This window comes from Ahaetulla prasina, chromosome 4, assembly GCF_028640845.1.
Source record: "Ahaetulla prasina isolate Xishuangbanna chromosome 4, ASM2864084v1, whole genome shotgun sequence".
In the NCBI taxonomy this organism is placed as follows: domain Eukaryota; kingdom Metazoa; phylum Chordata; class Lepidosauria; order Squamata; family Colubridae; genus Ahaetulla; species Ahaetulla prasina.
The window spans coordinates 49,659,045-49,717,174 of NC_080542.1; the positions used below are offsets into that span (position 1 = coordinate 49,659,045).

Here is a 58,130-nt window from a genome sequence, read left to right on the forward strand (position 1 = left end):
CCAGATTCACTTGTATTATTTTCCCAATCTGTAGATCCCTTGGTGTTCCACAAAAGACATTGTATAAGCTTCAGCAATCAAAAGGCTATCTACATCACAATTGGTCTAATTCATCTTAATTGTGATTAACACTTAACTATATAACTTAATATGTTATAAAGTTCTATTTAGAGTATATTATAGTAGTAAAAAAAATCACAAATAATAGGGAGGGTAGGTAGATGGAAAGAAAGAATCTCTGTTTGAGTCTTCTTCCCAAAAAATATTTCGGATGTTACATTAAATCTTGGTGAAATGAAACAGTTAATGAAACAATTGATGATTGAACAGTCTAAGACTATTATGCAATTCTGTCAGATGATCAGTTCTGGGAAACTTGAAGAGGAAAGTGCATGCTCATATCAGCCTGAAATACCAATCAGCACCTCTCTGATCCCATCTACCATCACTTTCAGTATAATGGATGCAGTCTTTAACATTACAATAGTAAAATGAAGGATGCCTTATGACATCCTTTCAGTCATAGGCTGATAGGCTGGGAATAAGACAAATGTTTGTCATGAATACCTGACAAAACACAAAAACCATACAGGTTGCCAGGTGTGTTAATATTGTAGTTACATTAGGTGCAAATGGGGAAATGTTTTTTGTTCCTCAACTGCATTAAATTTATTTAAGGAATTACGTAACTGATTTTTTTTCTGTATTAAGATGACAGGAAATAACTGTTATGTTGCAGTAATTATGCTACAGAAATGGCAGTACAGTCTGAAAATCTCTTAACATCAGAACAGAATGTGGTCCTAGGTTTTCTGATTATGAGGCAGCTTCATTTATACAATCAGTCATAATTGTTTTCAAGGGCTTATATTTGTCCATATCAGAACTTAGTTGGCATTCTAGAACTCACAAAAGTAATTCCAGAGTCTTTATTTCTTATGAAAGGATAATATACACATATGATACACATTGTTAAAAAGTCTGCTCTGAAAGAATTGGAACAACACCAGCAATTCTAGAATGAAAGCTAGAATCATTGATGTACATTGTTAAAATGTAAACTCCAGAATTTGTAATTAGCCTCTCCTATAGAACGTGGAAACTGTTGGGTAATATATGAACATCTATCAAATGGTGTCAGCAGGATGGGCTGTGATAGCTACGATCTTTGGCATTTCTGATGTTCTTCATGCCTTTGCTATTATGGAAAAAGAAGATGTATTCAAGAAGAATCCTTGCCCAGCTTTCTTGATGTTTGAGAATGCTGCCTACTTGGCTGATATGAGTTTTGAATTGCCCTGTAAGTGTAAGCCAGAGGAAATAACTACTGTAGTTTGGTACTTTCAAAAAAGCATGGGCAGTCAACAAACTAAGGTCTTGACAGATTTTGATGGTACTTTAATAGTAGATTCACGCCACATCAAGGTAGGCAGTGACATGCTTCGTCGTTTCAGCATTAGGATGTTCAGTCTCATTGTCTTCCGGATTCAAGTGGAAGATTCAGGGCATTATATTTGTGGTACAAAGAAAGGGGATTTCTTCTATGGTTATGATATAGATGTACAGCCTTCAAGGAGAATAGCTGTTGCCTTTGCAGATGAGGGACAGCATCCACAGAATGACCTGCATGAAACAAATTTCACGGTCCTCACAATTTTCTGGGACTGGACTAAATGTAACCGCTGTGATGTCAGGGGTGAACAACGGAGAATTGGGCTTTGTTATGTAAAGAGTTCTTCTCTATTCAGGCGATACCATACCACTATAGAAGAGGTGGCATCTTGTGGCTCAAAGTCAATCCCAAAGAATTTCTTTTATGGTATTCAGATGAGAAAGCCTGAAGTTGTAATACGAAGTTGCATGATATCTTGTAAGGGGAAGACACCTTCAAATGAAGGAGAAGCACCCATTTCAAATGTTATCTCAAAGCTTGGAGAAAAACCTTGGATTTCCAACATCCCTATTCAATTCCACAAGCAGTCCCTTGGCAGAGGATTGATCATTACTTGCCCTGGTGCTAGGCCAGAGCATGCTGTTGCCTGGGATAAAGATTCAACACGATTATATCTCAGTAGGTTTCTCACTGGGGTTAACAAGACCATGAGGGTCTTCATTGACCATGGAAATCACCTCCACATTCGTTTTACCCAGAAGAATGACAAAGGTATTTATTACTGCTGGCGAGAAGGAGAAATAGTTGCTGGATTCCGGCTATCTGTAGTATATGAAAGTCGCCACAGGCGAAGCTTTGATGATCCTGAAAGTCAGTATGCTATTAAGGCTATTATCACAAGCTATGTGCTCATCACCATCTTCTTTATCATCATTCACATTGTTCGTTGTTGCTTCTATGTGTTTAAATGTACAGATATGGAATAGCATCTCAAGAATATGGCTATAATGGCCTAATAAGTGATGATGATGATTTGTCTCACAACTAATTTGATAATTAATTGAGCAACTGTTTTTTATCAATTAAGTATTTCAGTTTAAGAACACTATACAACTCTCACTGAAGATAAATTTTAGTCAATCAGCTCTCTTAAATATGAGAGCTAATATACAATGAGTAAGCAACTGTTAACAGAAGGCAGGGACACTAATATGTTTTCATTAAATATGGTGATATGAAAGTTTTTGTACTGTAGAATTCTCTGCCTTAATAATACCCCAATTGGTAAACCAATTTAAATCCATATGTATTGTGAAAAATCCAGAAAAATAGTTAACTGAGCATTGTCAGTCTGAGATTCCTGTTGCTGAAGTAGTACAGGTTCAAATATAGTTGAAAAATGCACATATATCATAAATCTGTAGCAGTCACACCCAAGGCAATTACTCTCTTGACAGTTGAAAGTAGATGGGTAATTAATTTCTTATCCAGAAATTAATTGATGTAACGAACAAGCAATTGATTTTGTGCATCTTTTATCTTAAAAGAAACTTCTATATTTTGTTTATGTACATGTTTATATATATATTTTGTTTCTTTGTAAGCCACTATGAGAATTCTTTGGAGAACATCAAATAATGAAACAGAATAAGCAGTGAACAACTAAAACAATTTTTTGATGTAATGTTTAATTGTAAAAGAAATATAATAATAAACAAGTTTTTAATTTTAAACAATGACATTGCTATAGCCTCATTAAACTTTTAGTTTCTGTTAAGCATTTACATACAATCTTCTGTAAAACTATAATTAGAAATTCAGCTATTACTATAAATACGCAAGCATGTTTATGTGGATAGCATATAAAGCAGACATGAAACTTATGAAGTATTTTGGCATAGTGATTTTAAAAGGAATATATCCAAAATATTAAATAGTTATAAAGTTTAATCATGTATATATGATAGTGTTAGTACAGCTAGTTTTACTAGAAAATAGGTGAGTTGTGTGTAACTCTTTTTGGTGAAAAATGATGAGTTCCACCATATTTCCTAGTTTATTTTTTAAAAGAAAAATAAAAGTTATGCAATTTCTTCCATAGTCACAGCTACTAATTTAAACATTGGAGGAAAAGAAGAGGTTAAGCATGAACATCATTCAGTATTCTTTTCAAAATACCATTAAAAATAACAACAAGAAGTCATATAGTCCATGCATAAATGCACACAATCCAGGGAGTCAAAAGTGAAAAATGTAATTAGTAGCATTTGTATAACAATAGATAAGTGACAGTGTTCATAAGGCCATCTAAAATGGTCTTATAAGAAATTTATGTCCCTAGATTTATGTGTTATTTCATTAAGCAGGCTGATATCTTAAAATTATGCTTGAATATATGGCTGATATAACGGGTGGGTGGGGGAAACCCAGTCACTCTTCAAAATTCTTTCCCCTCAAATTGTGTTCATTTAGTTAAAAAAAAAAGTTGCCTCAATGTTTCTTACAGGCATGCTCTGAAAGACTTGTTGCCTTCTTCCTTCTTTCCTAGTCAACACATCTTGGGAAATCCTAACTTCTGTTACTGGCTTACTTGTATCTTTTCTGCTCTGCAACTGAATTCTGCTTTGCTTTAAGCTGAAGCAATAATAAAGAATAACCCTCTGAGCCTTCAGCACAGAGTGGACTGTCATTTACAGCTAGGGCAGGCATTAGCCAGAATTCTTACGGAAACTGGAAATGGTCATTCAGTAACCTTTAAAATAACAGGTCGCCTAATCCTGATTTAGAGCAAATGCTTCAATATTTGAAATCAATCATATCAATTTTAATTTTTTTTATTTCTTCACTGACTTGGTTAAACCAAATGAAATTCTATCAAGCATTTTCCTGCCAAACCTCTAATCATACAGGCATCTTGTCACTGCCCTTCGTGAACACCTAACCTTTCCCCCTCTATCTTCCTCTCTTCTACCACTTTGTCTTTTGATTCCCCCCCCCATCACTTCTCCTCGTCATCCATTGCACACCATCTGCCTAGAGTCAAATGGCTGGTAGCACTCAGAAGAATGCAACTATGTCCTCTTTTTATTTGGAAGGTACTAAAAGCTATAAGAAATCAACGTTCAGTGAAGTTTTTATGCAGGATATACAGTTACAAATTCTTAGTTTGATCAGTATCTTTCAACCTAATCTACAGCACAAGATTGCTTGGATAAAATAATGGTAGGGTTAGGGTTAGGGTCATCTAATATCTTAATTCCTTAGAATAAACATGGGCTATCAGTTGCAGCTAATGGGAAGGTAATTCCATTTTACATTTACTATCAGCCAGCATCTGGATTTAAACCCACATGAACATTCACAGGAGAGATATTTTTTGTTCATATTCAACAGGCACATACCTCCAGTTTTTTTTCCTCCCGGAGAACTCCAAGGATCAGGGAAGCAAGAGATTGAGAACCAAGAAGAACAGAAATGGAACTCATTCCATTTCCCTGGCAATTTCAAAATTAACTGAGTGAAGGGAAATTGAGGAACGATTAAAACAGAGGGAAATTGTGATCTTTGAAATAATAGGTACAGTAATTTTTTATCTAGAAATTTTATACTCTTTTTCTGAGCCAAAGCCTAATTTGGGGGGATGGGGGTGTATTTATTTTCTTTGTATAAGATCAGTGATTGTATTATACAACTTGGAATCCCTTTATAGCAAAGTAATCTCTAAAACAGAACTAGACAAACAACGTCTTTTGATCTGCACATAGCCATATATCCTCCGACACACACCCCTTTTTTTTCCTATGGGAAATTTTTTGAAGTCATGATCTGTAATTTGAACAATCCTATATTTTTATCTCTCCTTTCACTTATTTTTGCATAGGATTTCTTAAAACTGAAACAGTATTTTTATATTTCCCCCCCATTTTTAAAAAATTAAAATTTATTTTCTTTCTTTCTTGTGAGATTGGTCTATCTCCCAAAGAGGAAAAGGAAGAAGGGCTTAGCCCAGAGGTCAGCAACCTGCGGCTCTGGAGCCGCATGTGGCTCTTTCACCCCTCTGCTGCGGCTCCCTGTCACTCAAAATATGTGTCACAACAGCCAATGTGCGACACCCGCTGGCATGCAATTTATTGAGCTTTTATCCATTGTTGGCTGGTAGGCCAACAATGGATAAATCCAAGAAAAGAAGAGTTTCAGAAGAAAACAGAATGTTTAATTCAACTACATATCTAGTTTTGTGGCCGCTCAAGAAATAGTCAGGTATGGGAAGGGTTTTGTGGCTCCCGGTGTTTTCTTTTCTGTGGGAAATGGGTGCAAATGGCTCTTTGAGTGTTAAAGGTTGCAGACCCCTGGCTTTAGCCCTTAACTGCATGCCTTAGTGCTACAGACACATTTCATTTTCCGCCTCATTTTTTCCTCTTATTTTTCCACTACCAAGCAGTACTTCAAAGAAGGAGGTTGAGCTACGACGTGTAAACTAAAAGGCTTCTAGGAGAAAGAGTTTGAGACCTCTACATGTTCACCATATATGTTCAGTCATTTCCATACATAAGTGAAACATGGAACACATTCATCTATTTGGAAAACTGCTATCCATCATAATCAGTAAACCAGCACACAGGATAGTAGACAGAAGGCATACATACTATAGGAAACAAATATCAGGCACTACGTTTTACTGGAATTTTTCCCAAACTACATGGCAGTCAAAGGTGAACAAAATGAATTACTATGAGGGAAAAATACAAGATTAATGGACAGAAATAACTAAAAATATTAATCATTTATTCATGAATGATAATTTTAAAAGAGAAAGGAACTTCGTTGCAAGTTGCCTTGTGCTCTTGGAAGAATGGCAACATGTAATTACAACAAATAAATAATTTCTATATTATCTGAAGTAAGCAAACCACAAATGAAATTATTATTTTTTTAAATAAAACTTGTCTCTTGCACACCAGGGTCCCCTCTTGCAAAGGTATGGGAAGCCCTTGGGAGTCTTTGCATATTTTCCTAGAAAAGAACCTATGCATTTAACATATGGTACATAGCTAAAACTTCATCATGAATTATTTCATTATAAATTCATAGTACAATATTTTGCCCCCAAATTTCAGTCTGTTATACATTTCTTAAAATCATGTTTTGCCAGAAAGTAATCCCAACACAAAAGCCAAGGTGCCTCATGCATCAGTTTCCTTGTCCCCAAGTAATCTATTTGATTTCATTACTAAGAAATAATAGATCCAAGCTTTACAATCTGTGACACATCTTCAGTAAAGAAGGTTACTTCTAAATTATATTCCCTTAGGTCAATGATTTTCACATGTAAACATAACCAGCACTTTTCTGTAATCAGCAGTAACAAAGTTCCTATTCATTTATTGGTTTTAATGAGAAACATCAGTTATGGCTGTTAAGCCAGCCCAGAACAATTATTTAGCAAAATACAGGTAGTCCTTGACTTATGACCATAATTGAGCCCAAACTTTCTGTAGCGAAGTGACATTTGTTAAGTGAATTTTTTCAGATTTTACTTGCCACATTTGTTAAGTGAATCATGACAGTTCTTAAATTAATAACATAGTTGTTAAGTGAATCTGGCTTTCCCATTGACTTTGCTGGTCAGAAGGTCACAAAAGAGGATCACATGACCATGGGACACTGCAACCATCATAAATGTGAGTCAATTGCCAAGCATCTAAATTTTGATCACATGACTATGGGGATGCTGTAATGGTGTGAAAAACAGTCATAACTCACTTTTTTTCAGTGCTGTTGTAACTTTGAATGGTCACTAAGTGAACTGTTATAAGTTGAGGACTACCTGTATAGCCAGGTCTAAATACTGTACTATTTGGGACACTCCAAAGGTTACTGCAAGAGAAATATTGAAGATAAAAATAAATTCAAAAAAGCCATTATAGTCAGCTGAAGCACCAGCTACTAAGTTATTTGGTTATTTTCTGGCATGGTAATTAAATTTGCATATTTCTTATTTTCAATGGTTGCTGCAGATCCAAAACTGTTTCTGTGCCAAGATTGAAGACTGGAAGGATGCAAAGCTCTCTTAGCATCCTAAACTAGAAAAATTCTTCCATGTATGGTTTTTATTTCATGCCACTTCCTTCTGTTCTTGGGTGGACTCCTTGATCACCTACAATGTTTGGAGAGAATGTGAAAGTTATATCAATTATCATGTTAATTGTGACATTTCTCTTCATTTTGTCCAGACATGCTTCATTTTGCAGTCTTAAAAAAAAAGTCAAAACATCATAGTTCTCTACCAATTCTAGATTAAATAGAGTTTAAAATATAGAATCACAGAATCTATGATCTTGGAGATCTTCTAATCCAGCCCCTTGTGCAAAGCAGAAGACCTTATTGCATCCCAGACAAATGGTTGTGCAGTCTCCATCAGCGACAGAACATCCACAACTCTGGGAGTAATTGTTTTCACTGTCAGGAAGTTTCTCTTAGCTCTAGGTTGAATCTCACACTGAGTAGCTTCCACTCAATTGTTCCTGCCCTGCCCTCAGATGCTTGGAGAATCTGATACCCTCTTCCCTATGACAACCCTTCAAACATTTGGTTCACTCATTTTTATCTTAATACTAAAAATTAAGCAATTAATCCAGCTCTCAGCTCTTGTTATTGTAATAATACCTTCATGTATTAATTTAACTAACGGTTTGTAGTATACATGCTAGTACGAGCATGTAGTACCTGTCACCTGATAATAGTAAGTGACACGTACCACATGCAAAACAAACATTTTAGCTAAGAAAGATTTTAACCAACTGCAGTCTATCTTATAAGCACAAGAGGGCACTTTAGAGTCTTACTCAACTCCAGCTAAGAAAAAAGAATAATAAAATAAAAAAATCTCCCTTAGCCTATTTACATTGTTGTTGTATTTGTTTGGCTTTTTAAAAAAGTAAATCTTAATCTTGGTGGATAAGGTCTCATCACCATTTATTTGATTAAGAATCTTCCTTCAGTCTTCCTTCAGATGGTTTTTTTGGGGGGGGCTATTGAACAAATGACAAATTTGTAAAGCACTTGAAGAGGAAATTTGGCCTTAGCTGAAAGACCTAATAATTTTTTTCCCATAAGCTTCATGTTCAAATGCCTTCTTCTATATCTTCGGGTATATTTTTAGAGAAGCACAATCCTCCTATCACTTTCAGAACAGCATTATAGGCTTTTCCACACTTATGAAGATAGGCCATTGCCAGAGGCCTTCCAGCAACTGGAATATTAATATCTTTCTCCCTGCTCTCCTGGAAACACTGCAACAACCAATTTCAATATTTCCTTGATTTTCTGGGTGAACTGTTTCATGGCTCCTCAAGTTTTCCCCTTGTTTTCTAGCTATTCTGTGAGGCAGTTTGGTAATGGCCTTCAATGATCTGTTTTTGTTTATTGGCAATTTTAAGGACAAGTGGTAATACAATGCTGCTTATGATTGACAGGCAAAACAAATGTAGGAAAAGGACATGTCTAGTTAGACCTAAGAGAAATTAATAGAAGAGAATATTTGTAGCTCAGGGTGTGGGGTGCTTGATGTTCTCTGAACTTGGTAATTTTCTTGCACGTGTTTCATTACCAAACTAGGTAATATTATCAGACTAATGATGTTGCCTGGTTTGGTAATGAAATGTCTGTAAGAAAACAACCAAGCTCACCAAGGATCCCTACCTAAGGCATAAGGCAAAACAACTTTCTGAAAAAATAATTGTAAAAATCTATTGGCATATAAAATTGGCACTGTAACTAGTACTGTATTGTGCAGCCTTCACATGGCGTTTGTATGCCAATTTATCACCTACAGAGTATTCCACTTTCCCAAAGTTTGTTATAGTGAGAAATTAAATCAATGTCTTGATTTGCTCCTCAACCAAATCACAGCAAAGACGGTCTTTTCACTAAGTATTAAAGCTCTGTTGAGCTTAGAGGTGGTTTATTCTCCCTAGACAGGCTATATTTTAGTCTCCTCCGCTACCAGAAGTTCAACTGCTGTAACATTATTCTCAGCTTTCTGAGGTGGTTGGAAGTGAAGATTTCAAACTTCACTTGAGGTATTGGGGAATGGAAAGTTCCCAGGACGACTGTGGAAAAATATTTTTAAACTATAAATAAGAAATGCTCCTTTTGAGTGAGCCACCAGATTAAAATAAAATTGATTTATTTTATAAAGGTGATTGAAATACTAGGCAGAAAAGTTGATTCATACTCTACCATTTGTGCTCATCATATTTTGTGATGTGTAAATTAAGGAACAATTATCTTTCCTGAATAGCTAAGCATCTCTCTAGTCAGTGCCTTCAAAAAGACAATTGGTTTGCATAGTTCCTTTTCTATTCACTTTCAGAAATTGCTTATTAACTACTTTTCAACTATTAGAAACCTTTGGATTGACAAGTCTGAAAACATTGGGTGAGTCTGCTTTCAATCTTTAATGAAAGAAAATTTTAGTTACAAGTTTAAGAACAATGTTTTTTAAAAAAAACAGCAAAAAGCTATTTATTTATTTATTTATTTATTTATTTATTCATACTTTTATACCGCCCTATCTCCCTAGGGACTCAGCCATATAAAAAACACATAAATATACAAAGTAAAACATTAATCTAAAAAACTTATTAAATAGGCCAAATATTTAAAATAGACATATAAAATTTAGTTTTAAAATTTTAAAAATATTAATAAAACCCCAAATTAAAATTTGACACTATTATGCCAGTCCCGCTTGAATAAATAGGTGTGTTTTGAGCTCACGACGGAAGGTCCGAAGATCAGGCACTTGACATAAGCCAGGGAGAAGTTCGTTCCAGAGCGTCGGTGCCCCCACAGAGAAGGCCCTGCTCCTGGGGGCCGCCAGCCGACACTGTTTGGCAGACGGCACCCTGAGAAGACCCTCTCTGTGAGAGCGTACGGGTCGGTGGGAGGCAAAGGGTAACAGCAGGCGGTCTCGTAAGTACCCGGGTCCTAAGCCATGGAGCGCTTTAAAGATGGTAACCAAAATCTTGAAGCGCACCCGAAAAACCACAGGAAGCCAGTGCAGACTACGGAGTAGTGGTGTTACGTGGGAGCCACGAGCGGCTCCCGTTACCACTCGCGCAGCCGCATTCTGGACTAACTGTAGCCTCCGGGTGCACCTCAAGGGCAGCCCCATGTAGAGAGCATTGCAGTAATCCAACCTAGATGTAACCAGAGCGTGAGTGACCGTGCATAAGGCATCCCGGTCAAGGAAGGGACGCAACTGGCGGACCAAGCGAACTTGGTAAAAGGCTCTCCTGGAGACGGCTGCCAGATATTCATCAAAGGACAGCCGTCCATCCAGGAGGACGCCCAAGTTGCGGACCACCTCCTTTGGGGCCACTAACTCGCCCCCAACAGTCAGCCGCGGATGCAGCTGACTGTACCGGGGTACCGGCATCCACAGCCACTCCGTCTTGGAGGGATTGAGCTTGAGTCTGTCTCTCCCCATCCAGACCCGTACAGCTTCCAGACACTGGGACAGCACTTCGACCGCTTCGTTGGGGTGGTCCGGGGTGGAAAGGTACAGCTGAGTATCATCAGCGTACAGATGATAACTCACCCCGAAACCACTGATGACCTCACCCAGTGGCTTCATATAGATGTTGAACAGGGTAGGCGAGAGAATCGACCCCTGAGGCACCCCACAAGTGAGGCGCCTCGAGGACGACCTCTGCCCCCCCCGTCAACACCATCTGCGACCGGTCAGAGAGATAGGAGGAGAACCACCGATAAACGGTGCCCCCCACTCCCAATCCCTCCAACCGGCGCAGCAGGATACCATGGTCGATGGTATCAAAAGCCGCTGAGAGGTCTAATAGGACCAAGGCAGAGGAGCAACCCCTGTCCCTGGCCCTCCAGAGGTCATCCACCAATGCGACCAAAGCCGTTTCCGTGCTATAACCGGGTCGGAAGCCAGACTGGAACAGGTCTAGATAGACAGTTTCCTCCAGGTGCTGGGGGAGCTGCCATGCAACCACACTCTCTACAACCTTCGCCACAAAGCGAAGGTTGGAGACTGGACGAAAATTTCCCAAAATAGCTGGGTCCAGGGAAGGCTTCTTGAGGAGGGGTCTCACCACCGCCTCTTTCAAGGCGGCAGGGAAAACCCCTTCCATCAAAGAAGCATTTATAATCCCCTGGAGCCAGCCTCGTGTCACTTCCTGAGCAGTCAGCACTAACCAGGAAGGACATGGGTCCAGTAAACATGTAGTTGCATGTAACCTCCCCAGCAACCTGTCCACGTCCTCGAGAGCCACAGAATCAAACTCATCCCAAATAACATCGGCAAGACGAGTCTCTGTCATCCCGGTTGGATCGCCGCAATCTTGGTCCAAACTATCCCGAAGCTGAACGATTTTATTGTATAGATAACCGTTAAACTCCTCAGCTTGTCCCTGTAAGGGGTCATCCCGTCCCTCTTGGTGAAGGAGGGAGCGGGTCACCCGAAACAAGGCGGCTGGGCGGTTATCTGCCGATGCAATGAGGGTGGAAACGTAAGAATGTTTCGCCTCCTTCATTGCCACTAGGTAGGTCTTAGTAAAAGACCTCACTAGTGTCCGATCAGCCTCGGAACGGCTGGACCTCCAGGTGCTCTCTAGGCGTCTTCTCCGGCGTTTCATCTCTCTCAGCTCCTTGGAGAACCAGGGAGCCAATTGAGATCTACGCCGGGTCAGAGGCTGGAAAAGGCACGACACGGTCCAAAGCCCCAGCCGCGGCCCGTTCCCAGGCCGCAACCAGTTCTTCAGTCGTGCCGTGGGTAAAATCCTCAGGAAACGGCCCAAGCTCCGTCAGGAACCTCTCCGGGTCCATCAGGCGCCTGGGACGGAACCAACGCATTGGTTCCATCTCCCTGCGGTGGTGGGCGGCGGTCTGAAAGTCTAGGCAAAGAAGAAAATGATCTGACCATGACACCGGTTCCTTCACTATATCTCCTAAAACCAGATCATTAACCCACTGACCAGAGATAAAAATCAGGTCTAGCGTGCCTCCCCCGCTGTGTGTAGGGCCATCAGTTACTTGAATCAGGTCCAAGGCCGTCATGGAGGCCTGGAACTCCTGAACCACCGTTGATGACAAGCCGGCCGATGGCAAATTGAAATCCCCCAAGGCCATAAGTCTGGGAATCTCAACCGCCACGCCAGCAAGCACCTCTAGTAGCTCAGGTAGGGCCGTAGTCACGCAGCAAGGAGCCAGGTACGTGATCAACAGTCCCATCTGATTCCGATGGCCCCACTTCACAAGGAGGGATTCACAACCAGCTATCTGAGGAACAGTGGACTCCCTCGGCTCCAGACTTTCTTTAATCACAACCGCCACCCCCCCACCCCTACCTTGGGCCCTCGGCTGATGAAATGCCCGGAAACCCGGAGGGCACATTTCAACCAGGGGTACACCCCCTTCTGTGCCCAACCAGGTCTCCGTAATGCCCATAAAGTCCACGGACTCCCTCTGAATAAGATCACAAATCAGGGGAGCCTTATTAACCACGGACCGGGCATTGCAAAGCATCAGCCGAAGACCCAAACTCTGAGGGTCTTGACCATCGGGGGAACGAGTGAGGACTGGGGGGCCGGAGCACGTGATCGCTTTTAAACATCGAACACGTGCTCCCAATTAAAACTTTAATTTTAGAAAGTTATAAATGGTTAAATTTCCAAGTAAATTGAAATAAGTTTTAGGAATTAATTATAAAGAATTCTTCCTATGGGAAAAGTTGATTTGTTGTAATTTTTTTCTCTGACATAAAAGAGATAATCAATTTTTAAAAAATGGACACTAGAGGGAACTAAAGATTTTAATTAAAAATAAACCTGAATAGCAGCTACTGAATGATGTAAAATATTATAACATTGAAAATACTGAAGGACATTTTTAAGAAATGGAATCTGAAGTTAAAATCAACAGTATCAGTAGTGATGTTTACAGTCTGGATAGACTGTCTAAAAGATGTTTTGGAACAAATGGCAGAAGAGGAACAAGTTTTATCCAATAAAACAGTATGTTGGCACTGAAGATGAATCTACAAATTACAGGCTATAAGAATGATATAGAAAAAGATGCTTCCTGATAGACATCAATCCTTTTCCAGGATTGATTTTATATTAATTTCTACTGATTTTCTTTTTAGGGTAAAGAAGACAAAGATATGTTCAAGAACTTTGACTAATCATAGTCCGGTATGGATGGAATTTGATCAGGAAAAGGGAATTAAAAGATCCTGGAGGTTAAATGAAAATTTGTTTAGATATGAAGAAAATGTAAAGAATGTAAAAGACAAATGAAAGAGTTGTTTGTTATGAATATAAATAAGGGTACACCAATAGAAATGGTTTGGGATGCAAGTAAAGCATATATGAGGGGAATTTTAATATATATGAATAATAAATATAGACTTAAACAGCAGAAGAAACGTGGGGATTTAGAAGAGGAAATAAAAAAGAAAGAACAATTACTTATACTTAATCCAGAAGATAAAAAAGTTAAAGAGACAATAAACATATTATGAGAGCAGTTTAATATGTTGATAGCAGATCAGGTAGCAATTAATTTACAATATGTTAAGCATAATACATTTTGTAATGCCAACAAACCAGGTAGGTGGCTAGCATATGCAATAAGGAAAAAACAGAAATCACGTATTATTGGAAATATAGAATATAAAGGTAAAGAAGTACATCAACAGAATGTGATTAAAAAAGCTTTTTTAGAATTTTATACAAAATTATATGCTAGCGACCCAATTCAAGATATAGATATAGATAAATATTTACAGGAAGAGAATATCTCTGAACTTACGCCAGAACAAAGGGAAGGATTGAATCAATCTATAACCTCTGAAGAAATTATTTTAGCTATTAAGTAGTTAAAAACAGGTAAAACTCCAGGAACAGATGGACTAACTGCTGTTTATTATAAAAATCTACAGCTTGAAATGGTGGATCTTAAGGAGTTATTTAATAAAATTCAACTTGGAGGAGATGAACCTTCATCCTGGAGATCCGCTTTTATTTCACTGATACCAAAGGAAGATCAAGATTGCACTAAACTAGAAAATTATAGGTCAATATCACTTTTGAATACTGATTACAAGATTTTTGCTAAAATACTAGCAAATAGATTAATGTTAGTTATACAACAAAAGATTCACAATGATCAATTAGGTTTTATAAAAGGGAGACAAATGAGAAAAAATGTTAGAAAAATTGTGAAGTTATTGGAATATCTGGAGAGAAACAACCAGGTCCCTGCAGCGCTCTTCTTCTTGGATGCAGAGAAGGCACTTGATAGATTGAATTGGAAATTTTTATTTAAATTAATAGAAAAGATGAAGTTTGGGGAATGTTTTGCACAAACAATTAGGGCAATATATCGGGACAAACAGCACAATTAATAGTTAATGGTAGTTTAACAGAAGTTTTTAGAATTGAAAAAGGGATAAGGCAGGGATTCCCTTTGTCGCCACTATTGTTTATTCTAACATTAGAACCTTTACTGAATAAAATAAGTGGATCAAATAAAATAAAGGGAATTAAAATTAGACATCAAGATTATAGATTAAGGGCATTTGCAGATGACCTGGTTGTTATTCTATCCCAACCAATACAATCGGTTGTGCACTTGATGGATATAATTAGTCAATACGGAAAGGTATCTGGATTTAAAGTAAATCAACAAAAGACAAAAATAATAACTAAAAATATGACTATACAGCAAAAAATAGAATTAGAGAGAATAACGGGATTTGAAATAGTAAAAAAGGTTAAATATTTAGGAGTGTATATTGCAGCTTCAAATGTGAAATTATATAAAAATAATTATGAAGTTTTATGGCAAAAAGTGCAGAAGGAAATGGAGAATTGGAAAAAATTGCAGTTTCTTTATTGGGAAGAATAGCAGTAATTAAAATGAATGTTTTGCCCAGGTTTTTATTTTTGTTTCAAATGATACCAATACTCAAAAAAGAGGCAAACCTGAAGGAATGGCAGAATGGAATTAACAAATTTATATGGGTTGGTAAAAGACCGAGAAAAAAATTGAAAATAATACAGGATACACTTGAAAGAGGGGGTCTTAAAATACCTAATTTAAGATTATATTATGAAGCAGCTGCCCTATCACTAATTAGTGATTGGTTTAATTTAACAGAAGAAAGAATATTGAATATAGAGGGTTATGATTTGTTATACGGATGGCATGCTTACTTACTGTATGACAAAAAAGTGCATAAAGTTTTTAAAGCTCATACACTTAGAAATGCTTTGTTGAGGGTTTGGAAAAAGTATCAATATAAGTTAAACTACAAAATACCTATATGGGCAAGTCCCAGGCATGCAATAGAGAATATAAGTACAGAACAAAAACAGGAGGTGATTACTTATAAAAAGCTTCTCTCTATGGAGAAGGGTAAATTACAATTGAAATCTATAAATATAATGAAAGAAGAAAGGATAATTCATACTTGGTTTCAGTACGGACAGCTGCAAGCTAGATGGAAAGAGGACCAGAAAATTGGTATCATGCAAAATGAGGAAAATTTGGTAAAACAGATTAGAGACCAAAGTCAATCGCATATTAAAAGGTTGTATAATGCATTGCTAGAAATAGATTCAGAAACGGAATGAGTTAAGGACTGTATGATAAAATGGGCACAAAATATACAGGAACACATAATGATGGAAACTTGGGAGAAAATTTGAGTTAGAAATTTACATAAGCACAAAATTTAAGAGAAAATTTCTACAAAATGTTTTATAGATGGCATTTAGATCCTAAAAAATTAGCCTGTAATGTATCCAAATTTGCAAGCTAAATGTTGGAGATGTGACTGTGATGACGCTACTTATTATCATATATGGTGGACTTGTAAAAAAATCAAATCATTTTGATAAGAATTTGGTGGGTCATGCAAAATATTTTGAAAAAGAAGATAAAGTTTACTCCACAATTGTTTTTATTGGGTATAATCTCGGATTGTACGATAATAGAGAATAAATTGATTTTAAATTTAATATCAGCAGCCAGACTATTGGTGGCGCAATATTGGAAGAAGGAACATTTGCCTACGATAGAAGAATGGATATTAAAAGTTGCAAACTTAGCAGAGATGGCAAAAATTTCAGCATATTTGAAAGACTGTTCACAAGAAAGATACATAGTGGAATGGAGAAGAAGGATTGACTACATTCAAAATAAATATCAGACCAAGAAATATCAAATAGCTTTTGAATGAACAGACTGCAAGAATTATATTTATATTTCTCTGTATGTAAAAGGAGAGTTAAGGTCCTAGGGGAGGATGAGAATTTATGGATAGTTAGCATATGTTTATCTTATGATTGTTAGATGTTTGTTATACTCTGTATTTTGCTCTGGGAAGTTGTGGGGCGGGGGCTGGGGAAGGGGAGGTTGGGGAGGGGAAGGAAGGAGATATTTGTTAAAATTATGTAAAACTACAAAATACCTATATGGGCAAGTCCCAGGCATGCAATAGAGAATATAAGTACAGAACAAAAACAGGAGGTGATTACTTATAAAAAGCTTCTCTCTATGGAGAAGGGTAAATTACAATTGAAATCTATAAATATAATGAAAGAAGAAAGGATAATTCATACTTGGTTTCAGTACGGACAGCTGCAAGCTAGATGGAAAGAGGACCAGAAAATTGGTATCATGCAAAATGAGGAAAATTTGGTAAAACAGATTAGAGACCAAAGTCAATCGCATATTAAAAGGTTGTATAATGCATTGCTAGAAATAGATTCAGAAACGGAATGAGTTAAGGACTGTATGATAAAATGGGCACAAAATATACAGGAACACATAATGATGGAAACTTGGGAGAAAATTTGAGTTAGAAATTTACATAAGCACAAAATTTAAGAGAAAATTTCTACAAAATGTTTTCTAGATGGCATTTAGATCCTAAAAAATTAGCCTATATGTATCCGAATTTGCAAGCTAAATGTTGGAGATGTGACTGTGATGACGCTACTTATTATCATATATGGTGGACTTGTAAAAAAATCAAATCATTTTGGATAAGAATTTGGTGGGTCATGCAAAATATTTTGAAAAAGAAGATAAAGTTTACTCCACAATTGTTTTTATTGGGTATAATCTCGGATTGTACGATAATAGAGAATAAATTGATTTTAAATTTAATATCAGCAGCCAGACTATTGGTGGCGCAATATTGGAAGAAGGAACATTTGCCTACGATAGAAGAATGGATATTAAAAGTTGCAAACTTAGCAGAGATGGCAAAAATTTCAGCATATTTGAAAGACTGTTCACAAGAAAGATACATAGTGGAATGGAGAAGAAGGATTGACTACATTCAAAATAAATATCAGACCAAGAAATATCAAATAGCTTTTGAATGAACAGACTGCAAGAATTATATTTATATTTCTCTGTATGTAAAAGGAGAGTTAAGGTCCTAGGGGAGGATGAGAATTTATGGATAGTTAGCATATGTTTATCTTATGATTGTTAGATGTTTGTTATACTCTGTATTTTGCTCTGGGAAGTTGTGGGGCGGGGGCTGGGGGAAGGGGGGAGGTTGGGGGAGGGGGAAGGAAGGGAGATATTTGTTAAAATTATGTAAAACTTTTTCAATAAAAAAAGAAAAGAAAAGAAAAAGATGATTCATTGGGAAACCAAAAAAAATTGGTTGAGGCTTTAAAAATCAAAAGGGAATTTCAAGTAACAAATCAAGAGAGTGATTGATAATCCTTTTATAGGAGGTTGGTTAAAGCTTGGATGAGAACAGGTAAAAAAGAAATAAAAAGAAATTTGTATCTACATTACTTATATCAACTAAAGATTAAGATTGTTAGAGGTAAAAGGAAGGAATATGAAATCAGTTTATTTACCAAGGATAAAATAGATACGTTATTATTTCTGGCAACACTTTAATGATACAATAACGGAAATATTAGTACTTTCTGGTCTGTTTATAGAAAGGAGTTGGGATATGAGATGAAGAAATCATGGATTGTAAATTAAAAGGAGGTTAAAAAATTATCAAAATTGTTTATACCTGTTGTGATGATGATCCTTTGCATTTTTCTTTCTTTCTACTCTTATTTAGTTTGTATTAATTTTTACTACTGCAATTATAATCTTCAATAAAATCATTTAAAAAATAATAATTACAGAATTATTTCTCCATTCTTTGCTAATTTCATTCTTCATACTCATCACCTATATTGCCATACATTAGTTCCAGAACAAGTAACATTATTTTTAATTGTGCACACTCCTATTTATAAGATAGGAATCTTGCCAATGTTTTCATTGTGGTAAATTGGAGAAATAGCAAGAAAACAACTGTACCAGAGTACTCTTAAATATTTTAAAAACAAGGAATCCCAGTACAGGAGAACATGGGAACTGGCTAAAAGTACAATTATCTTTTAAAACTGAACAATAAGACTGTTTGGTTATCATTTCAAGAAGGTTAGGGGAATTAGTTATTCTTGTTGCCCTGAAAAAGAAGTAAGGATTTTTGAGCACTCTACTGAGCAATCTCAAAGTTGTTCTTTTACGACATAATTTCTATGCCCTTTCCCCCTCTTTTCTTGATGCAATACTGTGCTTATCAGTTTTGAGCTATATTGATCCCTTAATGCTGGCTATTTAAAGATTTGGTTCAACAAGTTAGGATGATAAACATTAATTTGTCTTACCGGCACTTTATAAAGAAGCTTGAAAACTAAAAAGAATAATGTCATTTACCTACTGATGACAGAAAAAGATGAAAGAAAGAAACATCACAGAGTAATAATCTGTAAATTAAGAGTTCCTTAGCTGAAAGGGAATGAAAAATAATTAGGAAGATTCTGAGCAGATATGCTCATGGATGCTTCAGATGTTTGAAAATAACAGGTCAAACTAGATTTTTCATTAAACATTTCATCAGATGAACTCTATGATAAAAAAAATTGGAAGGCTTTGAATGCATAGGTAACTATTGCCTACCTCTCCATCTCTAGCTTCCACTGTTCTGATCACAATGCTCCTCTTCAGACGAGCCTCAGAAACTGACTTTGTGTCAAGGCTGGTTTCTGGTAAAGAGGGAAAGAACAACTGGGTCACTGCCACTGAGCATAACTTTGACTTGGGAGCCATTGGTGATCTGTAGTGAAGTTTGAGACATGAAACCATAAGAGAAGTAATGACAAAGAAAATGCTGACTTTCTTAGAGAGGTGAGATGGGGAAAAACCTACTCTGATTTTAAAAAACGTTATCTTTCACTCTCTAATATTGTTTCATTGAATACCTAGCATGAAAACATGGAAGAAATTTTGCTAAATAGTGCTGCAAATAGGCTAAACAGAACTAATGTTGTTGGGCATAACTAATCCATAATGACATTTTTAATGTTAGAAGACATTAAAAATCATTTAAGGGTATAAGAAAGATCAAATTTTTAGATTGGAATATTTTAAACAGTCTCTCCTAAATTAGACTAAACAAAAATGTGGTAATTTAGAAAGATGTATAAAAAAATCAACACAAGAACAAGTAGCATCTAAAATGGTAATGTTTCTGTGCTTCATGGAGTTGATTATCAAGAGTAAGAATTTTTAAATGACTGGCTTGGAAGTCAGAAGCAGAGATTTATCAAGAGTTGCCTATGCCAAGATAGGCAGCAAATAAATTTAAATAAATAAACAAACAAATAAATGCAGTCTACTTTGTTCTAAGCTGGCTGAATGTCAGGATCTATAGTGTTTCTGTGCTGGATAGCAACAAAAGACCATGAGATGATCCAACATTCCAGTATTACTGAACTTGTTCACATCCATGAAGAGATAATAAATTGGCATTGAAGAGTATATAACTTCCCTATAGATGCAAGAGCAAGGGAAAGGATACTCTGGATTCAGTTAATGACTTGAACAAGGAAGGATTTTTTTTTAAAAAAAAAATCCAATAATAATCTCAATGTTTGTGAAACCTCTTCAGAATTATTGGACTTAGGCAAGAAATAAACACGTTTATTAACAAGTTTGTTTGTTTTGATCCTCCTTATATTTACTCTATTCTTTTTAATGTTTCCAGAGCTTTACTAAGTTATTTTATAATCCGAGAACTTTGGTTACTGAAAGGATTGCAATTAATAATAATCATAATAATTATATTTCTATAAAAAGGCACTTTGCCATGGTTCCTTGCTCCAAAGAAAATCAGCTACTGTACTTAAAACCCTCTTTCTATAGCCCGCTGGTCAGAAAATAGGAACACAAAGCATTTAGTTCTTCAGGGGGGAAAAAAAGTACTGATTCATGCAGGAGGGACCACATATGTTGACCTGGAAGGAGAATGAATATCTCACCTCGGATCTGAAGATTGGAAAAAGTCTGTACTGGGATAGTAATCCTGCAGAAATAAATAAGGAACAATGTTGGTTTGGGAATTACGTACTATTCTTTTTGTTTTTCCCTTCTTTCCCAATCTCTGTCCAGTTCATCAGTTAATTTCAGTTTGTGTTTTAGACAAGGTATAAGATCAAAGAAACACTACTGAAAAAACAAAACCAGTCTGACAAAGTTGTTGCTCAAACTGAAATGAAATTGCAAAACAACCATTTTTTTTTCCAGATCCCAGGATAACAGTCAGGAGCTTTCCACACACATTCCTAAATGAAATGAAGAATTTTAGCATGGCGAATTTGGAAATTTGAACTTATATGATATACTGTTGTTCAATAGGACAGGGACACATTTTGTTTCAAACCTGATTGTATTGGATCACTTTTTAAAATATTAAACTGTGGGTCTGACTAACAGCAAGTCAACCCAGAGGTATATATTTTATCTCTCTCATGATGTTTCATATCTTCTTCCCACAGGTCCTGGAAGGAGACCTGATCTCCACAAGTACAATGAGCCAGAAGAACTCTGAAGGGAGAGAATAGATTATAATTTTAAATTGTAGATGCAAGTTAGTATCTATTTATCTGACTATATATTCATCCATCTATTAATCTACCTACCTGCCTGCAAGCAGAAAACAGATTGAAATTGTTGATAGGTTCAACTTAGTAAATCGGCAGTTAATTAGCAGGTTGGTTACCAGTTGGTCGTGCAATTCTTTTCCAAGCTACTTTCTAAGGGTGTAAGGCTAGGCAACTTTTACTGAGAAGGGTTCTTACAGTCCTTCTATGATCCACTGGAACAGGGGTCACCAACCCCTAGTCTATGGACTGGCACTGGTCTGCATTATGCCAGAAACCAGGCAGCAGAAACAAGCAAAGCCCCATCTGCGGAATGCAGGCAGCTCATGAAACCACTCCAGTTGGCAAAAAAACTTCTCCAGCCCCAAAAGGCTGGGGCTACTGCACTAGAAGTTAACCTCCTGGCCCTATCTGGCCCTCCAAGGTATGATGCTGGTTCTGTCATGAGTACAGGAATCATATTTTCTTGCAAAAAAAAAAAGAACAAACCTGTAAGGGGCAAATTTAAACTCAATTGTAGAAAACACGACTTCAGCAACAGTGGTCAATGACTAGAATGTTCTACCCGACTGCGTTGTTACATCCTCAAACCCCCACAGCTTCAACCTTAATCTGTCTACTGTGGACCTCACCCCATTCCTAAGAGGTCCATAAGGGGGTGTGCATAAGTGCACCAGCGTGCCTACCGTCCCTGTCCCACTGTCCCACTGTCCCATTTATTTGTATTCATTACCTGTGCTCACATCCATGTTTATACTTATACCTGTTATCTTGTACATGTTTGACAAACTAAATAAATAATTAAAAAAATTGGAAAGAGGTTCATAAGGATTAAAAATGTTTATATCTTTCTTTTACAAAAGAAAATTCAGGATCAAAACCCAGAAAGTAATTAAATTACATCTATCTAAAGTACAGCTTTCTGAAATAAAGGACTGTCCCTAATAATAAAGTTGTATGCTCCCTGTAATTATGGGAGCTCCTCATACTTGACTCACTGTCTTTCATCTTCCTCTTTTAGGAAAGTACCACACCGGAAGGAGAATAGTTGGCGGTCAGACCTGTTTGGTGGGTCACCACCATTGGGATTCTTTAATAGGTCTTAATTGGTGTCCTAGTTCATTTCTACAGAGCTTCTTCATAAGAATAGTCCTAGGTCTGCCTGCTTTTCCTGCCCGGCTGAATTTCTTTCTGGTTTTGACATTGCCTTTCTTTCATAGTATCACTTGCTGCAATTTCAGGCAAGCTCAGCCAGATGACAGTTTTCCTCTGACTCTTCAGATTCAGCCTATCCATTCTAAGGAAAAATGGCCAGCTCTTCCCAGGCTCTTGTGGATTTTCCTTTGGCCAGCTTCAAGAGCATGGAAAATATTTCCTTGATCTCTTGCCTGGGCTTTAAATTATTTCTTTTGGCTTGCTGATACCATAATCTGTTGGGATTGTTTTTAAAAAAATGGAGGAAAAAGACCTGCAAAACACTCCTTTTTTACATGTTATGCAGCCTGTGCTTCCCTAAAAACTTAGCCAGTTCTTCCTTTTGCCAGTTCCTTGCTTGAGGGAATTGCAGGAACTTAACATAAGGAGAAAATTTAAAATATGATTCCAGTGTGATATGGTACAATTTATTCTATAACTTCAGGACATTAATAGCTCACTCTGCTTTATATCTAGAGCAAAGCTAATTTATAAATGAAGACTGCCGTTTTCTGAGTGGGCAAAGCTAACCACGGACAGGATTCTCAGCAATTTCACTGGTAAACTTGCTATGCAACAGGATCAGTACAAGAAACGGATCTGCATTTTACCTGCCCTCTTCTCCCTCCAAGAGTTTGCGGTAAGTAGCAATCTCAATATCTAATGCCAGCTTGACATTAAGGAGTTCTTGGTATTCCTGGAGGTGACGAGCCATTTCCTCTTTTAAGTTCCGACTGTCTTCTTCCAGCCGAATCATTGTGTCATGATAGTTGGTAGTTTCAAGAGCATAGCGGTCTTCCATCTCTCTCAGTTGTCTCTCCAAAGATTCATTCTGCAAGGAAGAAAAGTTTCCTGATGAGGTAGTAAGGCAATGATCAATCATTACTATAATCTGCACAGATGAACAGTCATCTCCTGGCTGCAGCTCACAGGAAACTCTAAGTGACATCAATGTTGATCTCACTATGGCCCCTAAAAGTAATCAACTCCCAGAATTTCCCAACTAACATGACCACTGTTGAGAATTCTGGGAATTAAAATCCACACATCTTAAAAGTTGCAAAGGTGTAGAAACATTGGTCTAAAAGGAATAGAGTGAGAAAGACAAACACAATTTCACATATTTAGAATTTTGTCTAATGAAGACACATACTTCTTTGGTATTTTTGTACTAATAAAAATATTAAACTGCAGAAATTCTTGGAATACAAAGAAAGTAAAAGCTACATTATGTTTATTGAGAAAGAAGGAATCAATAGCAGTTGGTTGCTCTCAGCACAACTGATGGAAGGGCTTTTGAGGTTCCATATCACCCTCTAATGCAGTTATGTAGATTGGCCACTGATGGAGCAGTTTGTATGTGTGGGGGAGACAAATATATGATTTCAGTTAATGGAGAACTGCTCTGTTTTATCTCATAATCTGAAGTAACTGAGGAGAAATTTATTAATTACCCTCACTCTGCTATTCCATAAACTATGAGTTGGGACCAGCCAACTTCCTGCTAGCCAGATGTTTTCAACTTGTTGGCTTTTTTCAGAATCAGCTCCACCTACCGATCCTTTAAGAGACTCCAGATCACAAGTGAGGGCCTGCAGTTGCCGGCGGTATTCGTTAGCTTCCTGCTTGGCCAGACGCAGTGCCTCAATGTTTCGTGCTGCGGCATCACTCAAATCTGCAAACTATCAGATACAATCAGTTGTTTTCAAAAGTTGCAACCAAAAATTTAAACAATGTTATCTAAGTTTTCCAATCCTTCATCACCTCAGTTCCCAAAGATGACCATTTAACTATGCCTGGATCTGTGCCATTAAGAGAGTCTTTAGCTTCCCTATCAATGGAAACACCAAATCTGAATTCAAATGGGCAGAGGAGAGGAAAATCAGAGGTTGGCAATTTTCATAGAGCAGGTAATGCGAAACAGTTAATTTCCTGCTCTTTGTTGACTGGGTTTCAAATTGTTTTTTTTCTAAATCAACTTTTTAAATAATGATAATGAAGGCAATGACAACAACAGATACAGTTGGAGGAGAACAAAAGAATCTTTGATTTTAGCCACATATCCCTGTCCTTATTCTTACAATCAAAGTAAATATGATTCATCTTCCCCTCAAAGGAGTTTCACTCTTATAGCAAAGAAGTGAAAGATAACCTGCCTAGAGCCTGCTAAATAGGCAGCAGTCTTTTTTTTTTTTTGTAAATAACATTGATAGCCTGAATTTTTGACACTGAAGAGAAACTTGTTGCTGCCCATCCTACTCAAGTCAATGTCCTACATCTTGATTAGCCCTGTCACCTTTTTTATTATGAGAAATGCTGCTCAGAAGATATTGGAGCAGAAGCTCTTAGTTATGCTACATTCCCTAGCTTATAGTTCTTCTTATTCCTGTCCATTATATTGTGGCTATACCTTTGACTTGTACCATTCTTCAGTCTCTTGCATATTGCTTGTGGCCATGGATTCATATTGGATGCGGATCTCACGCAGGGCAGATGTCAAATCAGGCTTGGTCATGTCCATCTCAATGTGAACCTGTTGCTGCTGCAAATATTCCCGCAGCTCCCGCAGTTCCTGAGAGAGACGGAAAAGTTTTTAAACCAATAAAATCGACTTGGGGCAGGGCTGGGTTTCCCTGAAGTGGAATGAAGCAACCCTAGAGAATGTAAACACATATACATTGACACAAATGGTATGGAAAGGATAACATGGTTTTTGCATGTGCTTTTTATTTGGTATACAGGAATGGCTGAATTATTAAAAGCACCTGCTTTCATTTGTAACAAACTTTCTATACACTCAGAAAACAGAACCGTTCCAGCAATGGCACGTGGTTTTCTGGAACCCTTTCTCTCTCCTCCCCCAAATATCAAGTGTTTCAGTTCAGAACAGTTTTACTTTATCATTTTACAATTTCTTGCATGAAACTGGTCTCTCAAAATGAATGGTGACCCCTGATTATTCCTCCCAAAGCAGTGAAAATGTGGGCAGATCTATGACCTTTGGGATTCATCCTTGACTATTGAGATTCCCTATTGCTAGCTTTTAACACAAGGCTGTCTTTTTCCTTTCTAACTAACCATCCAGTCAATTTTATTTCACACTATAACAATCCAAAAAAGAGACAAGTCCTCTTAAAGGACTGAATTCAAGAATTCACAGCCTATGAGGTTTTTCAAAGAGCAATCTTTAAAAGGTTTCCACAACGAAATGTTGGGCTGAATTTGCAGGGGAATTGTTCCATTTATGTCTGCAATGTCAGCATTAGTTTCCCCCAATACATCTACTGTTCAATTTTATTCATGTTTGCTCATTTTAAAAAAATATTTATATTCCACACTTCTCTAGATATTCAAGGTATTGTACATGGTGCACATTATGGTCTTCCTACATGGATTTTCCCAACAGTTCCATTGAGGTAGGCTGATAATGTCTAAAGTTTCTTGGTCATCCACCTCACTACATTATAAAAGTATGAGATACATACTTCATAAATACAGAGGAACAATCAATTGCTAAAAAATTCATATGCTCATGTGACAAATAACACCGTGTTTGTGTGTTTGTTTGTGTGCATATGTTTGGTACTAATGTTTGTCAGCAAAGTAGATCAGAACTCTCCTTCCTGTGAAGGAAAGGGTAACACTTTACCCGACTCTAATCCTCCTGATGATACCAAAACGGAGCATTTCTTACCTCCTTGCTTCCACTCTCCCCTTTTTCAAGTTGCTCATTCTTTAAACAGAGCAGTATAAGATTTCATTAAAATTTGTATCAGCAAAAGTAATCAAAATCTATTTAGTAAAGACTTACTATCTCTATAGGTATTAATTTAATTGGGATTATAGAATGCATATTGATTTAATAGTGCTTTTGAAAATTTTGCTTTTTTTGACTAATAATTTTAATTGTGGTTGAACTCCGGAGTGTTGGTAGTATTATAACTGTTGTTATTGTTAGTTTTAACGCTTTCTAAATAATTTCACAATCCCTATAAATCAAGGCTTGGCTTGATTTTGCCTGCTTGTATAAGCTCCTCAGGAAGCTTTCTCCTAATGGAAACATCATTGCTTGAAGAAACCATCATAAAAGAAATTAGAAGAAAAAAATAGTTTTTTGGAGGGAAATAACTCTAGGAGGAATGATTGACATACCTGTATATTCCATAAGTGAGGCTATATCTCTAGCTTTGGACTAGAAATAGAGATGAATCTCTTAATACTCTCCATCATATTGCAGAGTCACAGAGTGCAGTGATTCCTATTCTGAGAGACCAAATGAATTTTTTTTCACCTCAGAAACTTCATAAACACTTGTGGCTTAAAGGCTACCAATAAGCAAGCAGAGAAACATGAACTGGCAGTTGCTTGGAAGGCTATGTTTGGCCAAGGGTTAAACAAAGTAGGGTGGGTTTTTTTTTAAAATGAGTAATGTTTCTCTTGAGTGGATTTTAACTCCTGGTGACTATATGGAGACACCCATGCAGTTACTTGGCAATGGTACATAAGGGATTGGGGTGTTTTTCAATAAGGTAAAGGTAAAGGTTCCCCTCGCACATACGTGCTAGTCGTTGCCAACTCTAGGGGGCGGTGCCAGTGGTGGGATTCAAGTAATTTAACAACCGGTTCTCTGCCCTAATTATTTCTTCCAACAACCAGTTTGCCAAACTGCTCAGAAAGTTAACAACCGGTTCTCCCAAAGTGGTGCGAACTGGCTGAATCCCACCACTGGGTGGTGCTCATCTCCGTTTCAAAGCCGAAGAGCCAGCGCTGTCCAAAGACGTCTCTGTGGTCATGTGGCCGGCATGACTCAATGCCAAAGGTGCACGGAACACTGTTACCTTCAATATCATAATATAATCTCAGGCTGGCCTTGCATCTAAAAACTAATTAGGATCAACCCCACTTAGCATTCTTAAGATCAGCCAAAGTTGCCTTTTTGAGATGTTTTTTGCAGCTCAAATATAAATAATTTAAGTACAGTTTGTGGGTAAAAGAAATATCCCCTTTTCTGATTATGGGTCTGCTGACTGGATTAAATCAGGGGCGTACAATTTGAGAATTCGCAGTTGCATGCAGTCTTCCAAAGTCTTGGTTTTTAATTTATTGCAATATTATTTTTTAAATGAAATTGAATATTATAAAATATATGAATGGAGGATAATATTTTTCTTCGAAGAATGTAATATTCTTTGGTGTCTGCACATCACATGCTGCAGAACAAGACTATATGGACTTCATCCCATTAAAAACTATGTATCTCAAAACTAAATAATCTCCTCAGGACACTTTTAGTCTAGAAATGTTGAATATAAAGGACTCTGAATAAAAGGGAGCAAGATATTTTACACAAAATCCTTTCTTATTTTATTTATTTATTTATTTATTATTTATTAATCGTATTTATATACCGCCCTATCTCCCGAAGGACTCAGGGCGGTTCACAGGCATTTAAAAACATATAAATATAAATACAGAATAAAAACAATTAAGAAACTTATTTGAAAGCCCGTTAATTAAAATATACAAATAAAACCCAATTAAAACCCATGAATTTAAAACCTAGCTCAGTCCTGCACAATTAAATAAATATGTTTTAAGCCCGCGGCGGAAGGTCCGAAGGCCCGGAAGCTGGCGGAGTCCGGGGGGAAGTTCGTTCCAAAGGGTGGGAGCCCCCACAGAGAAGGCCCTTGCCCTGGGCGTCGCCAGACGACATTGCCTTGCTGACGGCACCCTGAGGAGACCCTCTCTGTGAGAGCGCACGGTCGGTGAGAGGTATTTAGTAGCAGTAGGCGGTCCCGTAAGTAACCCGCCCAATGCCATGGAGCGCTTTAAAGGTGGTCACCAAAACCTTGAAGCGCACCCGAAGGCCACAGGTAGCCAGTGCAGTCTGCGCAGGATGGTGTTATACGGAGCCACGAGGGCTCCATCTATCACCCGCGCAGCGTTCTGGACTAACTGCAGCCTCCGGATGCCCTTCAAGGGAGCCCCATGTAGAGAGCATTGCAGTAATCCAGGCGAGACGTCACGAGTGCGTGAGTGACCGTGCATAGGGCATCCCGGTCCAGAAAGGCGCAACTGGCGTACCAGGCGAACCTGGTAAACGCTCTCCTGGAGACGGCCGTCAAATGGTCTTCTAGAGACAGCCGCTCATCCAGGAGGACGCCTGTTGCGGACCCTTTCCATCGGGGCCAATGACTCGCCACCGATGGTCAGCCGCGGATTAAGCTGACTGTACCGGGATGCCGCATCCACAACCACTCTGTCTTGGCGGGATTGAGCTTGAGCCTGTTTCTCCCCATCCAGACCCGTCGGCCTCCAGACACCGGGACAGCACTTGATAACCGTTGGGGTGGTCCGGTGTAGAAAAGTACAGCTGGGTGTCATCCGCATACAGCTGATACTTCACACGAAACCACTGATGATCTCACCCAGCGGCTTCATGTAGATGTTAAACAGGAGGCGAGAGAATCGACCCCGCGGCACCCACAAGTGAGGCGCCTCGGAGTCGACCTCTGCCCCCTGTCAACACCGACTGCGACGGTCGGAGAGATAGGAGGAGAACCACCGATAAACGGTGCCTCCCACTCCCAATCCCTCCAACCGGCGCAGCAGGATACCATGGTCGATGGTATCGAAAGCCGCTGAGAGGTCTAATAGGACCAGGGCAGAGGAGCAACCCCTATCCCTGGCCCTCCAGAGATCATCCACCAACGCGACCAAAGCCGTCTCCGTGCTGTAACCGGGCCGGAAACCGGACTGGAACGGGTCTAGATAGACAGTTTCATCCAGGTGCAAGGGAAACTGATATGCCACCATACTCTCTACAACCTTCGCCGCAAAGCGAAGGTTGGAGACCGGACGATAGTTACCTAAAACAGCCGGGTCCAGGGAAGGCTTCTTAAGGAGGGGCCTCACCACCGCCTCTTTCAAGGCGGCCGGGAAGACACCCTCCACCAAAGAAGCGGTCGTAATCGCCTGGAGCCAGCCTCGTGTGACCTCCCGAGTGGCCAGCACCAGCCAGGAGGGGCACGGGTCCAGTAAACATGTGGTGGCATTTCTAAGATTTTTGTGAATAAACTGAAGGTGATGAAATGCTCATAACCAGAAGAATAAGAAGACTGTTCATTTGGATTGTTCATTCTTCTTCCTAAATGCACAAATTCAGATAGCTTTGTAAAAATAGCACAATATAATCAATTTTTAGTTTTGAGGAAGGTTGAAACTAACAATTAGGGAGCCATCGGGAACTATGAAGACTATCTATTGGAAGATAAACTATGAATGTTATTGATTTCTGTAATGTAACATTCTAATGACCCCATTCTAAAAGAAGTTAACTACTGCATTCTGGAATTCTTTTTGACTAAAAATTGGAGTGGGAGGTAACAAAAGAATAAAAAGAATTTAAAAACGATTTGCACAAAGTAAAATAATCAATATTATGACAAGCAGGCTAGCTTTCCAAACAACATAATTAAGCATCACTATATTTTTTATGGCAATATTTCCCAATCTCTTCCCATCCACATTACAGGTTCCACAATTTCCACCCAACATGGGTGTGCTGGCTGGACATGCACATCTTCAGGATAGTAGGTTATGGGAAGCTGCTATCCAATTTTCCTGTAATTGAAAACTGATCTGGTTCACACTTCATAATCAGGGTTCCAACATGCTAAGACAAAACCAAACAATTATGGCATTGTGCAATGTCTAAACCCAGCCTAATTGTAGATGTTAAAGAAAAACGAACATTGTCTAACAAGGCAAAGAACCTGAGTATTCAATTTCCCTTCCATACTCAGTTAAAAACAACACACAGAATGGCAATAGTGGACTATTGTACCTCATCATGGATTTTCTTTAGGAATATAATCTCCTCCTGCAATGAATCAATTTTGCGTTCCAGATCAATCCGGGCTAAAGCAGCATCATCAACATCCTGTGGGGACAGAGAAACTGGGATATGAGAGGGAAAATCATCCCCATTCAATTTCTTTTAGCACCACAATACAGGTAGTCCATTCAGTCACTGACTCATTTAGCCAACCTTTGCAGTTATGACTATTACTTCCCGTTATAACAATTACTTGCAGTTATATGATGAAACAGTAACTTTGTGACCAGTCTTTGCATTTGCGATTGTTGCAGGTCTGTATAGCAAGGGAAAACTCAAGTAAGATTGTAAAGAGGGTTGTGATTTTACTAGTGACCACTTTGCTTAACAACCAAGTTGTTGGTCCCAATAGCTAAATGATGATTAACTGTACAGATAGCTCTGTAAATTATAAGCACAATTGGGGCCAAGATCTGTTGCTAAGCAAGGCATTAAGTGAGTCATGCCCAATTTTACAACCTTTTTTTCATGTTTGTTAAGTGAATCATTACAGTTTTTTAGTGAACCATGTGGTCATTAAGTGACTCCAATGTCCTCCATTGACTGTTTTTGGAAGCTGGCTGGGAAAGATTCAAATGACAATCCCATGATCCCAGATCACTGATACCATATAGATAGATGCTAGTTGCCAAGTGATTGAATTTTCATCATATGACCATGGGGATGTTGCAACGGCATTATGAGTCATTTGGACATTGTAACTTTAAATAATCACTAAATAAATAGTTGTAACTTGAGGACAACTTATATATGCCAATTAGTGTAGCATTATTTAAAATAGCAGGATACAAACAGTATAGGAACAGTTAAAACAAGCATTGAGAAACAATGTTTGAATGCAATTCTACTCACCCCATATGTATTTCCTGAATAATTTTATTAATAAGAGTTTTTTTGAATCCTTTTATTGATAAAATGATACCTTATTAAACTACAGAAGTATAGACAGCACAAAAGGTAGTTTGGGGATTGATCCCCTATTGAGGAATGACACTTTTCGTACTCAGTTCAGAGAAGATACATTTATGATGTGAATGTGAAATATGCCGTTATTTCTCTTGGGAAATCTGATGTGTGCAACAAAGCTCTCTCCAGAAAAGCACTTTGTTCCATCTGATCTCTTGTGGGGGAGAGGGAAGGGGGGGCAAGATTGCTACTGCGCATGGTCCATTCATAAAAATTCTGTTTTATGTATACAATATTTTTTCCTTGATTGCAAATCTAACCTAGTAATAAAATATGTTCTCCAATCTCGCACTATTCACTGATTCTCAGTGGGAACTGGAACTGGTTAATTAAGGATAATTAGGAAATAGAATAGCAAGTGAATAAGAAGAAATTCATTGAGTACTTAAAAAGAAAGGAATAAAATAGTATGTTATACATTTGTTTACAAGCAAAATTCTGCACAAAACTGGTTTGCAAAAAAAGGAAGATAATATAGAACTGCAATACTACCATTTAGGTCAGAGGCTGTATTCACTATGGCCTTATTTGAGAATGACTTGAATATACATAACTGTTAAGGTCTCCAAATTATAATCTTAAATGTAACAGAAGAAAAAGACTGGGACAGGTTACCAGTGTTATTACGTAGTTATTACATATGTTCATTTTATTTCTTAGACTTGACACCACGCCTGGCCATAAATATTTCAGATACCCATCCCCATATTTTGAACCTGCTTTCAGTAATGGCACAGGAAAATAAGTTGGTTTACTAACATGAAACTTACATGAATTGCATGAAACCTCTTACAGTATTGCCAAAATACCTGCTATTCCAAAATTAGACTGGTTCTATCTGCCTTTCCAACTTCATGAATTTTTGTTCATTGTTTCCACAGCATTGAAAGCTGGAGACATAATACTTTTGTTTGGCCTGAGAATTGCTGGATATTTTGGAAACTATGGTAATCTTTCATTGGTGCAACCTAAAATTGTATTTGTCTTTTTTGCTTTTACATCTCAGTACTACTTCATATTCAGTTTACAGATGCATTTTATTCTAAAATCTTTTTCACATGTGTGCATATTAATGTGCATGTATCAGTTTATTTGATTTTATTTCCTAAATGAAAATTTTGCAATTCTTTTGATTAAATTTTATTCATTTCAGCCAATTTTTCTAACTTAAAGCAATGATTTTGAATTTTATTTCTAGGGATTGCTATCTCACATAATTGTGGATCATCTGCAAATCTTATAAGTGATTTTTCCACCTTCATCTAAGACTTTAAAGATGCTATTGAATAGTATAGAACCCCCAAGAGAGAGCCAGTTTGGTATACAGTAATACTTGAGTCACTAGACTAGAAACTGGGAGACTGTGAATTCTAGGGCCACCAGGGTGATCTTGGGCAAGTCATTTTCTCTCAACCTAGGAAGGGGCCTATGGCAAACCACTTCCAAAATCTTGCCAAGAAATCTGCAGACTTGTCCAGATGGACACTAGGAGAATATTTGACTTGAAGGGACCAAAAAGAGAAACAGAGAACCAATAAACTAATTTGTTCTTTGCTTTTGTCAAATCCATGCTGATTTCTGGTAATTAGATTAATTTTCAAGTTTCTTTCAAAATGATCAAGAATCTTCTCAAGTAGTGCCAGATTGATAGGTCTGTAGTTTGTTACAGTATCCTTTCCCCCCTTTTTGAGACAGTGATATCATTTGCTGTCTCCAGATGCTTGACATTTCGCTGATTCTTAACAATTTCTCAAAGATTAAAAAATATTCAGCCAGACTATCAATAAGGTATTTCTTGAGTAGCTAGGTATAGTTCATCTGGCTCTGGAGATTTAAACTCATTCAAAGTAAATAAGTATTCCTTGATTATATTTTTATCAATTTCAGGTTTTGGTCCTGTTCCTTCAACTTGCTCTTCTCAACTTCCTGATCGAATACATTCTTATTTTTGTTGGAGAAGATTAAAATTAAATAGGGATTGAATAGCTCTGTCTTTTGGGTTTTTTCTTACCATTTGGTCTTCTTCCTTGAGCAATTGATAATATAATGCTTTCCTTCTCCTTTTTATTTTGTACATGTTTAAAGAAGTCCTTTTTGTTATTTTTTAGTATACTTCGCTAACTAAAGCAGTTTTTGCTTTCATAATACCAATCTTAGGCTACTTATTTCTATTATTCTTTTGTGATGTGACTCTTTTTCTGTTATTTGTGAGCATCTTTTTTTTTTTTTACAGATTTTCAGTAAAGTTTTTATTTGGTTGCATTAGCTTTTTCTGCTGTCCTCATTTTTCTTTCTTAACTGGAATTGTTTGAAAATGTGCTTTTACTATCTCCTTCTTTAGGAATTAGGCAACTGATATACCGGTGTTTTTCTTACAGAGTGGGGAGGCAGGTATGTTACAAATTCTCTTCCTTAAAGTGGTCCATCTAGTGCAGGGGTGTCAAACTTGGTTTCATTGAGGCCCACATCAGGGTTGTGTTTGATCTTGGGGGCCAGGGTGACCTTGGCCAGGGTGGGCATGACCAGCTTGACATCACTCATGTTGGGGGCACCTGTGGTGGCCCGAATGTTCTGCCAGCGAAAATGGGCTCCAGAGTTCTGTTTCTGGCTGCAGTGGCCTCCTGCAACCCTCTGCCAGTGAAAACAGAGCTCACAAGGGCCGCATGTAATCCTCCCAAGCTTCATTTCCAGCTGCAATGGCCTTCTGCAACCCTCTGCTAACGAAAATGGAGCTCATGAGGGCCATGTGCAGTCCTCCCAAGCTCCGTTTCTGGCTGTGACAGTCTCCTGCAACCCTCTGCCAGTGAAAGTAGAGCTTACAAGGGCAGTGTGCGGTCCTCCTGAGCTCCATTTCCGGCTGTGATGGCCTCCTGCAACCCTCTGCCAGTGAAAACAGAGCTCAGGAGAGCCGCACGCGGCCCTCCCAAGCTCCTTTTTTGGTGGCAGAGGCACCATGGGCCGGTCCTTCACTGTTTCCATGGCTGCCCCACAAGCCAGATCTAAGCACCCCTTGGGCCAGATCTGGCCCACGGGCCTTGAGTTTGACACCCCTGATCTAGTGGGACCAAGAAGGATCTTCTTTGTGATCACTCCTTCCCTGTGGAACTTCATCCCCTTGGAGAAAAAATTGATCCCCACCTTGATACTCTTTTTAAAAGCCCTGAAAGTATGGTATTGCCAGTGGGCTTGGGGACTCCAAGGCAATATGGAGCCCATCAAATTGTTTATTTGATTGTTGACACAGAGGTTGAGGATGAGTGTTTATTGGATTTAGATTTGGAGTTTCACTTCGGTAAGCCACTTGGAGTTACCGAGTGACTTGGGTGCTATACAAATTTTATAAGTGAATAAATAAATATCTCATTTTCTTTTTCTCATTAGCTTCTGCTATGGGTTTCTGCTTATAATTCTTCTAAATTTATTATATTCTGATTTTTGAACTTATAAAATTTTGAATTTTTGAATGATAAAAGTTCTAAATATGCATATGCATTTCAATCTCATCTGAGAATATTATTCAGGAAGCTAAAAAGACCATCTTCATAATATTAAAGAGGCTAAAAAGGCCTTCTTTATGACTCCATATGACATGATATTAATATTAATCATATGTAATTTTAACTATCTAAACATAATTATTAGAATATGCATGTGATTTCAATTAATTTCTAATTTTTATCTTGGATCCATCCATTACTTTTTGAAGCACACCTCTTGGGATGCAGTTCAAGTGTTGCTTCTTGTTCAGAAAAAGTGACATACTCCTGATTGATATTATTTATTAAAAAGAGTGAATAAAATATATGATGTCCAAAATAAACATCAGCTATCTGAATAGGCCAGAGGACAGTGAATGCTTGATACTGAACCCCTGAATATTCTTTCTTCCTTCATTTAAAGTTTATAAAAATTCCTAGTTTCATCAGAAAACAATGAACATACTCAAAAGGCTGCTTCAACTAACATACAAGTAGCCTAATTTCAGCCTTTTAATAATTCTCATGATGGCTACATTATAGTGAACACAACCATATAATTGAAGCCTCACCCTTTGTACATGAATTGCAATGCACACAAAAAACAGCAGGATTTTGATCACTTGGTTATGAGCACCATCTTGACTTTTTTGATTCCCTACCAGCAAATACTCTTGAAGTGAAATACAGCAAAAGAACCACCATCTCAAATCAGGCAACAATTCTGAGGACTTCTTATATTTCCTTTCCATTGTTCCAAGACAAGACTTGTCATTTTGCCACCTTACCTGTCGGTAGGAAGACAAATTGCTTTCGGCTTCAAGGCGCAGATTAATCTCATCCTGTAATCTTAAATGAGAGTGAGAGAGAGAAGGGTGGAAAAGTAAGGTAGGTTTATTGAATGATCAGTACTCTTCCACCAGAGGCTATACTCAAGGACAAACATCAAGTTCAACGCCTCCACTCAAACCTTTGCAAATTCCCTGCAGTTCATACACACTCTTCCTCAAAACTTCTGCATGCAGTAAAAGTTTCAAATTATAATAATTATAATAACTTATTTTTATTAGGAATACACTGAAAGCCCAACAGGAGTTGCAGGAAGGGAAATCAACTTTTACCTTTCCATCAGCCATTGTGAGGAAGGAAACCTGGAGAGCTTTTTGTGTGCTTTATGTGGGTGTCTGATCTGGGAATCTGACAAATACAGTGAGATATGATTAACAGTTTTCCACCTTTCATTCTTTTAATGTCAGGACTTTTAACTGATTTTAACACTTGGTTATGAGGGGAGGCACTTCTGGAATATGCAATTACCAGAGGAGAAAATAATGTGAAATGTTTTTATTTTTATATTTTTTCAGAGTCTCTTTTCTTGTTATCTATTATCTACTAGATAATTTTAACTGGTCAGCAGGACAACCCACATGTACAGTTCTTCAGAGCAGGTGTGAACAGCTACAATATGGAGGAGCAATATGCTATAGCAGAGGTGGGTTTCAGCAGATTTTGACCAGTTCTGGAGAACTGGTAACAGAAATTTTGAGTAGTTCAGAGAACCAGTAGTAAAAATTCTGACTGGCCCCGCCCCCGTCTATTCTCTGCTTCCCAAGTCCCAGCTAATTGGGAAGAAATGGGGATTTTGCAGTAACCTTCCCCTGGAGTGGGGTGGGAATGGAGATTTTACAGAATCCTTTCCCTGCCACGCCCACCAAGCCACGCCCACAGAACTGGTAGTAAAAAATTTTGAAACCCACCACTGTTATAGGATCATACAGAGAGCCAGTTTGGTCTGGTGGTTAAAACATTAGGTTAGAAACCAGGAGACTGTGATTTAAGTCTGGCCTTAGCCTTGAAAATCACCTGGTGGATCTTGGGCCAGTCACTTTCTCTCAGCCCAACCTGCCAGGATTGTTGTGCAGAAAACAGGAGGAGGAAGATGTGATGGATATCTTTGCTGCCTTGAATTTTTTGTAAAAATAATAAAGGCAGGATACAAATAAATAAATATTTCTTATTCTAGGCAAGACTTCAGCTTAAGTCCAAAAATCACCTGTAAACAGTGTCTGTCTAGATTTAACTCTCGAAAAAGCAATGTGTCACATCAGCCTACAGAATGAAAAAGTCAAAGGAAAGGGGAAGCAGGGAATGAAAGAAAACAGTCTTGCAAAAACAGGAAGGGAACCGATTTACCTATCATAATAGAGAATGTGAAGCATGCCAATTTTTTTTTTTTAAAAGATCCCCCATATTTGAGGGACAGTTCTAAGACTGCTCTTAGGCTGCTATAGCTCTCCTCCTGCTGGTCTGCATCCAGATGGGACTTTTTGTGATGTTGCTGTGTAGGTGGGATGGTTAACCAGTAGCCCTCCTCTATCCCAAACTGCTGAGAACTGGCAATGTAGTTTACTGCCATTTGGAGGCACAAACTATATACAAATTGTAATGTAAACCATAAAATAAGGAAGCTTCACCCCCAAATTCTAGGAATATATTTTCCTTGCTCCCTTTTATACTGTTCACAGTCCCATCCATTTCAAATCATAGTCTCCCTCACCATAGGCCTCCCCATTCTGAGAATGGTAAGTCCAGCCCAGCATCTAAAGACCGCCATATTCTACAACCAAGGATTTCCTTTGAAAAGGCAGGCCAAAGTCATTTTGCTATTTGGCCCAGAGGACATGGTTTAGACCCTCTCCTGTTCCACATGCAATGTATAGAAGTTAAATCTCCATTCAGTCCTGGAGATGCTTGGGCAAGCTTTCCTTCATAGTTGATTAAAGATTATGCAGCAAAGTAGCTGAGGTTATTTATGAATGATAGAAAACCATTGTTATCTCAGCAGCTGCCAACTGAGGAAAATGCTTCCTTCTGTCTAATAATGGGGCCAGAACTCTCTTGATTTTGAAAATTATATGGTTTGCTCTTACTATAACACCTATAATGTTCTTGTTTTAAAAATAATTTGAGTTTCAAGGCAGAACAGTAGCTCTACTGAATTGGGGAACAACAGAACTGAGTATTGCCCTACAGTGCTTCTGAAAGTTCACAATGTTGTAATTTCAATTGGGACCAAAGGAAGAAATTTGTTAAATATTTGGAATAAATACAAATTACCTAAATGAAATGAGTTACATTTAAATTAAAGCAAATTTAATTTCTATATTGGCTCTGCTGGCTTGAACATGCTATAGTATGGTGCAATGTTATTTGTTTGTTTGTTTAATTTCTATGGCCAATGGCTATGGTCAGTGACTGGGCAAAACCAACAAAACCGGTAAAGAACATTAAAAACATCCAATTCATGATAGACAAGAGCAAGATATTTGTCCCATTAGCAATATAGCTAGAAAACGGGACCCTTGCCACATTCAGCAACTCAGGTTTGGGAATAGGCTTTTAGGGCCTTATGAAAGGCTAACAAGGTTGGGACCACTCTGATCTCAGAAGGGGAGGATGTTTCATAAAGGAGGGACTATTGCAGAAAAGGCTCGCTTTCTGATCCCCACCAGCCAATATGCACAAATGATGTATAAAAGTATGTCCAGGTTGTCCCAAAACTGCTTTTTCTGGAGGCAACTGGACTTTTTTTTTTTTGAAGACATTTCACTTCTCATCTAAGAAACTTCTTCAGCTCTGACAGGATAGTAGGGTATGGAAGGATTTGTATTCCTTGCAGAAAGCTGATAATTTGCATCTTTTTAGAGAGTCCTTGAAGCACTTGAGGGTTTATCTGTGTCCTCAGGGTCACCTGAGTTGACCCTATATGTTTAGCTATACAATTTGGGATGAACATCCTTTGAATGGTGTGGGAGTAGGATTGGATTTCCAGAGGAAAAATTGCAGACTACAGGAACCAGGAGCACTATTCAGGTGACCCCAAGGACACAGATAAACCTCCAAGTGCTTCAAGGACCCTCTAAAAGGATGAAAATTACCAGCTGTCTGCAAGTAATACAAATCCTTCCATTCCCCAGTATCCTGTCAGAGCTGAAGAAGCTTCTTGGATGAGAAATGAAATGTCTTCAATGAAAAAAGAAGAAAGCCCAAAAAACCACCTTTCGGATAAATTATGTATATATGCAGTATATATTTACTTGGGTTTCCTATCTACTTGAAATATCCCAGGAATAAAGGAACAATTATAATTCAGAAATAAGAAATGCAGATAATTAGAAGCTATCTCTGAAATGAATTGTCTACCTCCAAGTTTTTTTATCTTCAGGAAAGTCTTTACATTAATTCACGCTCAGTTTATAAATTATGCTGACCAGAAATTCAGATTTCACTATCAGATTGTATTACTGGGGAAAAAGTATCTCCCAAACCTTTGCTGCTGCCTGGTGCTTCAGGAGAAGATTAGAATGATTTGGAAGCTTTCACTAAGATAAGTCTACTATTATTAATTGTCTTGCTGAAGAAACAATAGATTTCTGAAGAATCACATTTTGTGAAATTCCTCAAGTATTTTTCCTCAATGTGGAATTTTTAGGATGTGCTGAAATTGCACTTCTCAACATTCTAGGTAACTGGAATTTTAGGAGTTGCTGCCTTAATATCTGAAGGGTTTTATTTTGGAGAAAGCTGCTCTAGCCAATTCCATAGCCAAGCAGAATGTGGCAAGGTGATGCAAATATGTCCCTAAAATTATTTAACTAATCTGATTGATTGAAAAATTGGTTTCAAATACAGAAGATACAGATCTTGACTAAATCATCTCTAATGATCATTTTGGAAATACTAGTTTTAGACCATTTTAAAGCTTAGCATCACCCAGCTTCCACCTATACTTCTGTGTTTCAATGCTCTGCCCCCGCCTCATGAAAACTGGAAAGTCTTTCTTACTTTTGCCGGAGATTGTTGAGATCCTCCAGCAAGTTGTCTCTCTCAATCTCCAGCCGGGCTTTAGAGTTGGAGAGTTGGTCTACTTCATGACGTAGCTCCCTCATCTCTTCCTGGTAAATGTCAGCCAACTTATTGGGCTCTTTGTCTCGAAGTTGATTGAGCTCAGCAACAAGAACTTTGTTCTGTTGCTCCAGGAAGCGAACTTTTTCAATGTAGCTGGCAAAACGGTCATTCAGCTCCATCATTTCTACCTTCTCATTGCTGCGGGTCTCTTTGAATTCACTGTTGAGAGCGTCCGCCAAAGAAAAATCCACCTTGTCAGAGGAGAACTTTGGGCCAGAATGGAAACTTAGCCTGGCTGTCTTCAGCTTAGTGACAGAGAACTGGGTAGCGGGAGATGGAGGAAAGTATCTGCGGCCCGGCGAGAACCTCAAGGCATGGTGGACAGAGGTGCTTTGCGAGCCGAAGCGCCTTCCGTAGGATGAGAGTCTATGTCCTTCCATGGTCAAAATGTTTTTGCAGGCTCTGCAAACTCAGGGTTTTCTGTATGAGTGCTGCACAGGGTTTTATGCAGAAGGATTAACCATCCCTGCCCCATCATACGTCTGTGAAGGGCTGGAAGAGGGGGAGGAATGGGTTGCCTGCCAGCCCCAACATATTTCATATTTACCATGCCAAGTGCCCTGTGCCCTGGCAAAGAGAGAAAAGAAAGACATTAGGCAAGAGCTTTGAGCATTCCTGATCAAAAAGAGAGAAAAAGCACTTGGATGACTTTGTCTGCCTATGATGACCACCATCTCCTTACGTGTTAAGGCAATATTTAGCTATCAAAAGTTAGATCCTCTTGCACCTCCCCCCTCCCCACATTGGAATCATTAACCACCTTAGTTACCTTGCTCTAATAGAGGGAGGGAGTGGGAAAGAGTTTCAGATTGAGAAGTATAACAAAGTATAGCATTTTTGGAATGTGAATAGCACTATCTATCTCATTTTCAGCAATCTACTGCATTTTCTTTAAGTATCCAAATGCCAGGAGTTTGATACATCTCATAAACAGATAGCTGAAAAACTAAATAAATCAAATTTAATTTTAATTTTAAACTTCTGATTGACTTTCAGTTCCAGCAGATCCTTGAAGACAGGGACAAGATTGATCCCCCATAATTTTAGCTTTGTTTTTTTTTTTTCAATTCAAGTTGGAGATATATCTGATACCATTAAAAGGGACAGAACTAACAACAGTGTGCACACAATCAGTTATCTTAGTTTTATAAAGAGATATCAGACCATAATGTGCTTGGAAAATACTTATATATGTACTTAGCCTTCCCAAGCTTGATATTCTCAGGTTTTGAATGATAAATCCCATCTTGAAGAAAGTTGCTCTTAATCAAGACAAATTCATTCTAATATCAGACATCTGGCCTGAGACAGTGCTTGTGTATGTCAGAATCTTTCTCTTGCTTGAACAAGATTAAGACCTAAATAGGGATAAATTGTACTTTAAATAACCAGTTTACTTTTCTAAGAATAAAAAATGGAGAAGATGGCAAAAAGAACCACCAAGAATGAGTCACATTATTGCTGACATTAACAGGATTCTTGGTTTCTGGCCCTGCTGGGATAAGTAGGTGGACGGCAGACATACAGTAAAACTGGTTGCTCTCAGACAATGATTTTGCCAATTACAATGCACATTCATTTAAGGTATTGGTCAGACCTTTCCCACCTTATTATTATATAGTACCATTTTAATTGCAAATAGGCCTTGATACTCCCAGTTCTCTGGAAATTACCATGGTTGAGAAAGAGTTTGATCCAACTGCTTGTCTGCCTGCCACACCCCTGGTTTGCAGCTGTCTCATCTCATTCCAGTTCTTGCTTAACTACTACTCTGCCCCCCCCCCACATTTTATGAAAAGTCCTGGCTGACCAGGCCCTGCGTCCCTCTGGAGCCAGAAGCAGACAGTCCCACAAAGGGCCTTACTAATAGACCTGAGGCCACAGCATGAGCTCTTTTCTTAGAACAGAAGGAGCTCTGTACTCTGTGCCCTGTCCCAAATTGTCCAGTTTCATGCTCATCATTACAAGATTGATACCAACTTCCCAGCCCAATTGCCATTGTCAGGAAAACTGAGAATTGCTGAAAGAACACAGTGTCCCCAGGGAAGAAATTTACAAAAACAAAGAAATCAAAGTTAATGGGGTGTGGGTGGGAGGGGAAGCATTGTTGAAAACCTCTGTCAAAGAGAACTTTGAGAAACTATAGATGGCCCAAGTGGTACATGATTAAAGAACTCCATGCCAGCAAAAGCTTCCAAGTATACTTCTTAGATCATATATTGCTTCAGGGGTAATGCTTTTATTTAGGCTGAAAGTCACACTTCTCCCTTCTACTTTACCAGCTCATTCTAAATATGAACTGTCTAAAGCAGGGGTGGGGAACTATGGCCCTTTATGACCTGTGGACTTTGACTTCCAGAATTCCTGAGCCAGCATGCCTGCAATTCTGGGAGTCAAGTCCACAGGCCATAAAGGGGCTATAATTCCCCACAGTTGTTCTAAAGACACATGATATAGGAACTGCAAGCCCAAATCATATATATTTGTTCATATAAGGTTTTTTTAATAGGATATCTTTGTATCTTGTCCACAGAGGATAGTTTGGTCATTGTAAAATTTATTCTGGCCACCCTTCAGGCAAGAGCCTTGAAGTTGTTTCTTCCACCAAATTAGTATCTGAAGTAGATAGTCTGAGGTAGTCTCACCTTAGCCATTCCTGGGTCAATTGGCATGGGACAGGAGTTATCTTTTTATTATATGCATTTATCGATGACTTGATGACACAAATCAAAGTGATTAAAAACCTAAATGTGTTTATCCAATGGTAAAAATCAAATGAACAGACAGAACAAAAACAACAATCAAGGAGGAGGAAGTATTTTGGCTTTAGGGGAAGGGGGTTACTGTATTCCCAAATGTATTCAGGTCTGTCATAGAAAGAATATGTAGGAAGCTTATGCTTTGGTCTATTCTACATGTTCATTCTCAGGCTTTTGAGTGCTGCTCCAGCAAGGTGCAAAGGGAGATGGAATCTAGAATAAGCAGAAGCTTATTTACTTATGTCCTCTTTGCAATTTTTTAACAAACTCTTTAGCTAATGCTTCTCTCAAACATTGCCCCAGTTCCTTCCCTATTTTCCAAAAAAACAAACCATGCAAGAACGTCAAGCAAAAAATTTGAATTTACTGATATATTCTGAAGTAGGATAGAAATTGCTTTATATAGTGATATATAGTGACTGAACAAGTTTAGTCTTCAATATAATGGAATATAATTCCTGGAAAGTATCACCTTGCATGAGGTTGATTTAAAGGTAGGGTGCAGATTTCAAATTATAATCTGCTAAACCGAATCTGGGCTGCTGTCATTTTTGGCTGGTGAGAAAGAAATCTTACAGTAGCTGGAGCAAGCAAGGAACATATGGGAAAAAAACACAGCTCAAAAAAATGACTTTATTGCCTGATATTTTGCACTTTAAAAAGTAATTAAAGAGAGCATCTGACCTGCGTTAGCTTTCCTTGTCATCTTTATTTCCAAGAATACTTATGCCCCAAAAGTGATCCATACACTTTCATACAAAATAAAAATAACGTGTTGTGATCCAACGCTTGGTTTGGAGAGGATCTAGAAAAATGATTGCATTGGAGTTAGGCAAGTTGCAGGTAAATTCTCATAAACTGGAACTTTATCAGACGTAATATGAATAAAGATCTCCTATCCCTATTTTTCATATTGCTAGTACACTCTACATGCCCCTCGAATTCCAAATGGGGGACCACTAACCTCAAGGATTGAGGACCCCTCCCCAATGAGTAAATGACATTCATGCTCATGATCAACTTTTAATGCCACTCATTAGAATTTAAACAGCTGAGACCTGAAATTTTGATACAGGTAGACCTCGAGTTATGAATGTAATGGAGCCTGCCCTTTCCATTCATAGCCCAAGGATTTGTGGGAGTGAATTTCATACCTTGAATGGGATCACTCCCTCCTTTTATCCATGCATTCACTAATAGAATGTGTGGCTTGTTAGTGCATGTGAGGTATCTCGGGGTGGGAAAAGCCATGGGGGGGGGGCTAGTGATGGAACAGGCCACCTGCCTAAGACCACCCAAGGCCTCCCCGACCCACTGAAATACCTCATGCTCCCCACAATGGCTCACCCCCCCCCCAACCTGCCAGGCCAGATCACTTACCTTGTCAAGCAGTCTTCTCTCCAGCCTATCAGCCACATGCGCTCCTCTGCAGTTCTGTTTGGGCCTCCACAGGCCTCACCTAGCAGGTTGCAGGCTGAAATGGAGTTTCTACATGGGGAATCTGGCCTCCGAGGCTCTGTTTTGCCCTCTGTGGGCCTTCCCCCAGCCTGTTGCAGGCTGAAATGGAGCTTCCGAGGGCTGAATCCAGCCCTCTGACATTTGTTTGGCCCTCTGCGGGGACCCCAGAAGCTCCATTTCGGCCTGCAATGGGCCAGGAGAGGCCCACAGACAGCCAAATGGAGCCCCAGGGGGGGCCAAATGTGACCCCCAGAAGCTTCATTTTGGCTGGTAATGTTCATGACAAATGTTGCAAAGCCCCTGCAGTTGTTCATAAGGGCAAACAACTGCCATGGTGCTGCAAGATTCATAGTTTCAGGACTTGTTTGCAAACACTAGGGGGTGCTTATCATGTAACTTCATTGAGGGAACTCTCATAACCCAGGGATTACGTGTACAGTAACTCAATTGAGTCCCAAATTTCTGTGGCTAACCTAAACAATTAAGTGAGTTTTGCCCCATTTTACAATGTTTCTTGCCACATTTGCTAAGTGAATTACTGCAGTTGTTCAGTTAGTAACACAGTTGTTAAGAGAATCTGGCTTCCCCATTGACTTCGCTTGTCAAAAAGCTGCAAAGGGGGATCATATAATCTTGGGACCAGTGGTGGGATTCTACTAATTCTAGACGATTCGGCCGACCCGTTTGTTAAATTGCCGGTTCGCCCCGCCCCTTGCCCTTGCCCTTCCCCTCCCCAACATTACTTACCGGTGTCTGTCGGCGGCCGCGTGGCGCTTGGATCGGGTGGGCTGCAAGGCCACCGACCGAAGCAGGCCTCCATGCAAGCATCTCTCTAGCCAGTGATTAAAGCACCTCGCTGGCCACGTGGCCAGCGAGGCGCTTTAATCGCTGGCTAGAGGGACACTTGTATGGTGGCCTCGCAGCCCACCCGATCCAAGCGCCACGCGGCCGCCGACAGACACCAGTAAGTAATGGTGGGGAGAGGCATCTTCATCCCAGCTTTTTCCATTCAATTTCCCCCCCACAATTTAGCAGCCACTTCCATCACCCTGACAAGCAGGGAGCTGCTGCAGCTTCTACATTCCGCTAGGCTGTGAGCCCTCAGCACGGTAAAAAAACCCACTCCTCTCTCCCCATAGCTTTCGGCGCCACCGGGCGCATGCGCAGCCGCTCGCGCTCCCTCCTTCCCGCCACCGCCAATTCCCCACCCCCTTCGCCTCTCAAGATGCGTTCGGCTTCGTCTCCTTACATGGCAGACCCGGCCTCGGCGTGACAGGGATGAGCTGACTCGGTCATGGCCCAGCCCAGGGAGATCCTGGCTTCGGGAAGGGAGGGGGAGGCCGGTAGTGGTGATGGGGGCGGGGTGGGGGCGGGGGCAGGAGGAGGAGGGGTGGCCGGCACCGGCCTGAGGCGCGGCCTACTAATTCTGCCTCAACCTGGGTGCAAAAGGGGGGCATGGGAAGCGGAGAGGAATGCAGGCCACAGAGGGAGTGAGGGAAGGAAGGAGGGGGTGGTGGGCGTAGAAGGAGCGAAGCTCCTTGCACTCCTCCACCGGCACTTCTTCCCTTCCCCGCGCCCATCCTGAACCAAGCCCTCCCTTTTCTTCTACCCTTCGTTGCCCCTCTCCTCACCCCCTCCTTTCGAAGCCCCCCTTTTGCTATTTCTCTCCCCTTCCTACCCAGCCCCTCGTCCTCCTGCCCTCCCCCCACTTTTCCCGTTCTCTCCCCACCCCTTCTCCTTGGCCCAGCGGCGTCGCCAGCTCCTTAGGCAGCATCCCTTTTTGCAACGACTTCTGGCTTCAGCCACCCATCACTCACTGCGGTCTCTTGTCTCCGTCTCCATCGTAGCCCCCCCATCTCTTCTCCTGCATTTCTTTCCTTCCGTTCTTCCCAAACAGCTGGTGCTTCTGCTCCCTCCGGCAACATGAGTTTTCTTTCTTCTCCCTACTTATCTTTGTTTCTTCTTAACCCCCCCCAAACTATTTGATTCCTTGTTCATATTTCTCTCCCGCTAACACACACACCCTTTAGCTTTCTCCAGCTTGGAGTTGTAACTGGATGCAAGTAGAGTTTTTGGGGGGCTCAGAATGTGGCGTGAACCCAGCCGATTTATTGTTAAGAAACTGAGTTAACTTAGAGGCCAGGTTATAAATTCAGCCACAACAATTGTGGAAGAACTGACTTCCGCTTGGCGCCACCTTTCTCGCTGGGTGCTAATTTATGGCACTCCGCACTGGATATGGTAAAAGCCGGTGAAAACAGCAACGAACAGTTGTTCCCGGCTTCAATTTCCCTCTCTGGTTGAACGAGAGAGAAAGAGCAGGGGGGGAGAGTGGTAGATTCCCCTAGGGGCTTTGTTTTTGTTATGCAAAGTCCCGAAAGGTCGAATCCCATTAAATCCTCCTTTAATCTCCAGTATTCAGTGCGCTTCTGCAAAAGCAGGAAAAGAGAAGGTGTCCATTTCTGCTAACAATTGATTTCTTTTTGTGGATTTCTATAAGCAGACGGAAGAAGCATGAGTGAACAATTATTAGTTTGCAAATATTTTTGACTTTCTGACTTCCACCTTCTTTAAAAAGAGAATTTTTCCCCCCCTTCCTTTAATTATTTAAAATGGCGTTTGAGAGTAACTGAAAGTAGAGCGAAAAAGGGAAAGGAAAGGAAAGGAGCCTTGCTGCGAAATTGAAACTGAATGGAGATTTTATCTTATTGTGTTGGACTGTGGATTGTTGGATTATATTACGTTGTTTAAGTATTTCATAAGGGGATTCTCAGAAAGAACTTTGCCATGAAGGTTCTTTCAGAAGAATGGATTCGTGACTTTATACAGGATTACACAGAAAGAATGTATTTAATTATTCAAAAATACGAATTGATAAAAAATGGGGATATTTTGGATGAGAGCTTGGAGGAAATTAACCAGTGTAATCAGGACTTGGAAAATGGAATGGAGGAGATACAAACAAAAGTGGATAAATATGAAGATATGATCGTGAATAAACAAGTTGATGTAAAGAAGTTTTCTTTAAATAGTTTGGATGAAATGCCTGAATTTGTGCTACAGGAGGCTGTCTCCCAAACCGAAAAAACCCACAGGGTTAATGCTTTCCAAGAGTTCTCTTTTTGGACTGATGAAATATACGGCAGTAATTTCTGGATTCTTGGACATAAGGAACTACTAGGAAATATTGTGATTGACTTTTCAAAAGGAGTAATGAAGGAAAGACAGAGATTAATGCATCAAAAAAAATGGCAAGAGACAAAAGTATTATCCTTGAAACAAGGTTGTTTTGAAATATTAACAGACAAAAATATTAGTGTCCCTGAAAGACAATATGTGAGGAAGATCTGGAAGAAATGGGTTGATTATATGTTTTATATCTATCATAAAAGACTAGATATTTGGATTTATACTGGATTTTGACGAGGAAGGACTAAAGTTGATAGATATTGTAATTTTCTGTATTGAAATTTTATAATATGTTGTACTGAATTTTAAATAGAATATTCTCGAAAGATCTTATGTAAGAAAGACTGGGGGGGAAATTATATGGTTATAGAAGCTATAAGGGAGATATTCTCTGAATGGGATTGGATTTTTATGCTTTAGCTGGTTTTAAATACTTTAGGATTAATTTGTTCTATTGCTTTACATATCTTATTACTGCTAATTGTTAATTTTTTTTGAAGGATTTTGGTTATGTTAGGAGGAAGTCAGAGCTAGAGAGGGAAAATTGGTATAATAGTTTTGGGGAAAAATTTTCTTAGCATATGTTTGTTTTATTTTTAACTATACCTTGTGCTTGTTCTGGGAAGTCAGGAGGGATGGGGGAGGGGATTAGTGAAGGGAGGGGGGTTGGGGGGAAAGGGGGAAAAATTTTTTGTAAAACTTTTTGAATAAAAAAAAATAAAACAATTGTGGAAGAACTGAGATGACTCTCTGGGCAGGTGTAATTGACAATTACTGTGATGCATTTTAAATAAAAAATCGTACATAGCTGCTTGATTGGGAAAACTGTCATTTTATGAGACTCCACAACAGGATTCATATACATTCTCAGGCAAGAAATGGGGCAGGGCCAGCCTACCTTACCCCATTTGGAGAAACAGTGATGGAGAGAAAGAGTGGGGCAGAAAATGATGAAGGAGAGAAAGAGAGATGAAGGATAGAAGGGGGAGAAAGATGAAGGAGAGAAAGGGGGGAAGAAAGATGGAGAGAAAGAGAAGGAGGGAGAAGGATTGAGAGAAAGAGGGGGGAGAAAGATGAAGGAGAGAAAGGGGGGAAGAAAGATGGAGAGAAAGAGGGAGAGAGAATGGATTTGTTCTGGTAATTGGTTTAACAAGCATGGCACTGAAAAAGTGACTTATGACCGTTTTTCACACTTACAAACATTGCAGCAAACTGTCATTAGGGCAAAGAAGCTATGTTACATGACCACCTGGCCATGCTCACCCGGTCACATGAAGCACCGCTTGTGACATGAGTGACATGGCTATTAAAAATGCTGCAACAGGCATAAATGATGACCGGTTATAATTGTGAGGACTGGTTAAAAGTGTGAGAACCTGTCAGAAATCACTTTTTTCAATCCTCTGGGTAGTTCCACTGGGTAGTCCCTATGTGCATAGGGACTACCGAGAGGGCTGAAAAAAGTGATTTCTGATAGGTTCTGACACCTTTGAACAGACCTCGCATTTATGACCATCTTCACATTTATGCCTGTTGCAGCATTCTTAACCATGTCACTCTTTTCACAACTGCTTCTCTTTACTACGGTTACAAGATAGGGTGCAACGTAAAATGTGAGGACAATCGTAAGTGCGTGGACTGGTCAAAAGTGCAAGGACAGGTCAAAAATAACTTTTTCAGCCCACTGAGTAGTCCCTTGCACATAGGGACTACCCAGAGGGCTGAAAAAAGTGATTTCTGACAGGTTCTCGCACTTTTGACCAGTCCTCACACTTATGACTGGTCATCATTTATGCCTGTTTGCAGCATTTTGTGCATAGGAACTACTCAGAGGGCTGAAAAAGTTATTTTTGACCTGTCCTCACACCTAAGACTGTCCTCACATTTTACATTTTGCGCCCTATCTTGTAACCGTGGTGAAGAGAAGCAGTTGTGAAATGAGTGACATGGTTGCTAAAAATGCTGCAATGGGCATTAATGTGAGGATGATCATAAGTGCGAGGACTGGTCATAAGTGCGAGGACTGGTCAAAAATGACTTTTTTTAGCCCTCTGAGTAGTTTCTATGCCCATAGCCATGGCCACCCGGTCACATGACCAGCTAGCCACACCCACCCAGTCACATGACCAGCCAGCCACGCCTACCCGGTCATATGACCAGCTAGCCACACCCCAAAATAAGTCACGCCCACAGAACCGGTTGTTAAAAAAATTGAATCCCAACACTGCTTGGGACGCTGCAACCATCATAAATATGAGTCAGTCGCCAAATGTCTGAATTTTGATTAAGTGACTGTGGAGATGCTACCATGTTTGTTAGTGTGAAGAACAGTCATAAATCAATGCTGTTGTAACTTTTTCAATGCTGTTATAACTTCGAACAATCCCTAAACAAACTGTTGTAACTCAAGGACTATCTGTACTAACTGCCATACTACGATACTGTAAATGTTGCAGTAGTTAAACTACAAAATTTTTATTTATTTATTTATTTATCAATCATATATAAGATAACAGGTAAAAGTATAAACATAATTTGGATATATGCCACATATTTATTGATGTTCTTATGATACCTTATCCTATATCATGATTGTCCTGTTCACTGACACCCAGCCACACCCAATACCATTGTGACTAACTTGCTATTTGGGAAAATTTTACAACGTTCCTATAGAACAGATTGTGGCTCCTCTTGTCCCTGGCTTATCTCCAAATTTAATTCTCTCTCTATGCAATTCCCCCCCCCGCCCCGAAAATGAAGGCCAAGGCAGTTGTTTGCCAGCTCCTGAGTCTTTTAAGCATGTCACCCATTGGAACAGAAAGAAAAGACTGTTGTTTGGCTGTTGGGCAAGACTTGAATACTGTGAATAGGATGGTGGGGGGGAAGGAGTTGCCTGTGCATAGCAATTAAATCTTCTTTATCCCACATGACGGGGGACCTGGCACGTCTCTGAGGAACTACCTATAAAACTCAGTTGGACATTTCAGCCCTGCAAAGTTCTGGGAAACAACGCAGCTTTAGCAATAGAGGAGGTGGCTAGCCTTAGGGGCATTGAAGACCCTTTGTAGCTTTTCTTTTAAATGAGATTTATTCTAGTAAACAAGATCAGATATAGCAACTGGAACACCCTTTAGGCTGGTATCTCCATTTGGATGTAACTGTGTTTGTTATATTTTGCACCATTCAAATTTCCTGCCTTGCATTTAATCAGTAAACAGAGACACCCAGAGAGGATGGTCAAAAAAATCAAAATGGAGAATGTGATTGTGCAGTTGAAGCGCTGCCCTTTTTAAAAAAAATCACATTGCACGTGAAAAAGAGGTAGGGTTTCAGTCATAGAGTTGCAGCTGCTGTCATGAACTGTTTTGATCCTGACCCTGTGATGATCCTGCAAGATAGCTGATTAAATGCTGCTGCCATATTCAAGGTCTAGGTGCAAGATGAAGAAAACATTATGGGAACCAGATCAAGAAAAATGCTGGGACACATTTGGTGCCCTGTATATATGCCAGTAAGCATATTCAGAAATTTCACCAGATATGATCTAAACTTTCAATAAATCCTTGTAGTACATTCTCTCTCTCTCTCTCTCTCTCTCTCTCTCTCTCTATATATATATATATATATATATATATATATATATATATATATATATATATATATATATATATATATATATATGTAGATCTTTGGTTATTCGGGTTTTCTCACGTAAAATTGAAGTAAAATTGGATGTGTCTTGGCGACGTTTCAACGAAGTCTCATTCGTCATCTTCAGGCTTCAGCTTCGTGCTTCTGGGAGCAAGCTGAAGCCTGAAGATGACGAATGAGACTTCGTCGAAACGTCGCCAAGACACTTCCAATTTTACGCGGGAGAAAACCCGCATAACCAAAGACCTACATACAAACACCCATGAAAGCCTCAAAAAACACACACACACACACACACACACATATATATATATTTGTTTTCTGAGAAAACAAAAGAAGACCTACATATATATGTGTGTGTGTGTGTGTGTGTGTGTGTGTGTGTGTGTGTGTGTGTGTGTGTGTGTGTGTGAAAACATATACATATGTTTTCGTAGGTTTTCACGGGTATATGTATGCAGGTTTTGGTATGTTCGGATTTTTTCCTGTGTAAGGTTGAAAGTATTTAGGTACGAGATGATACCTCCCACCTACCAGCCATTTGGAAACCTGCCCTTATTGACAAACGAGTCCCTAACACGAGGAATGACACCAGACCCACACTCACGAGGTCCACACAGGATGTCACCACCACACATCCACCCAGAAAGCAGACCCAAACCCACACTGATCATGAAGCACAACCAAGGACCAGAAGCCAGACCGCAGCTGCAACATTAGCCATTTCAAACCCCTCCAATCCATACATGCAGCAGACTGACACCCACTATGAAGATGTAACACGACCACCAACACAATGCCAAACAACAGCAATGCAGCTCAGCAGCTCAAATCCCCCTGCAACTCAGACTAATCTGAGCACAACCAAGCCCCCACCCAAACAAGACACACCCCCAGCCAATCAGAGCACAAAAAACCCCATCCAATCAGAGCACAGCCAAGCTCCCACCCAAGCAGTTCAAACCCCCACTAGCAGTTAAAAAGGAAGCAACAGCTGCAATCACACATTACTCCCAGAAGCACGAAGCTGAAGCCTGAAGATGACGAATGAGACTTCGTTGAAACGTCGCCAAGACACTTCCAATATTATGCAGAAAACCCGAATAACCAAAGACCTACATACAAACACCCGCGAAAACCTCAGAAAACACACACACACACACACACATATATATCTCACAGTGAGGATTCATGCCAGTAACCACAATAATATTGCATTAAATATCTCATTACTGTGAAAGTGACACTGCAATTTCCAAGGAAGAATATCAGAGTTATTATTCAAATGCCTTACAGTATATCTCTGCAATGACATTACAGTAACCTACATTATGCCTGTTCAACAATGTTTTTGGATGCCCCTAGATCTTTCACTCTTGGGATTCTATTACTGTACCAATGCCTCTCAAAAACAGCATAGATCAGTTGCATAGGAATATTGTATAGTTCTATAATACTACTATGTTGTAAGTATACATTTTTGGCAATTTACTAGAAATGCAATTGATTTATTCATGTTTTTTTAAACCCCACCTTTATTATTTTTATAAGTAACAGAAGGTGGTGAATCTCCTCCCATTTTCCCAACAACAATAATTTTGTGAGACAAGTTTGGCTTAGAAAGAGTGACTAGTTCAAAATCACCCAGCTGGTTTTTATATTTAACGCTAGGGCTAGTTTCTAGCTTGGTGCCTTAACCACTGCATCAAAGTAATCAATGCAATAGATGCAACAGCTGCAATCACACATTACTCCCAGAAGCACGAAGCTGAAGCCTGAAGATGATGAATGAGACAATGCAATAGATCCATTGGCACTTAATATTGCTCTGTATTACCCATACACAAGACTTTTTATTGTGTCACTGTCAAATTTAGTTAAAGATTTCCTGTATAGTGCTAAAGCCTGATCTATTATTTTCTGCTGAATATAGGTGAGGGATTACTGGTAAACTGATTTCTGTTTGGCCCATTCATAATGCTTTTAAATTGCCCTTTAAAAGTTAATGTTCCTCAAAAGGATGATTTTATCTCCTGTTTTCCTTCTATGAAATTTTCTTTCAGTGTTTATATAATTAAAACAAGAAGGCAAGGAATTAATAAAAGCCCACTCCTGCAGGAAGTGATATTAAGTGACAATTTAGAAATGCAGACACCTTTGGGGAAATTAGGAAGCAATTGATTTTATTTATTGGCTTATTACTTACATTTATGTCCCATTATGTCCCAAGCTAATTGTAGGACAGATATATAATTTTATAACAAGCTTGAGAGCTTTTATAATAAGAATGAGAGATGAATGAGAGCAAAAATAATAAGTGGATGGGTGACTTCCATGATTTTTGTTATGGTAGTAAATCTGTGGCCCTCTAGGTATGGCTGAATTAGAATGTAGAATACTTTATTTGGCCAAGTGTGATTAGACACATAAGAAATTTGTCTCTGGTGCAGAAGCTGTCAATGTATACCGCGTTTCCCTGAAAATAAGACCCTGTCTTATATTTTTTTTAACCCTGAAATAAGTGCTTGGCCTTATTGCCATGTGCTCAAAAGCCCAATTGGGCTTATTATCAGGGGATATCTTATTTTGGGGAAAACAGGGTACATATGAAAAGCAATAAAGTAATAATAATTATAATACGATACCATAAGAAGGATAGTAGGGAGAAGGATATCTCATCTACAGCCATACAACATGTTTGTAGATGAGATATCTACAGCCCTGTAGCAACGTGAAGTTTAGGTGTTCAGCAGAGTGATGACACGAGGGAAGAAACTGACCCTGTGTCTAGTTGTTTTGGCAATGCCCTATAGTGGTGTTCTAAGGGGAGGATTGAAACAGTTTAAATCCAGGATGTGAGGAGCCCGTAGACATTTTCTCTACCTCCTTTTGACTCACTCAATATACAGGTCTTCTATGGATTATTAGCTTTTTACAATAGGTTGCATTGTTTTTTTCTGTAGTTCTAACTATCCATTAGAGCCTATACCTGTCCTGTCCTGTTTACTTGCTGTACCAAACCAGAGAGTTATTGAAGTACAGATGACAGACTCAATAATTCTTCTGTAGAATTGTATCAACAATTCTTGGGGCAGTCTGAACTTCCTAAGCTGACATAGGAAGAACATTTTTTGTTGTGCTCTTTTAATGATGGTGTTAGCAAGGAGGCATTACTCTGTCTCGTGCTGGTGCTTTTCCTATCTTTTTTCCTATGAAATAGGCCTCCCGCATCTTTTTCTAGGATCAGGGCTAGGGACAGAGGGTTGAAGATAGATAATAATAATAATAACAACAACAGCAACAGCAGCAACAACAACAACAGAGTTGGAAGGGACCTTGGAGGTCTTCTAGTCCAACCCCCTGCCCAGGCAGGAAACCCTACACCATTTCAGACAAATGGTTATCCAACATTTTCTTAAAAATTTACAGTGTTGGAGCATTCATAACTTCTGCAGGCAAGTTGTTCCACTCATTAATTGTTCTAACTGTCAGGAAATTTCTCCTTAGTTATAAGTTGCTTCTCTCCTTGATTAGTTTCCACCCATTGCTTCTTGTTCTACTCTCAGGTGCTTTAGAGAATAGTTTGACTCCCTCTTCTTTGCGGCAACCCCTGAGATATTGGAACACCGCTATCATGTCTCCCCTAGTCCTTCTTTTCATTAAACTAGACATACCGAGTTTCTGCAACCATTCTTCATATGTTTTAGACTCCAGTCCTCTAATCATCTTTGTTGCTCTTCTCTGCACTCTTTCTAGAGTCTCAACATCTTTTTTACATCATGGCGACCAAAACTGAATGCAATATTCCAAGTGTGGCCTTACCAAGGCATTATAAAGTGGTATTAACACTTCACATGTTCTTGATTCTATCCCGCTGTTTATGCAGCCCAGAACTGTGTTGGCTTTTTTAGCAGCTGCTGCACACTGCTGGCTCATATCTAAATAGTTGTCCACTAGGACTCCAAGATCCCTCCCACAGTTACTATTATTGAGCAAGGTACCACATATACGGTACCTGTGCATTTTGGTTTTTTTGCGTAAATGTAGAATCTTACTTTTTTCACTGTTGAATTTCATTTTGTTAGATAGTGCCCAATGTTCAAGTCTGTCAAGATCCTTCTGTATCGTGAACCTATCTACTGGAGTGTTGGCTATTCCTGCCAGCTTGGTGTCATCTGCAATTTGATGAATTCCCCATCTATCCCCTTGTCCATGTCATTGATGAAGATGTTGAAGAGTACTGGGCCTAAAACAGACCCTTGGGGTACTCCACTGCATACTTCCTTCCATGTGGATGTAGTTTCATTGTGGACTACATGTTGAGTGCGGTTGGTCAACCAGTTACGAATCCATCTGGTGGTGGTGCTGTCTAACCCACATTTTTCTACTTTATCTAGTAGTAGATTATGGTCTACTTTATCAAATGCTTTACTGAAGTTCAAGTAAACTATATCGACAGCATTTCTCCGGTCCACTAATTCTGTCACTTTGTCAAAGAATGCAATAAGATTAGTCTGACATGATCTGTTTTTGACAAACCCATGTAGGAGATTTGGTTATTATTGGTGTATTTGAGGTGGGGAAGGTAGTGGTAGATGACAGTGATCTCTCAAGCCTACAACAGAACACATTTGGGTCATCCGCCAGTTGATGATTCTCTTCAATAATAGAATAGAACAGAATATAATTTTTTATTGGCCAAGTGTGATTGGACACACAAGGATTGTCTTTGGTGCCTATGTTCTCAGTGTACATAAAAAGACAAGATACACTCATCAAGAATCACAAGGCACAACACCCAGTGACAGTAATACGGTACAATAGGCAATCAAATCATACTAGGAAGCAGTCAATATCAATATAAATCACAAGGATATAAGCAACAAAGTTACAGTCATACAGTCACAAGTGGGAGGAAATGGTGACAGGAATGATGAGAAGACTAATAGCAATAGTAATGCAGCCTTAGTGAATAGATTGACAAGTGTTGAGGGAATTTGTTTAGCAGAGTGATGGCGTTCCGGAAAAAACTGTTCTTGTATCTAGTTGTCTTGGTGTACAGTCCTCTATAGAGTTGTTTTGAAGAGAGGGAAGTTTGCTGTGGCCAATGATGTTCTTCAGGCTTCCCCATACATTTGCTGTTATATTAGCTGAAAACTAATTCTTCAGTTTTTTGGAGTAGCTTCTCTTTGCTACTTTGATCTCCTTTGTTGATGCCTTTTTAGCCTTTTCTTTTTCTTCAGAAGTTTCTTTGCAGCCTAAGTGGATTGAGTTCTGATGTTAGATGACATTCCTGCTGGTTTCTTACTAGAAAATGATAATAAAGTTCTTATATATCTTATTAGCTGTGCATCCACCTTGCCTTTATAACACAGAGTGAGCCAAAGCTCATACATGGATTTAAAATAACCAGTTGCATGCCTGATTGTAACATCAAGCTAGTCACATCATTTTATTATACTTAACGGTGAAACAACAGGGTCTTGTTTTCATTTTGGCAGTCTCACTGTTGCCAAGGAAGCCACTCTGGGACCAATTAACAAGAGCTTAAAAGTAGAGAAAAGCAGGCACCGAGAATAACTCTCACTCACAGTGACCTGCAGCTGAATTTGAACTGTTGACCTCAAATCCAGTTAACCCAGGATTGGGAGAAATGAATAGGGTAAAGTGGATTTTGGATAGATTTTGAAAGAAATTCCATTGTAATACTCTTGTTGTGGGTAAGCTGACCATCGGCCAAACCACTTGGAGCCCATGTCTTATGCCACCTTTCATTGTTTAATAGCCAGAGAGCCTGGGGAACATTACGACATCAGAATCAGCTGAAGGGAATAAGAGACTCTAATGAGGCTAAGAGCAAACACAAGAGTTTCTTTATTCCCAGTCAAAGTGATGTGTGTGTGGGGGAGCATTTTTGTCTTTCCCTCTTGAACAACAGAATTGGTGGGAGACCAGAGAAGCTGTCTGAAAAATAGGTGGGGTTCTGGAAATTGATGGTCGAGGATGCTAAAAATCCAGTACATAGATTTGGAAAACAAGGACAAGAAAAGGACAGTAATATCCCAGAAGGACCACTAACTAGCTTATAAGTAGTTTAATAAGATCAATTAAATAGAAATGCATTTTACTCTTGCCAGTACCTCAACACAAAGACTTCTTTGAACTGCTAAAGGCAGTAAAGTAAGAGAACTTACAGCTAGAAAATCAAAAATGAATTCATTGCTTAGTTTGCTTTTTCTTTCCCAATGACAAATATATAGCAGGGCCATAATAGCCTAAACAGAGTAAGAGGGGGAAAAATAGTTTTTGGATCCAATTCTCAGCTTTAACTGATTCAGTCTGTACTATTGGCTGCTTGCAGCAGGTTTTTTAAAAAATATTTTGAAACTCAACTAAATATTGGAAGTAAACGATTGAAATTCTGTGCCTCTAATAATAAAGGTCTTAAAACTGAATGGAAAGGGATCAGATCTGATGCAGAGGAATAAGCCAGCAAAAGAACAATCAAGTCTGAAAATAGGCTAGAACCAACTGTGGCTGTGAAAAAGAAATCCTAAAAATGTCTCCCTTTGCATCCCAATGGGAGAGGCGGTTGAGCAGAGACACCCAAATATTGGCAGCTGCTCTATTCAAGGCACCCCCACAGCACCCCATATTCTAAAATACCCAAAGGAGACCTTGTGCAGTCAGACTCACCCTGTCCAATTGCATGCATATACATCATGTAGTATAAGGCAGAGGTGGGTTTCAGCAGGTTCTGACCAGTTCTGGAGAACAGATAGCGGAAATTTTGCGTAGTTTGGAGAACCGGTAGTAAAAATTCTGACTGGCCCCGCCCACATCTATTCTCTGCCTCCCGAGTCTCAGCTGATTGGGAAGGAATGGGGATTTTGCAGTAACCGTCCCCTGGATTGGGGAGGGAATGGAGATTTTACAGTATCCTTCCCCTGCCACGCCCACCAAGCCACGCCCACCAAGCTACGCCCATAGAACCGGTAGTGAGAAATTTTGAAATCCACTTTCCCATACCCAAGGGGTATTTTGTTTCTTCCTTATGGAAAAGAAAATACAGATACCTCTTATGGCTGCTTCTGAAAAAGTGGTTGAAAATAAATTAAAAAGCCATGTTTTGAACACTTTCCCTGCTTTGTCTTTTAGTGTATATAA

The 58,130-nt window shown here is 39.1% G+C and overlaps 2 protein-coding genes across 2 annotated transcripts; one reads left to right on the plus strand and one right to left on the minus strand.

Moving 5' to 3' along the window:
- The first annotated feature begins 1,131 nt into the window (after positions 1-1,131).
- FAM187A (family with sequence similarity 187 member A) lies at positions 1,132-2,379 on the plus strand. The gene has a single exon (XM_058181266.1). The coding sequence runs from the start codon at positions 1,132-1,134 to the stop codon at positions 2,377-2,379; it is 1,248 nt and encodes a 415-aa protein (XP_058037249.1).
- Positions 2,380-4,325: 1,946 nt separating this feature from the next.
- Positions 4,326-40,293, minus strand: GFAP (glial fibrillary acidic protein). Its single transcript, XM_058181265.1, has 9 exons — positions 39,781-40,293; positions 35,724-35,784; positions 30,443-30,538; positions 25,007-25,168; positions 24,153-24,278; positions 23,208-23,428; positions 20,782-20,825; positions 19,421-19,506; positions 4,326-7,550 (listed from the first exon to the last, which is right to left on the minus strand). The coding sequence occupies exons 1-9, from the start codon at positions 40,281-40,283 to the stop codon at positions 7,509-7,511; spliced, it is 1,341 nt and encodes a 446-aa protein (XP_058037248.1). The 5' UTR covers positions 40,284-40,293; the 3' UTR covers positions 4,326-7,508.
- Between the last annotated feature and the right edge of the window lie 17,837 nt (positions 40,294-58,130).

What these genes read in the sequence shown, in the direction of transcription:
- GFAP (XM_058181265.1), bottom strand. Translation starts at nt 40,283, where the DNA reads ATGGAAGGACATAGACTCTCATCCTACGGAAGGCGCTTCGGCTCGCAA. An exon ending in AAGAATGGTACAAGTCAAAG is followed by an intron (nt 24,279 to 25,006) that starts GTATAGCCACAA and finishes TGTATCTGATAG; the next exon opens with TTTGCAGATTTGAGTGATGC. An exon ending in TTCCAATCTTCAGATCCGAG is followed by an intron (nt 19,507 to 20,781) that starts GTGAGATATTCA and finishes CCTCTTTACCAG; the next exon opens with AAACCAGCCTTGACACAAAG.
- FAM187A (XM_058181266.1), top strand. Translation starts at nt 1,132, where the DNA reads ATGGTGTCAGCAGGATGGGCTGTGATAGCTACGATCTTTGGCATTTCT.